The 72,089-nt window shown below is 37.2% G+C and overlaps 1 protein-coding gene across 1 annotated transcript; it reads right to left on the bottom strand.

Moving 5' to 3' along the window:
* Positions 1-23,165: 23,165 nt before the first annotated feature.
* Positions 23,166-66,014, bottom strand: LOC145769435 (uncharacterized). The gene is made up of 17 exons (XM_082581077.1): positions 65,880-66,014; positions 62,124-62,159; positions 61,009-61,176; positions 59,825-59,982; positions 56,961-57,123; positions 53,307-53,464; positions 52,804-52,846; positions 41,070-41,222; positions 37,236-37,292; positions 36,423-36,590; positions 35,297-35,466; positions 34,351-34,528; positions 33,658-33,815; positions 32,846-32,936; positions 28,149-28,253; positions 24,695-24,835; positions 23,166-24,302 (listed from the first exon to the last, which is right to left on the bottom strand). The coding sequence occupies exons 1-17, from the start codon at positions 65,941-65,943 to the stop codon at positions 24,262-24,264; spliced, it is 2,052 nt and encodes a 683-aa protein (XP_082437203.1). The 5' UTR covers positions 65,944-66,014; the 3' UTR covers positions 23,166-24,261.
* Positions 66,015-72,089: the final 6,075 nt, after the last annotated feature.

Genomic DNA, 72,089 nt, shown 5'->3' with positions numbered 1-72,089 from the left:
TGAGAATAATTCTGCTATCTTACTAAAATGATCTCTTCCCCCAAGTAGACTCGACGCTTTTTATATAAAAAAAAATCAAAAAAATCTGATTTAAATCAAAAAAATCTGATTTAAATCAAAAAAATCCGATTTTTTTAAAAAAATCATGATTTTTTCCAACCCTGCATAGCACTTCCTGTAACCTGTTGAATACCCTAACTCTACAGCTAAAACTTCTACATTCACAGCTCATCGCTTTTCTGCGAAATAAAAACTAATTTTAAAAAGTCTGTAAAGTTATTCGGTTAAGTGGGGCTGTTTTCCATGCAGCCCCACAGATTCAAAAATTGCTGTAAAATACCAAATAAAGTGGAGCTTCAAGGATAATTTTTAGCCAATCAGAGCGCTTGAAATCCAGAATCTCGGGCTGCAAAGAAGTTTGCCCAAAATCGGTGTTGCCAAACGAAACTTTTAATATTTTATTTTCGATCTGCAATTCTTAAGTGAAAAAACTAACCGTGTCGGAAAAACACAGAGGAAAACATATATTCTCTCTTCTCTATTTTTCAGGTGGGGCTGCAGCCCCACGGCACAAGCCGCCACTGGTTTTGATAATCAAAATTACCAAAATGTGATCACTAAATTTGAAATCACTGTTAAAATCCTAGACCTAGATTCACCCTGAAAAACGGTAAAAATTTTCCAGTTATCAGCGTTGCCAGATACTATTCAGATTTCTAACACACATGTCAAAATTTAGTCTATTATTTGCATGGTATCAATAAGAAAAACCATACTACTGATCTGGTTCGCTTGATAACAGTCAGAATCGATAGTGCCAGTAAATTGCTAGTCTGAGTGGTAGCTAATTGCCTACGTATAAGTTAGTCTTTGTATAAGTTATCTTGTGTGATTTAGTCAGCTTTTGTGCTACTGTTTTTATCCAAATTGTATATTAAATTTTGCTACTTGTGCTGAAAAGCCAAAAAGCATCTGGTAATGCAGCAAGATTTGTCATTTTTTTAAATAAAACCATAATTTTTGGAGTGATTAGAGATCAATGCTTCACTGGTCACGTGTTTTTGTAATACTACCGTTCTAAAGAGATAAAAATCGAGTGTTTAGCCTTAGCCTAAGTTCAAAACCAAAATTACGTTAACCTCCAGTCGTAATTATAGGTTGCCTGTGCATTGTGCAATCATGTAAGTACCTGTTCAATGCATTAATGCAGGGGTCACCAAACTACGGCCCGCGGGCCAGAACCGGCCAGCGAACTGATTTCATCCGGCCCACCACGTGCTGAGAAAATAACAACTGTAGTGTAAAATGCCCTGTAGTGTATCACAGCAGGGAATAACTTTTCCCGCAATCTGTAGATTTTCATCACAACTTTGCTATTCCACCGCTGACTTTGTTATTTATTGTGCTTAATTCAAGTCAATGGAGATTCTAAATAGTTGTATATCTTTTCACAATTTGCATCCGGCCCGCAGCTGTTAATCTTGCACCAATCTGGCTCTCAGAGAAAAAATTTTGGTGACCCCTGCATTAATGCATGCCTGCAGTTCAACGATAGAGCAAGAGCTTGCGTGATGCTCTTGGGCTACGGCCTTGTGACACAAGATGAATAAAAAAAAGAAGCGTTGTAAAATCTGAATCCGTTTATAAATTTAGCATTATTTGGTTTGGTTTTGAAGCTTTATCCTTGGACTTACAAAGCCTTGATAAGTTATTCCTGATAGTTTCGCATACTTGTAGAGGCTTTTGTCGCAGGACCGGTTATCGAGATTGACAGAGTGAAGTTTTCCGATTGGTGAAGTGTTGTTGCCGGGGAATTATTCCATCCATTAGATGCCGCTAAATGGAGAGCAGTCCTTAGAATGCGTTCCTCAAGCGCACAACCCAAGAGTCGAATCAGCGCCGCTTGATCTTGAAGCTTCTTCGTTCACGAAGTCACGCGCAAACCGACTTAGCTATCGGGTCTAGTCTATATGTAAAAAAAAAACTTAGGCTACATTGCTTCGGAGAGAGAAGTTCGTTCGAAAGCAATCTACAGCAATTAAATTTAGACAAAGATTGCAGTGTGATCTGGAAAGAAACGAACTGCTGTATTGAAACAAGCACAATTGGCAGTTAACCATTTCTGTAATGTCAATGTGACAGGATTTGAATTAGGCTACTGTGGTTAGAGGTTTTAATAAGTAGGCCTACAACGAGTTTATCAATAAAATATTGCATAAAATCATTTTTTGGTAGTTTTTGAAACACATTGATATTCAAATTATCAGAAGTCCAAATCCGGTTGTTATAATAGCATCCAAATCTGGTAACTGATCTTAAATCGGCCGGATTTAAATCCAAATTAAAGGCCATGTTCATCTCTGTTACTAAGGCAGAAGAGTGCCAGATAATATTTATACCTACAGCCCAATTGCTACCAAAAAGTAGCCCACTCGCTTACAAGTTGATACAAGCCTAAAAGTAGCTAAAAAATTTAACGTTTGCACAAATTAAAGCCAGCAATACAAAAATTTTAGCTAGAAATAGTATCCATTTTTTAAATTCAGTAGAAATAAAACGAAACCAAACAACACAAAACTCGCGACAGCTAAAATTTTCCCGTGACTCCGAAACAAAACTAGCCCAATTTCGCGAGAAAAACCGCGGAACTGGCAACTCTGAAGCTAACGAAGATTCAAAGAAAAAAAAACAACAGTAGCTTACCATATAAATAGCAGTGTTGAGCAAAGTGTACTCCATAAAACTACACTCTACTCCAATCCGATTCCAAAAAAATTCATTGTCAAAAAATCAAAAAAACTCATTTTTTACCACGAATCCACTCCGCTCCAACTCCATGCTCAACTTTAGCAACCAGATAACAAAAAGAAACATTGTTGCCAGATAATAAATATCTTTGCCAATTTGGAAATTTAAACACCTCTGAGGAAATAACATTGTGATTGGTTAGTCAGGAAAAAGCCATGTGTGCTTTTTTTAGAGAACCAAATATTCATCAAAAACACGCCAATTTTTACTATTTAAACTCAAAAAGATATTAATGTTTGCTAAAATAGTGTGTACGTGAAATGGGAAAAAATCTACAACATTGATAAAATTTAACAGAAACGCATAAGACATTCTCTGGTGGGCGCCTGGCAACACTGACATGCAACAAACTTTAAAAAAGCCCTAGCCTATCGCACTTTAGACAGAAAAACTGCTTGTTCTCATATATGAAATCGAAGAATAGTTACGTACTTAAAGAATTCTTATTTTTAAGGGCTAAGGAATTGGAAAATAGCCTAAACAAAACTTACCAGTTACTAAGACAGTGGGAAAATGTCCACATACGCCATTGTTCTTTCATGTCACAAACCGTCATTTTTTTGACTTAATTTTAACAATTTTTTTCCTTCCTGTCAGTAGCCGACAGTGGTTATGTTTTAAAATGCAAATAACGGTTTTGCAGGTGTAGAATTATAGGAATGGTTCATACTTATCACATTCTTTTCATAATTACTACAATTTTAATATTTGCAAAACTTTGAGACTGCTTTTGATTTTTTATGGAGTGCAGTACAGTACTGTAGACTTTTTCTTTATTGTCTTATAAATGCTTTTGTTATCTAACAAACTGCAGGGTCCTTCTTTGTAAAATCCTACAGGCCATGTCACCCATGTAGTCACAGATTTTCATGAAATTTCACACAGTTGTAGAGCGTAGTTTTCTGAGTAAAACAATACTAATTTGAGAAAGATTGGATCAGTACTTTTTAAGTCAAGTCAAGTCAATTTATTTTGTTTTAACAGCGCCATATATTAACAAACAATCAGAGTAAAATGTAGTTGTCAAAACAATGCATTGTACAACTGTTGGTTAGATTATGGCGCAATCAGGATGGTAGCGAAAGACCATAAGCAGTCATCTAGTCAGCCACCACCCCGTCACAGTAAATCTAACTACACATTCATACACAATAGTGTGCAGAGGCAGGCACACTACTTCATTGAATAAAAAGGTTCGCCACTGAGATTGAAAAACAACTGCTGTTGGTTTGAATCTGCATCCTCAAACTGAGTAAGCCGAGGATGAAGATTCAAACCAGCGACCAAGAATTAACCAACGACCAATAAGTGATTGTGTGCTATAATAGGCTACAGCACTTGCGAAAGTTTTCTTGAAATAACGGGGAAAAACGTGAATACCACCACCGAATTGCAACAATTTTTATGTAAAGCATACAAAAACAGGGCAATTTGATACTAACTATAGAGAACAAAGATTAATAAGTACGATATGATGATATACTGTAAAGGTAAGTTATCCTTTGTATTGAGCACTTAAGGTACGCATGTATATTCATGTAACAGTTGGTTTTTGACATTTTTTTTAAAGCATTGGAACGGTAAATCTTTTATATCGTGTGAAATTTCACTCCACACTTGCACACACAAGAAATGGAGTGTTTTTTTGCCAAAGTTTGTTTCAAACCTGGGAAGAAAAAATCTGGTTTTAGCCTTATGTCTTGTATCATGTTGATGTATGTCGTCTAGTTTAACAAAGTAGCCAGAGAAACATGCTGGCAAAAAATTATTTTCGTACTTGAACATGAACTGTGCATATGCCAGCTTTGCAAGGTCACACACTTTTAATACCTGAAATTTGCTGTACATGTAGGTCGTCGAGGTTTTCCTGTCACCAAACAAACAGGCTCTAATAAATTTGTTCTGAATCACTTCTACCTTGTGTATTAACGTTTTGTTGGCCCTACCCCAATTAATTATTGAATATTGAAGATTTGATTGAAATAATGAAAAGTAAATTAACCGTAATGTGGATATTGGGACATAGTATCTGATTTTGTAAGCAATGCCACATACTTTACTCAATTTTGTGCAAAGGTCAGATATATGGGCGTTCCAGTTCAATCTGTGGTCCATCGTTACTCCAAGATATTTTACTTGATCAGTTTTGTTAATGCTTTGGCCGTTTAAAGTGAGAGAGAACGATTTTGCAACAGAAGGATTTCTACAAATGATCATAAAATTAGTTTTAGTGTAATTAATCGATAATTTATTAGTTCTCATCCATACATCAATCTTTTTTATTTCTTCATTGGCTTGTTGTTCTAGGCAAGTCAAATTATGGTGTGTCATGTTTAGGCTGGTGTCATCCGCAAAAAGAGTGGTCATGAAAGAGGACGCAGTAGGTAGATCGTTTACATATAATAAAAATAACAAAGGACCAAGGACTGACCCTTGGGGGAGGGGTGGTGAGTGTTTTTGTTATCGGTAAAAGTTGCGTCACAGATGAATAATTACGTAAACGCAAATTTAGAAAAGTGCAAGGTAAATCACTCAACCGTGACAAAAGTTACTGGAATTTCTTATGTGACAACTATGATACACTAGAAGCAAGTTGATTAAGCTCCATATTTATGAAATAAAAACTTCGTCTATGGTAATTGGTAACAATTTTTAAATTTCCTTAAATTTTTTTTAAATTTCATGCTTGACCATAAAAATTAACCATTTTCAAAGGGTCATTCATAACTTAACTACTCTTTCCAATGGTAAAAACAAAGTAATATATATTTGAGGTTATCACGTTAAAATAAGTCGAAATGTAACCGCTTCATTTTTAAGGGGTAGCTTATTCATTCGTTTTCAATGCAGTTGCCACATTTAAATACCACGAAAAGCAATTATCTTAAAACATAAAATGTAGGTATTACAATCTATTATGCCGCAAAAATATAACATGGATATAGCCTACAACAGAAAACGTTCAATACAGCCCAAAAAATAAAACAGTAGGCCAGGGCCGGATTTAGACCATGAAAGGCCCTAGGCTATTTCATTTGTGACGCCCCTTCCTATTTTTGAGCTCAGAAATTCTCTCTAAACAACATCACATGTCATTGCTTAATGTTAAAAATATGAGTGCATTAAACTCTTCGTTCTTTTCATTTTCCACATTCATGGGTGCAAATTTTTAATTAAAAGAATAAAAATTTAGTTAAGGCAGTTTCGCTTTTAATTTTAATTTCTCTGATCAAACAACCGTTACAATAATTGTAAAGTTTATTTACGAGCAGTGGCGTAACCAGGAATTTTGAAAGGGGGGATTTTTGACGGCGTTTTCGCCTGAAACGACACCCAGCAGCGGGGTTCTGGGGGCCTCCTCCAGAAATTTTTGAAAAATTACTTTGAATATGGTGCATTCTGAAAGCATTTTCAACAAAAATGTGGGTATGAATATTCCTGTAAAATGGTACCGTCCGGTGGCATAACAAAAGAATAAGATAATGTTTTCTTCGGCATTTTTCGGAAATAAAGCTAAGTCTCTATGTTTTCTTGTTGCTAATTCCTGGCTGAGATATTTGAATGTTTGGTATTGGCAAAACTCGCTCTTTTAAATGCAGTTTCTTTTAAAATTAGGCAAACTTTGTTTTAGAGACATAAAGAGACTGAAAGCATCTTTCTCAATATCGTGACGTCACACGCGTGCCAAAGGGGGGTTGAAACCCCCAACATCTCACCCCTGGCTACACCACTGTTTACGAGGACATAAGAAATAGTTACAGCCATCAAATAGAGTAAGACTAAGCTACCATTTTTTTTTTCTAGTATTTGTCAAAGCAAAATCATGCAACTTGAGACATTGTCGATCTCAGTTTATTTTTGATGCTTTTGAGCCTTGAGAAAGATCTCTCTCCTGAGCAGTTAGTGACCATTAAGCTTAGAAACAGTCTTAATATTGCTTCCACATTAGGGTGGGCCAAAATTGAGCGTTTTTCAAATTTATCTTTCAATCGCTTCAATAAATTGGTAAAAGTTGCCATTTTCTATATGGTTAACGATGGCAAAAAAAATTTTTTGAATAAAAAAGTTTTTAGGGTCCCGCAAACGCCCCAAAGTGCTCCAATTTTGTTAAATTTCGCAAAAAAAACGACTTAAAACGCTAATTATACCATCTAAATTATCGCCAATCGTTCTTATACTTGACAAATATATGAAGCAACTTGATACACAACATGTAAAAAAAAATTGATTAACATGACTCAAATACTTAGTGAGATATTCATGTTTAAAGTTTTAAAATTTTCAGCCACATGGTGGCGCTATAATTTTGTATTTCCTTTAATAACTGGTGACACACTGAAGCCACCGACATATACAAGGTATCAATGGAAAGGTAATTAGCACGGCTAAACGATTGTGTATTGAACTTGGTCATGATAATGTTTGATGACGTCATTATGACGTAATATATTGGAAATTGAGTTCATATGAACGATTCATTTGCCTTTTACAGTATATCGAATTCTTAAAGTACAACTTTTAATTAGTGATATTTTCTTCCCAGTTTAAAGTAACATTTTCTTTTGGATGCAGGTGATCGGAAGTACGTGGTTTGTAATTATACACTTATAGCCTACAGACAGTAAGTGATACTAATGAACAACACTATAAGTCAAGAAATCAGCCAAAGTTTTTTTGGTTACTGGTTCAGATGCAGTAGCTGCAGATCGTTGGAATTTTCTAACTGCATCAATCACTTTATATGTTGCTTGTAGCTGCTTTTCATTTTTTGGCTTTGTAGGACCATGAAGAGATGTTGCCATGCCGAGTGCTCTTTCGGCACAATCATTTACCACTGACAGATTCTTGACAACAGATATGGTATATTGATAGTCTGGTGATTCAGGCCATTTAAACGCTGACAGTTTTAGCAACTCTTCATTGAAATGTAGAAGATCAAAAAGTCTATATGTGTCGGCCCCAACAAAATCTTTCAATTGCTTATTGGAGAATGAAGAGCATTGTGGCATCTCCTGACTTTTTTGAAGAGGTTTTCCTTTGTATTTCACCAAAGCTGAGCGCATTGCTTCTTTGGTTGAGTTATCCACTGATGTATCGAAAAGAGCAAGACCTACCAGCCGTTCACTCAAGTACCAAGTGTGATCTTAAATCTTATCTAGAGCAGGTTGGACAATCTTTAAAAACTCATAGGGCAATATTCCTTTAGCACTGCAGATTTCCTCTAGTGCTTTGATGAAAGCCAAGTCATTTGAGGGAGCTTTGGAAGCAAACATGCATGTTAGCCACGCTTTGGCATAGTAAACGCTGTAGAATGTTGTCAAACTCCGGAGTCTATGTCATGGGCAAAATATGGCTTAAGCATTGCTAACTTCATAACGCAGAGAACTTTAGACATTCATCTTGCATGATGGTACCGTAAGCAGACGGTGCCCGCAGCTTAAATAGCATATATTTTCGTGGAAGAATACCACCAAGATACACGTAGCAAAGTTGGGCCATTTCTAAATAATCATGCCTTAACACTGTATCATTTTCCAACCAACTTTTCAAAAATTGTTTAGCTTCTTCAATGTGGCGGAATAAAGTGCGTGAAAGTTTCTTCTTATCCAAGAGTTCGAGATTTTGTGTATCTGTATTAATATCATTCCAAGTAGAACACAGCTTCTTAAAAAGTGGTTCATAAGGTGATGTGGTCTTCTTCTTATCTCCAGTTTTAGACAATTTTCCGAGGACAGATTCACTTGCTGCACCACAAAGCAACTCGTAAACATGATCCCGGCAGCTAATTCCTACAGTGCATGGGATAAGGAAGTTTCCAAGCGTTTTACAATGCCAAATTTTACACCAGTATCAACTGCGGTAATTCACAAAACAGAATGTTGTGTCAAATAACTTACGCATGCGATTATTTGTTTAGTTCTATGCCCTTTTCTATTAGCAGATTAAGAATTTTGGAGTGCTCTTCAGCTGCAGATCCATTTTTCACAGGTATTATTCCGAGTAATATCTCGTCTCCCTCAGAAGTGGTTGGTAGCTCGGCCACTCGCTCCTCCTTGTCAGCGCAGTGAGTGAGAGCTTTGAATATTTTCCCGTCCCAGTGAAGTGTCAAAAAATCAGTAGCTGCAGCAAGTTCATTAGCTAAGAGATTTCTTTTTGCTTCAGTAGAAAATTTTATCTGCTTTCAGCGTAGGCCTACAGTATTTACAAAGAATTTTGTTATTAAGACTATTTTCTGCAGTCGCGGCACCTACCATTTCAAACATTTGCCTGTTCGACAAAGAATATTTGGCTGCCAGGCTGCAAACTTGGGGTGTAAGAACTTTCTTTTTCTTGGTTTCCGTTGTCTTGCTTGTTTTTGCCGACAAATCCCCCACATAGGTTTGATCCAGATCTTCTCCACTTTCTTCTGTAGAAGTACTGGATTGCAACAAATCTTGCGGAAGTGGTGTATCTAAAGCATCTTTAAGTTTACGTTTTATACCTTGATCTTGTCTCGTTTTCTTTCTTTTCATTTTTATTTGCTCTTGAATATCTAAAGAACCCAAAGTGGCTTTTCGATTTTTACCCCGAATTGCTTTAAGATAATTCCAGTCCTCCATTTTCTTAGGGTTGGTAGACGTTCTCAAATCGTCTTCTACGTTTTTCTTAACAACCCATAGCGTCTTGCAGATCCTCTAAAAATTTCTTTCTGTTTCTCTTTCTTTTCCTTCTCTGTGTTTGCATTTTTTCAAATTTTTATACCGGTCTGTCAACTTCTTGACCATGTAAGTTATAGCATCTGTGGTTTTAAGACCGATTCCTGTTTTCTTCCACCATTGTTTAATATCTTCGACAACTAGAATTATTGCTTCTTGTTTCGGGGAAGTACCTTTCGATTCTTCTTGCTTAATTGTGTGATAACCATGGAAGTGAAGCAACACTTCCTTCCCACATGGAGGATACTTTCCAATAAATCCAAGTCTATGGACACCAGCGTTGAGATTTAGCAAAGGTGATTCGTCAATTAGCTATAGTTTTTTTTTTTGAATAGGCTACATTTTATTTGATTAATTGCAGAAAGGCAATTTTAAATAGTATGACGTCATTAAATATTAGTTTGGCCAAGTTTAATACATGATCGCTTAGCCTTGCTAATTACCTTTCCATTGATACCTTGAATGTGTCGCTAGCTTCAGTGTGTCACCAGTTACTAAAGTAAATATAAAACTACAGCGCCACCATGTGGTTAAAATTTTCAATATTCAAACATCTTCTCCACATGAATATCTCACAAGGTACTTGAGCCATATTTATCAAATTTTTTTAATATGCTGCGCATCCAGTTGCTTCATACGCGTATCAAATATGAGGAAGATTGGTGGTAATTTAGAAGGTCTTATTGGCGTTTTATGTCTTTTTTTTGCGAAATTTGACAAAACTGGAACACTTTGGGGCGTTTGCGGGACCCTTAAAAGTTTTTTAATCAAAAATTTTTTTTTACCATTGCTAATCATATAGAAAATGGCAACTTTTTCCAATTTATTGGAACGAAATTCCAAAGTCGTTTTTTTTGGCCCACCCTATTCCACATATTGAAAGGCAGTGTTAATTTTTTCCTTGCACATAGAAGTTCATCAGTAACTTCGGGACTCGGGTCAACATCTTCCGGATACGCTTCCTTTAAAAGTTTTAAACCTTGGTTGTCCATTTTCAGTTTAACAGTTTTAGCCAAAACTCTGGTGGGCTAACGTTATCATTATCATGCAGAGCATTGCACGCTTGAGGCAAAGCAAATCATCTAAATCTTCTTCGTTAACAACAGAAGGAAAGTTGATGCTGCCACTCTTAAAATTAAAAAAAAAACACTAGATTCTCCAAAAAACCACTAGATTATTTCATACTGTTTTTTGCAGAAAAGACTGCGGCACTTTAACATAGAAGCTTCCAGCAGAAAGCACGCAATAATTGCCTTTATTATGATGCAAACGAGTAACGACGTAATAATGACTGTTTGCAACTTGTGTATAGAATTTTCTACTCTGAAAAGCTTGATATATAGAGGTACTTTAGGTAAGGTTTAAACTTGTCAAGTTTTTAAAAGAATTACAAACTTTGAAATCGAATTTCGAGGCCCCTGGACGTTGAGGCCCTAGGCTTCAGCCTGCCTAGCCTATTGGTAAATCCGGCCCTGCAGTAGGCTACAAGAGAACAACATAAGAAGTGTTGTGGACTGCCAGTCATATTCGAGGAAATAAAATTTAAGATAAAAATGAATGAAATCAAAAGATGATTTGGGAGAGTGACGTAAAGTTGTAGAAGAGGGTAAAAGTTGTAAAAGTAGTCAATCAATCAAATTTATTCTTCATCTGGCAGACACAATCGAAACGGCTCCAGTTCGACACCGCTCAAGAGCATGCGACTGTGTCTTTGGCAAGACACTTAAAGGCATGCCTGAAGGTGGTCACGAAGATTGGCTTCCTTGCCTTTCTGTCCACTTAATCTAAATCTTCAACCACCGGGTGTGAGCCATAGCATCTTTTCACAAATTTGGACTAGGTGGGCAAATTTTCAAAAAAGGGCACTTTTAGCGCAAGAGTTATGTTAAAAAGGGCACTTTTCGCGCGTAAATGATTGGAAAAAGGGGCATTTTTACCCGAGCGTAACACATAAGCTTAAAAATGTAGATTTCTCAGGCAAATTGTGGGCAAAAAGGCATATTATACCTAAACTAAACTTTTGAGACCCATAATTGATTCCTATATTCATCCCCGCCCAGAATATTTTATAAATAATAATGTAATAAAATTTAATCTAGCAACATTTAGTTGGAGAGGCTGTAGCGCACCCAGCATGGGGCTTAAGGGGCTCAAGTCCCCCCCAAACCCGCCACCAAAAATGAAGTTTTGTATGTTCCCCATTTATACCTTTTGCTTACAGGTTAGATAGGAATAAGACACAACAATACAACAGGGCTGAGCATTATAACAATATATTTAACATATTTACAAATAGTTTTAACAGTCGAATGTTTTCGGCTTCACTTGAGCCCTTATCAGGAACCTGAAAATAGTTATAAAATGCAATAAATTTCAACTTCTTGAAGGTAAAATTACATTAGGAAAAGGCAACTACATAAATAACTACAAAAAAATTGCACCACAGAGAACGTGATACATCAGGTAAATTTTGAGGAGAATGGACGAGCCTCCAGCAAATAATTGTTTATTTAAATTTGGGTTGTAGCGTTTGATTAACACTGCTTCCTGAATTTTAGTGTCAAATTGGGGTTTTCCTTTTCGTAAAATTTTGCATAAAATTCCTTTGCGTAAAATTTGAGTCAGCAGAGAATTTTCGGTCTGTGCTAAAAGAACTCCATGATATGGTCTTTGATGGCACTTTTCTTAAACTCTCCCAAAAGTTCAGATGCTCCTGTACTCTCGTGGTCAAACGTCTGGTGGACATAACCGATGTACCGTAGGCTACTTACGTCAATGCCAAATCACACGAACATGAAAACCAGTACCGGATTTAGCTGATGGGCAGCCCGGGGCACTTTTAGATCGGGGGCCCCCGGAACAAAAAAAGTTTTACCTTTACGTCTACAGTAGCATTAATCTAGCACTGCACAGCATTTTGCAGAAACTTCAAAGGCTGAAAGGAAAAAAATAATAACACAAAATCACATTTTTTCCACGTCGGGGGGCCCTTCAAAAGGGAGGCCCGGCGCACCTGTACCCTCTGCCCACCCTAAACCCGGGCCTGTGTAAAACTGTATAGGCCTATGACATTTGAGCAGAGAGACAAAGGCGTCTGGAACTTTAGTTGAAAATACGAACTAATTTTGAATGTTTTACTGTATAAGTAGGAAAATGTCCACATCAAATTTACTGTTTGCAAAATTAGTGTTTTGTTTCAAACTGTTTTCGTGCTACGCTACCGTAGTTGTTGTTTTTGCCTTAATTTGTGTTTGCAAACAGAAAGCTAATTCTATTTTGTCATACATGACGAAAAAGTCGAGATCTATAAAAGATTGCGAGAGTGGACGTAGACGTAGGGATGAGGATGCATGGGGTTCACTAGGCCAAGTTTTAATCTGGATGAGAGAGCGAATCCTGATGTATTGGCAACCGTTAGGTTGTTGGCCGTGAGTGCCTTTAGCCTAATAAAGGGATGGGTATTGGCTTATTGTCACTGTCACTATTGTCGCAAATCACTCGACCGACATTTCTGAATTAGCCCCACCGTAAATTTTTTTCTGGGTGCGCTATTGTGCAGAGGTCTCTTGTACTAAAGTAAAAAGAAACAACTACGATAATCTATGAAACACAACTGCTAAGATATTATAATGAGTTCAATCTTTGCAGAATTAGATGATTCTAAAGAGCTGGTATTTTATTTTGATGAAAATCAAGAAACAAACTTAATTCAGACATTTAGAATCTCACACAAAATTTGAGGTAGCCTACTCACAACACATATTGCTAATTATTAATCTGCTTGAATGGAATATTGAGGATATTATAAGTAGCCTACCGTAGGGTCAAAGGTAGGCTCATAAGTTCTAAATGTATGCTGAAGCTTTCCATTTAGCTGTTCATTCTTCAACTTGGATTTAACTTAAACAAAACTTAAGTCTAAAAAATTGCCCACCTAGTTTCAAACTAGGGGGGCAAAGAAAGGGCTAGGGGGGCAAGCAAAGGGACTAGGTGGGCAATTGCCCACCTAGTTTATATGTGAAAAGATGCTATGGTGTGAGCTTGGATACGACAAACAACAAAAAAGTGTAAACATCAGCAATGACGAAGTTAATAACAATCGCTGCATGGAAAGAAGACAACAAGAAGATCACTAGGGCCTTGCAACAATGACAAATGTTACATGAACATTACAGGTGGCACATAGCCTACTATACACAGCTTGAAAGATCTTTTAATCGATTTATTGCAGGTAAGATTGTTTTCAACTAGTCTTCTTCTATCGAGTCTTCTAAAGTTTGTTGATACACCACAGATTGACACATTCTTCCGCAACGGAGTTGTACACTGACAGGTCCCACCTACTGCACCGGGTGGCAAGCCGAGGGCAAACAAGAAGGTGGTCCGCTGTTTGGGGCTCGGTGCCACAGATACATACAGCAGGGCCTGTGTCGTAGCCCCACTCCACCATTGCAGACTTAGTACGTCCAACACCGGTTCGGAGTCGATTTAATGTTTTCCACTTTGCCCAAGGAGCGTTTGCTCCTGGGGGGAGGGACTCTGATGGTGGGATCTTCATTTCAGTGTATGATGGGTCGTTTTCGAATTGTTGTTTCCATTGCTTAAACCATTTTCAACTAGTAGAAAGTTGTATTAATAAAAATGCAAAATAATCGCAACATTGGTTTGTTTACAAAAGCGAAATGTCATGATTTGATTTATATAGGCTATGGATGATTAAGATGTCGCCACATCACTCATGATGAATAAAATTGATGAATAGAATTCGGCAGCAGTGGTTAGCGCGTTGGGCTCGCAGTCGAGAGCCTGTATGTTCGACTCCAGCCACCCGCACTTGCTGTTGTTTCTCTGGGCAAGAAACTTTACGATAATTGCCTCTACCGAGTGATCGATTTCGAGTAATGTGTAGTAGCCTACCAAATTTCAGTCATAAGTAGAGTAGACAATCGGAAACAGACATTGCAGTCGGCTGCAGCGTGGGTCAGGTGTACGTCGGATTTGTCGGAAGGCGTACACCAATGCATTGCGCTCAAGTCCGCTTTCCTGCAATGCAGGATAAAGATATGAAAAACAAAAGGTAGGCACTTTAAACAAGCAGATTTCTAATAAACCACGAACCAATCAAAAGCTACGCTGTTCATGACGTCATCAAGGTTGCGTTTAGGAAGCATAAAGGAAAAACGCAAATTGTAGCTAAATTAAATCATTGCTTTGCCATCGGTTGACTTGGCGCATTGGGTTAGGGCGGTGGTAGTCATTACATTGACGTGGGTTTGATTCCCACCTCTACTATAGCTCTTTTTTCTTCTGTAATTACCAAACAAAGTTCAAAATAATAATTAATTCTCTGGCTGAATGCTGGAATCATAAACAAACATAACTCAGCAACAACACTACATTTAACATTATAAAACAAAAAACAAAAGCGAACGTTTTCGGCTAGTCATACATCCCTTTTCAAGCCTATAAGAAAAAAATACATATTAAAAGAAATGCTAAAGAATCATATAGTATGGTCACTGGAATGGTCACAATTGCTGGAATGGTCACAATTGGACAGATAACGTAGCATCTGATTGGTTCGTGGTTGGATTAGATATCTGCATGTTAAAGTGCCTTGCGTCAAATAATGGCTGTATGTCAAGTAAGCTTGTGTAAAACTGATATACTGTATTTCATACGATGAAAACAATTGTGTATATTTAACTTTACGATAATTGCCTCTACCCAGTGATCGATTTCGAGTAATGGGTAGTAGCCTAGTAGCCTACCAAATTTAAGTCATAAGTAGAGTAGACAACCGGAAACAGACGTTGCAGTCGGCTGCAGCGTGGGTCAGGTGTACGTCGGAAGCATGGGCGCCGATCGCTCTCTAAGATTGGTGGGGACATTTACTAGAAAAAGTAGGAAAGAAAGGGGAGACGAGCGAAGTGAGCTGAAAGATCGGGGTCTGTTCAACAAACAAACAAATACAGTAGGTAGGCTACAAGTCTAATGCGATGCATTTTAATTGTCAGTGTCAGCATTGGACAGCAGAAGTCCAAACTCGGCAACGAGTCTCCGGCTAATTAAAAAGAAGTCCTTAGTGAGGTAATGAAAGTTGATCGAATTCAAAACTTTGTTGTGTAGCCTACATGGCCGACTATCGCATGATTTTTGGCCGTTTCTGTGTCATGGTAGAAATGGTAGATCGTAACAAAGTTTTGATACGTCGCAAAGTTGAAAATGACCGTTCAGCTAAACACGAGCTGGCTGGTGATATGAGCAAAAGTTCCACTTGCGGAAACATTTGCCGAACAGCGGATGGCATCTTCTTGAATATCATTCGAAAATCTTGTGCAAGGGACTCTGTGTCAAAGAACTCAGGATATAATCGTCTACCAAATGTGATTGTAGCTTTCCACTAAAGAGTGATTCTTGTAGAATTTCGTAGTGCTCAAGATAGGTCGACTTGAAATAGTCAGTAAGATTTTGCTGCGAGCTGTCAATGACTGCAAAAACTCAGACCGATCGATAGTCTATGGTGTTTGAAGTTTAGGAGGTTGACCATGGCCATGTCCATACTGAAGACGATTTGGAACGTGACAAGTCTTTTAAAAATTGGGTAGGGTAAAAGTTTTTTCAATTGAAAAAAAGCTGCCTGCCAGCCTTCCAACTGCTGATTTGGCCTATAGCCTATACAATTTTTTGCCAAACCGGCAAAGACGTTTCAGCAGTTCTTAACCTCAATGTAATAACAACTGAAAAAATAGCTTTTTTCTTATACAAAAGTAACACAAGCTAAACTTACTGCACTACATGCTTGTACGACTCTTTTTAAGTAATTCTAAAACTCTGCACTGTGTGGCCCTGGCGTAACCAAAACAAACACAATTTGCAATTTACACCAGGGTTTCTCCGCCTAATAAAACATTTCTACTACGGTTGGGGCTTCCTCGCATAAAACAAAAATGTTGTCCCCTCCTTTCAATATATTTTAAACGTCTGACTGATACAATTGTGACATTCGGGTAATATTTTCCCTTTTACGTTGCAAAAATAATGTAAAAAAATGGTGGGGACAGTGGCGTACGCAGGGGGGGGCCATTGGGCCATGGCCCCCACCCCCTCCTTAAAATTTGTTTGTAGTTAACGACGTAGATTAAGGCATTTAATATGTTTTGCATTGCTCTGTCAAAGCAATTAGGCTACTGTAACAATGTTTTTTTATAGACTAAGCCAATACGAAATACATGGGGGGGGGGGGGTTACAACTCCACTTTGGCACGCGTGTTACGTTACAATATTGAGAATGATGCTTTCAGTCTCTTTATGCTTGGGAATGATGCTTTCAGTCTAAAAAAAAACTTGCCTAATTTTAAACAAAACTGCATTAAAAGAGCGAGTTTGCCAATACCAAACATTCAAACATCTCAGCCAGGAATTAACAACAAGAAAACTTAGAGACTTAGCTTTATTTCCAAAAAATGCCGAAGAAAACATGATCTTATCCTTTTGCTATGCCACCTGACAGCGCCATTTTACAGGAATATTCATACCCACGTTTTTGTTGAAAATGCTCTTAGAATGCACCAAATTCAAAGTAATTTTCAAAATTTTCTGGGGGAGGCCCCCCAGACCCCCGCCGCTGGGTGTCGTCTTAAGCGAAAACGCCGTCGGGCTTCGCCCGCCTGTCGTCAAAACCCCCCCTTTCAAAATTCCTGGCTACGCTACTCTCAATGGCCCCCCCCCCTTGAGAAAATCCTGCGTATGCCACTGGGTGGGGACATGTAAAAAGATGGTGGGGACATGTCCCCACTGTGCTATAGGGATCGGCGCCCATGGTCGGAAGACATACACCGACGCATAGCGCTCAAGTCTGCTTTACCGCAATGCAGGATAATTATAACATAAAAAAAAATCCTATGCCCAGTCTAGAAGGAAGGTTCAAACCGGCAAGTAGGCTAGAGGTTTTTAGTTCTTTGAACTAAATAGTCAAACGACATTTAGCATGAAGTTTGTCAGCAATGATGCCCCATACTAGCCTACCATGTTAAGCATAAATAAAGGCTAATTAGAAAATACAGTAAAAACATGGTAATTTTTGTTCAGTCATGTAGTTACGCCTACGGCATGCAGTGTTATATTGAAGTTGGAGATGGAGCAAGAAAATGATGATGCGCTGATACGTTTTATGCATCTAAGACTCTGTGGTCCAGTTTCTTTTTCAATGGAAAAACATTAGGCTATTGGTTCCCCAGCAACCACGTGCTTTGTACTCAGTGTCTGCTCCGTTAGCTCAGTGGTTACGCGCCGGCTCAAGATCACGCAACACTGGTTCGACTCTCGGGGTGTGCGCTTGAGCAACGCACTTCAGGACTGCTCTCCATTCAGCGGTACCTAGTGAATGGAATAATTCCCCGGCAACAACACTTCAACAATCGGAAAACTTCACTCTGCCAATCTCGGTAACCGGCCCTGCGTCAAGAGCCTCTACAAGTATGCGAAACTACCAGGAATAACTTATCAAGGCTTTGTCAGTCCGAGGATAAAGATTCAAAACCAACCAACCAGTGCCGTTGAGAGAACAAATTGGGTCCGGTACGGACAAGAAGCCCTGAGCCTCTTCAAACAAGAGGCCTCTAAGAAATAAAACTCCGAGGATACGCGGTGTTTTCTTCGTTTTTAGGCCTCCTAAAATGTTCCCTAGTCCAAAAGTACTTCTTGGACACTTTTGTCGCTACTGTGTGTAGGCTATACCATGAAATGCCCTGGCCTTGCAAAAACAATAGGGTGGTCAACTTATCACTTTTCCGAAGAGTCCAATAGACAAATTTGTCATCCATAGAAATGATCTGTGATGTTTTGTTTTCAAGCGTTGTTTTGTCACATAGGCTACTTAATTGTTGCACAATTGTCAGCTTAGGCTAATTAGCCTAATATCAACTACTTTGATTATTCATTAGCGCAAACTATTCAAAGACAAACACTTTTTATCAATTGTTTCTAAATTATGATGAAACTGTCACCTGTTTAGCCTACTTTGAATGCGCTGTTAGTAGGCCTATGTCATAAGAATATAAGTATAACCATAAGAATCCTTTGCATTAGGAATGGTGGATTGCCTATTGAAGTTTCAAATCTAGTTTTGTTAGCTATTTTTAAACTCAAGCATCGGGCATCTCTATATCTCAAGTATGCATTACAAGTTGACCGGTATTTGCCCTTATGAGCAAATGACTTAGGGTCGAATGCACCAACAGTGATTAAACTGTATTTAACTTAATCTTAAATTAAACTACAATTAAGTGAGACTTTGGTATGCACCAACACCAAGGGCTATTTAAACCATGATTAAACTCTGATTAACTAGCAAGTTAAGTAACAGAGTTAATACAGCTCCAGAGTAGGTTTAAAGCTTGATTAACTTTCCAGCAAAGGTTTGTAGTACTGGTATTGTATTAGTTCTTGGTAATTGCAACATCAGGCTGCACCTTTTGAACTATGGAAGGTGTGATGTGTGATAGGATTAGAATGACCAAAATGTAATTGTAAAGGTTCTTCACTTTTCATGGACAGCAACTGATTTATAATTGTATATAAAATAGTTGAGGTTATGGGTTGATTACCAAAATTTGGCTATTGTAGCAAGGGGTGCCGGAACAATTTTCGACTAGGGGGTGCAGGATTATGAAAAAAGGCATTTTTGTTGCTGAAAGGCCAATTCTTTTGAAAGTTTTAAGATAAGATATAGCAATAATGCTCATCTATCAGCTCACTGTTGAGTAATGAACAAGTGTCCGGTATACAAAGAAAGGCATCATGTTTTTTTATAATGATGGTTACGTACCTACTGTGTTGCAGAATTTTGTGTTGTAAATATTATTTTGAGGCAAAAATGAAAGATTATAATTAGGCTAAAAGTGAATAGCAGAAATTGTTATATTGTAATATGTGCAGTAGCTTACCGGCGCCCCTGATTGTAGCATATGCGCTGTTACTGATGGCTTGGTGTGGCTTTATACCTGCAATGCACTGTCCCAGGCCTATAACAAATTGTTTAACAAGCTGTTTTTGAGTAAGGACTTTCTGCTGATCCTTCTTTTAGGGTGAAACAGGCTGTAGAGGTTTTAGAGAGTATGATACCGTAATAACTATATTTGATATATATACTACATACATGTGACTGTGCATATTTTAGCATTCAATGATATGTTATAGAACTATTTCTATGGTAGGAGTTGTTGTACAACATAGATACTATTTTTACACCCCTTTCTAGGGATGTCTCAGAATACATTGTCCCAGGCCTATCCAAAATTGTTTGACAAGCTGTTTGAACATACATACAATTTTGGCATTTCATGACATATAGAACTATTTTTATGGTAGGAGTTGTTGTACAACATACATACTTGATACTCATACTACATTGTCCATTCCTAACCCTTTTGCTTGTCATCTATGTTTACCTAATCACAGTGACCATTCACACCTATCACTTTGTATTTTCATTACATGTATGGAATTCATGTGTACCAGTGTGTACAATTAGATACAAAATAGTAATAACAACATGGTTGATGCAGTGAATGTAATGGATTGTGCTGAACTTGATGCTGAAGACCTCACAAAGGGAAGTTTGGAAGCAAAGGTATCGCTGCTTGCGAATTCCTCTCTGAACTAAACTGGACAACACCCTTCCCATAATAGTCGCAACTGCTTGTTTGCATAATTTTGCTGTTCACCATGGTGAATTTGTGGATTTTGAAGAATCTTCATCTCATGCCAACTCCAGCATAAGGAGCCAACAGCAACCCATGTCCACAGTTGGTGGAAATGCAATGAGAAGGCAAATTATCACTCAATACTTCTAAAGTAATCCGGTCTTGGAACTCATACACCAATCTTGTCACCAGGAGGACATGGGTTCTCAATATTTTTAAACTGAAGTAATATTTTTAACGTCATCAATTGATTTTCACCCAGTGCTGTAAATGAGCCGGTTACTGTTTTCTTTCATTGTACACCTGATGAGGGATCTGTGAGTAAATACTCAGCCAGAAAATCATTTTTTTTACATTGATTCAACGTGTACAGACGTTGAATCAATGTAAATAGTGGTTGATTTGCTGGCAGGGTAGTATTCTGAGGTACTAGTTTTTTCTGTCTGTTTTAATAAAGGTATGAAACCATGGCTACAGCTATCTGGTGTGTTTATTTCTTAATTGTTCTGTATGAATAACAATTACGAACAGCAAAAAGTTACAACCATTCAATTGTACATATACAAAATGTTATCACTAGGGCGATTTTTTGTAACCAAAATGACTTCAATTTTGCAAAAAAGTCACCAAAAAGTAACTTTATTCAACGAAAACAAGAAAGCGAAAGAAATGGCAGCAATTCCACGTAAAAAAGCATCTAAATTAGTTTCAATTTGTACTCAAATCAGAATTATACATTCAAATTACACAATGTAATGTTTTACATACTCTTGGAAGAAGTTTCTGTCAATCGAACACTTTATACAACTTAGCTGTTGCAGGGAAAACAGTAGGAAAAAACAAACACTTTAGCTGTTGCAGGGAAAACAATTGGTTAAATATAGTTAACACTATTTGTTTGATCGCAAAAATTTATTAACGAGTTTTCGGTAATACACGTGATGCGAACAAACATGGGCTCGTGCATGCCTAAAATCCATACCATAGTAGAAGATATATTAAAAGTCTGGGCATTACATAAAATGTAAATTCATCTCTCCAGTAGCAATAAAAGATATACAAATAGGGAAATTAGGCAAAAAAGTATGCAAAATAAAGTGACCTAACAAATGAAAAGTAATCTAAAAATACAAAAAGTGACTTTTGGTAACTTTATAACATCTTAAACATTGACCCCACACAACCATGAAATTTTGGTTATATTATACATTTCTTTTGTTAATTGGTACAACTATAAAAAAGTAACTTTGGATACAAAAAATCGCCCTAGTTATCACATAAATACTTAAACAGAGTAGCAAAGCTCAAATTTGTTATTTTTTACATTGCTCGATTTGTGCCTGTATCAGTTGTTCAGCTAATTCAAATTTTCTTTTTCGGTGTCATTACTCTTTTGGGGTGGACCACTGCCAGTGGTGAAGCTTTCTTGGCGGGCCAAAGAGACCCTTTTTTTCGCTTGGGCCTTCATGTTTGTCCACAACCTTTGAAGCGTACCCTCTTCTCTAACTGCGAAGGTTGAGGCACCATTAAAATCTTTTGTGAGTTCCCGCCAGGCATCATTTTTGTTGTGTGTGGTAACACCATCAGTCTTCTTGGATTCAATAATATTGCGATATGTTGCAATGCAAGTGAGAAACAGATCTTCTTCGTGTGGAAAAAAACTTTGCTATCGTTGTTTTGACAATTTATAAATGAATTAAATTTAACAGTCAAGAAAAAATTGTGAAATATTTGTTCTACACTGAAATACAAAACAGTAATATAATATAGTCAAATCATTTCAGAAAAATTTACCTTAGCCCAATGTTTATGAAAATAAATTTCTAGTTGGCAGTTGTTTCTTGATAAAAAGCATTCCATTACCTCCACCTTAACATCTAGCCGCCTGAGTGGTGAGAGCATCTGCTCGATAACTGTATGGTTCTTTTGCTGTTTCCAGTCGTCTGCTGTGTTGCATGTGTAATCGCAGTGTACTGTATGTTGTCGCAATGAGCGTAAAATAAAACATGTTGTTTTTAACAAAGCCTCAGCACTACTGTAAACTGGTCTGGACAGTTTAGCACCCCGTAGTCTTGTAGGGCATTGCCAGGAGTTTAAACAGCAAGGAGTTGATCCATGCAGGTGGACCCCCTCCAGTGTGTTGACTTAGGCAACCCCAGTAACAGGTGGAGGGCTGGAGGCCTCCCTCAGAGAATTTTAATTTTGAAAAAATTACATTAAAGTTAGTTCATTCTGCGTATTTCGAGCGCAAAATGGTCAAAAACAAGATAAACCTCTTTCAAAATGCGACGGTTTCTATCAGGGCCATTGAGAGAACATTTCGGGCCCGGTACCAAGCAAAAATCTGGGCCACCAAAGCTTTGAAAAGCAAAGCAACTTGCAAAGCGACCTTGCACAACTGTCGCTGACACTTGAAATGCCCTTTCACAACTTGAGAATAAAAAGCATGAGAAATGGTTTCTTGATATTAGACTGGTCATAACACCTCTCCTACCCCCGGTTAGAAAACACTGTTCTAAGTGGAATTGTCTCAAAGATTCACTTTCAAATTTCTGATGAACAACCTTGTAGCCTTACTGCATCTGCTAAACAGGCTGCTTCTGCAATGTAGTGAAAGTTACGGCACACCAAGTTTAGTAGTTAAAACCAGGCTGCTTAGTACCTGGCTCACATATTACAGCAGATATCATTTCGAGCAAATTCGTGAATACCGGTCCAGCTTACATTTCTACCAAATAATTAATCAGCAAATGTAACGCTTTTTGCCATTGCCATGAACAAACAATGTATGTAGGTACCTTTTTCTACCACTGAACTGTACTAGTGTACTGAATCTCATAACAAATCAAAGAAATACTCATTGCTAGAGTTATGACTCAGCAAAAACCATCAACAGTCTGATTAAATCATTGATCAACTAATCATGCACAAAATTTTGTTGGTGCATACCAACAACGAATTAACTTTAATCACTGTTTAGTTAATCAATGATTAACTTTAATCATTGTTTAAGTTAATCACTGTTGGTGCATTCGACCCTTATACTGTTTATATAATCAATTACGTATAAGATCGATAGGTTATAATGCAATACCTAAATATACGAGACTTGATTATACATGACATTATAGTCTCTTTAGGACAGAATCCATAAAAAGGTAGTTACTACCTTTCTAATTAGGATTTTGATGACGTGAGTGAAAATGAAAAGCGTCTGTGTGTTGCCATGTCATAAAGCATCTTGTTAAGACACAACAGTGTGCTCTCGGTGGGAGCCTAACCGGCGGCTTGCAGAACGTCGGCCAGGTGCTGCTGTTACACGACATAACTCAATGACTGAGTCATGTCGTTATGACTTCCCTTCTAATTAAGATTCAATCGGCCTATCATGGATAAGTTAGTGATGTTCATGTGCAAAACGGTTGATACTCATATCCAAGAAAATTTGTAAGTCGTCCATATGAGATCTTCTGATTTGAATCATTGAAAATTCTTTATTTAATTTTAATAAGAAGTAGGCCTATTTGGTTGCATCCAATTCTTTTGGCAACACTTTGAAGCGAAATGACGAATGCGAAAATACATACATTACGTGATTAATCTTCAAGCAATACTTTTTGACAATCTTTTTAAAGATACAGTAGATAACTTTTTGGCAAATATTTAAGGTTTCATTTAGTTAATTTTTTTATTTAATCGGAAACACTTTTTTCCCGCGCTTGGAATTATACTTTCCGACATATAAAATACCATTTGCGTTGTAAAAAAATTGTCTCAATTGCCTATGTGCTTTAAAGGGTTTTAAATGCATTAAAACTTTTGCATTTGAGCAATAATTACAGTAATTTCAGAAAATGCATTTTCTTGATAACTTGAACTGAGAATCTGGAACCAAAAGCTTCAGTGCAGACTTTTCACCAAACCTATTCCTTACAAGCTTATTGAGAAAAACTTGGCTTTATTGAAGAAACTGTCCTAGTAATGACGTCACTTTATTAGCACGTCATTGCGCGTCATTGTTCAATTTCTAAGAGTGCTTCTTCATACAGGCATCAAATGGACTCCACTGCACTATGTGGTGGCTTCGTTCCAACTGTAAGGAATGGCTCATGTTCGGTTAAAATGGACAAGTTTCGTATTCAAAGTTGAACTTATGCCTACAAACTGTTAAATGTATCATAGATTGTGCTTCGCTTTGAGTAGCATGGCAGCAGCCTCAAGTCGAAGTCGAAGAAAAATGCATAAAAATACAGTACAACGATAGCCTACTCTAACTCCAACACACTTGTCATTGCACAGAACTAGGAAACTGTGTACCCAAAGCTGGTGACAAACCGCTACCACCACAGCGAACCCGCAGCATCAGGCTAAAACAAGTCGTTGGTGAAATAACTAATAAATTTTAAGGTTTACAGATGTTCGAAGTCAAGAGACATTTGAAATAAAAACTTTGTCGTTGAAAAGTTTAAACAACCTGACGTTCACCTTGTCTGTAAACAGTGGATTTCTTGTTTTTGTCCCCTTTGGTTTTGCAGCATATCATAAGAGTGAGTACGGCTGCAAACACAAGTAGGCCACCTAGCGTCCAAAGCACAATCGCTACAATATTCGTTTCAGCAGCAACCACTGCAACGAAACATGATTCATTTCGTGAATAAACCTCAAATTTAAACAAAAAGTAATAATTGGCTGTAGGCTACTTGTAACGTGAACCACATGAAATGTGTAATAAGCTTGTAGGGTTTTGCTTATTCTAAAGCCCCGTAAAAACCCTACTTATACAAAATGTGGTGAATCAAGTGTCCGCAATTACAGGTAGTGATAGTTTATAAGAAATGTATTAAAACAAATAGTGAAAGATTTAAAAAACTTGAATTATTTGTCTGTTAACACGTGTACAATTTAGAAGATAAGAAAGAAAGTCTCCATATCAGTAAACCTTTACCAAAAATGCTAGCTGCTTAGGTTGGGTGTCGAACACATGATCTTTCGTGGATCAGTCGGTAACTCTTACCACTCGGCCACCACGTCATCATATGGAATTCGATGCCACATATTTACCAGCAAAATTTGTCCTTTATACATTGATTCAATGTCTGCAGATATAAATTAATGGACAGATTTTGTTACCTGGAAGACCGCCACTTGGCTGCGTCAAGCTATGCAAATCAACAGACATGCCAAATGTCAGAACTTGTCTTATCTTTATACGATTACTTTGCTCTGTGTCAGTGACATTGGAAATGGAAGAAAAAGATAAGACTGAGATAAAGCTACTTCGGTTACGAGAAGGTGGTGCGTTAGATCAGGGGTTCTTAAACTTTTTGAGCCGCGCCCCCCTTTGACGTGCCATCCAAACTTGCGCCCCACCAAACTACAAAATTAGCAAACATTACAGTGTAATGACTGCAGGAATTTAGATTTAGCTTTCATCAATGTGAGGGATGTAATTGTTTTTCGGAAACCAAAAGTTTAATTCGAGGCTTTGTAGCTGATAATGCACACCTCAGATCGGCTTCACAATCAATAAGTTTGTTTCGATGTTTTGTTTTTATGTTCAAAAGTGTAGAAAAGCCACTTTTGCACAGATAAGTGGACGAAAACGGAAGAAGTGTGGGTATCGCCACGCTACCCACTCCTTGTACTACTACTTCCGCAGATGACGATTTGCGAAAGCACTCGCTACTCGCAGTTTTCATTTTTTTAAATGAGTCTTTCTTGCTTTGAAAAAAAAGCCAAAGGTTTATCTTTATGACCAGGGTGTTTTGTCTCAAGATGACACTTCAAACCACATGGTCGCAATGCATCGTTGCTCAGATTTTCAAAACACATCACACATTGTGGTACGACTTCACCATTCGCTGTGGCATCTATAAAGCCATACTTCAGATACTGTTCATCATATTTTCTCCTTTTTCCTTTCATTTTTATGTCAATATATTTCGAGTACTTACTAAAATTTAATATTTAAATCAATGCTAAAATTAACAAAATCGAAAAGTTAATTATAGGCTACTTCGATGACAGGCTACCGTTACCTTATACCAGGACTTCTCAAACTTTTTTGTTCTGCGACCCCATTTTGAAAAATATATTTCTATGCGACCCTATTATGGGGACATCCACGTTAATATCCCTTTTTAATTTGGAGGCTTTCAGGTTTTCCGTAGATAAACTTTTATTACAAATTAATTAACATTGTTACTACATGAATCTACGGAACCTAACCACTGATCCATACTCAATTAATCTTGTACAGTAACTACTAACTGCTTCAAACTTAGTCTAGGTTCCTTCAGAAACTAGTTGCTAGGCTACTTTGAAATCATACTGCGAGCGGTAAAGTTACTTTTGGTCAGCACGTTACAGCAATGATAGCGTAGCATCAATTGTTACGATTGGTTATATTTTATCGTTCGACATTTCGTACCGACGGTTGCGGTCAATTGACATCATGGCAAGACTACAACCTACCGGCACTAGACTAAATTAAATTATTTCATTACGACCCCAAAATTTCATTACGCGACGTTTAGTCACATGCGTTTAGTCACATAGTTTGACAACGCTCGCGCCCCCCTTGTAAACCTTTCGCGCCCCCCAGTTTAAGAACCGCTGCGTTAGATTATGCATACTTGCTGTTAATGTAAGAAAAAAATAAAATAACTAGCTTTGAAATCACGATTTGTCATTCCAAGAATAAAGAACAGTGAACTTGTCAAGCCGCTGGGAACTAACTAATGCTGCGCCTGTGATTTGCTGCTGATGTAAGCTGATTTAATTGCTAGGTGTGTTATTTATGACAAGTATTTTACACAAAATACTCACATACATTTTGTTTCGATAAGGATACACTACACATACACTACATCTGTAGCTAACTGCTCTAGGCTGCTGCTGAGCTGAGTCGGAGTCTGCCTCGCTTTCTGACCTAGTCTTGTTCTGAAACGATCCCTGTTCCATATCTAGAAAGCTAAACCCTCAATTGCTAAGGCAACAGGGATCAGTTGTCAGTAGATGTAACAGAAAATATATTTCGCACTTGCTAGTGCATCGTCAGTTCAGATTGAACAGTTCGTCAGTTCAAGTAGGCTACTGACGATGCACTAGCAAGTGCGAAATATATTTTCTGTTACATCTACTGACAACTGATCCCTGTTGCCTTAGCAATTGAAGTTTTAGCTTACACTACATCTGCTTAGATATTGCTTGTAGGCTATACACTACACTACATCTGCTTGGATACTTATGCTTATTTTGATGATTATTGTTTATCTTTTAAATAGTAAAATGATTAATCAACCAAGATTACCATTTTGAAAAAAATGTAAATTTTAACAATTTATCCACTTTATTGAGCACAATACAGCAGCTTTATGAAGCCTAGTTTTTCGTTTTAGGTATTTATACCAAAATACTGTACTACAACCTTGCCAGCAGTTAACCTACAAACAATCGCGGAAGCAAGTTCAGTTTATTTGCTTGCATTTTTTGTCATGTTTTGACTCTCAATCAACTCAATGCAAAGAAATTCAAAGGGCTCTGTCCTGGCACAACTGATTTAAATCAACCAATCATCACAATCAAATTAAAAAAGAGGGGGTTTGTGACACTTTTTAACCTTGAATGGTCGTAAAGTCCACAAGGGATCCACGTAATTAGTTGATCAAACTTGGAAGTATAGTATGGTGGAAAAGAAGATGTGTCACGTCGTGAACTCTATGAATTGACTGGTTTAAATCCAAATAATTTTAACGTGTGTTAGTTTGCACTAAAGGTCCTTCCTTAACAGAGACCATAAATAATATCTCCTCTTCAAATTAACACGTACTTCAAAGGGTAGACATTAATATCTTAAAATTAATTCAAATAATTTTTTCACAATCATCATAATGATTGCAAATTCATAATCAATGTTTAATATGTCACAATTTCTCACCATGTATGTCATAATCTATGAAAATGACCACAGAACGGCTGTTGTACTCCTGAGTAGGTCTGAAGTTTCCCTGCAGCAAGCTCTTCTCCAAGGTATTTTTTGTATCTGCGAGAAACACAAATATGATCCTGGTAAATTGACATGATGATGATTATGTGCCTGATCTGATACAGACGTTGGCGATCATGTGCTTCCAAACTTCTTTGTCATTTGCCGTTCGTACAAAATCGTTCGTTTGGACTGTTGTGTCTGTGGCCCATTGACATAGTAAACAAACTGACATAATTCCAACAACGTATCTCTCGCAAACGAAAATACAGAAATGTGACATTTTTAGTACAAGGGGCAGTAGACGCTTGCAGAAGCATGACAGAAGAAGAAGTTTGATTTTGCAATCTGTCAAACAGAAATAACCACAGACACCATTAGATACGCTTTATTAACACTAAGACTCAAATATCAAATATCTTTGACAATTTGAAACAGTTCACAAAGGATAAGCACTGTCACGGTCCAGCATGCTCCAATGCAAATCAGTCCTTTCTACATTGGGTTAACCATTTAACGTTCACAGACGCTGAGTTAACGTAAAAAAAACTGAATTGGTAGATGTTTAAGCTGTTTATGCTTAAATAGTTTTGTGAAAGAATTTATTCCTGTTCACTGGAGGTCGCTGTCGAAATCGAATTGTTTCATTAGCTCGCGCTTCGTAAACGCTCTCACATCTAACTCGTCAAATAATAATATCTGTTGGATCGACCCATAGATAAATATTTGTTCTTTTTCTTGGGCGTGCCTTATGGTTGAAGATTTGGATTGAATAGACGGAAGGCAAAAAAGCCAATCTTCGTGTCCACCTTCAAGCATACCTTTAAGTGTCCTACGAAAGACACAACCGCATGCTCTTGAACGGTGTCGAACTGGTGACCTATCGAGTGTTAAGCAAAAAATGTTCCCTATCCCACCACGTAGCTCCAGTGACATGACTTGCAAAGCAATCAAAGAAACATGTTGAACAATCTTGTTTCTGTTCAAACGAAAGAATGTTCTTCAAAAAGAATATAAATAAAAATGAAAAAGATTTTCAAAATATCATCGTGGTAAATACCAGAATTGAAAATAATTAATTCGCAAAAGGAAAAGATGATGATTTTGTCAAGCGAAAACGAAACCAGGACAAAGAAGTTTCTTTTAAAAAGAAACATTTTGACATCTTTGTGCTTTCAAGAGTCCTAGGGATATTTTAAGGAAGCAGTCAGTGAACAAAATTGTACATAAAAGAATTTGAAACTTGATTTCATAAACTAAATTAATGAAATGAAGTTTGAAGCACCCTCTATAATTGAAGCCATTCAGATGAACCACTTCGTTAAATAAACCCAAAGATGAATTTCTTTAATGTGGTTGCGGTGGATGGCACTGAACTTGGCATTAAACCGGATATACCAAAACAAACTGAAATGATTGTGACGTTTTTTGCTAAGTGTGACTTCATAACTGTCAAGGTCTATTCGATAATGTAAATCCATTAAATCAGGGGTCACCAAACTTTTTTCTCTGAGGGCCGGATTGCTGCGAGATTAACAGCTGCGGGCCGAATGCAAATTACGAAAAGATATACAACTATTTAGAATTTCCATTGACTTGAATTGAACGCAATAAATAACAAAGTCACAGGTGGAATAGAAAAGTTGTGATGAAAATCGAAAGGTTGCTGGAAAAGTTATCCCCTGCTGTAATACACTACAGGGCATCGTACTCTTGAAAAAACATTACATCTTTCCAAATTTGGCCTAGGCTGTCCCCATTTGTGGTGGCCTAATGATAAAAGAAACATAAGAAGAAACAATATGGAAAAATCATTAGCAGGTTGCGTGTAGCTCAACAGCAACGTCAGTCCTTTACAAAAAGTTTGGTAACTTTTTTCCTTTGTAGTGCAGCTGTTACTTCCGCAGCACGTGGCGGGCCGGATGAAATCAGTTCGCGGGCCGTAGTTTGGTGACCACTGCATTAAATGGACATGATATTGTTACAGTGAGCTCCTAGATTATCCTTGCACCAAAAATTAACTACTCAAGTAAAAAGCCAAGATATCCTTCTAAAAACATTAACGCTCGCTTTTTGGGTTTGAATTCAATACGTTTGCAAAAAAAATCGCTGAATACAAACACTACTTTGTAATTTATTGCTATCAGTAAAAATTTTCTTTAGGCAGCATAGAAATGACTTTAGCTCGCAATTATCATGCTGTACATTATGGATTATGTATGTACAGTATTATTTCGGCCACACAAATTTTTCCAGACCTTACATTTCAAATATCTAATGTAGTCATAACGTCTTTAAAGTTCTAAGACTTTAAGCTATTAGAAAACACTTCAAGAAAATTTGCTTATATGTTTCATATTTGTCAATGATAAGGCCCTTGTTTCCAATCATATGGTAAGTTGAAAGAAGAGGCGCTGAAGGAAAGGCGGTTGAGAGAAAGAAGCTGGCCATCCTACTCTCGTTAATACTGAAGGCTTTGTGTAACAAGAACCTTATGTTTTTAACACTCAATGCTTGAATTCAAGTTGAAATCATCTTCATTTTCTATCTAATAGAGAAATAAAACATAGTAACTTTAGCGGGTTTAGCATACTTTATTTCATACAAAATATAACATAATTGAAATAAAATAAACTCAAACGTTTTCGACACAGTATTGCAGATTTAATTCCTGATGAGGACACACGTACGTGTCCAAAATGTTTGAGTTTATTTTATTTTAATTATGTTATATTTTGTATGAAATAAAGTATGCTAAACCCGCTAAAGTTAATATGTTTTATTTCTATATGGTTCAAAAAAGCAAACTCTCTACCAAAGCTTTATTCTATCTATTATTACCACAAAGTAGACGGATTGTATTTTGCTGCGTAGCCAGTTACCAAACTGCTTTTGGGATCAACAGAGAAACTAAATATAAAGTAAGAATTAAAAAAAACCAAAACAACGCATATAATCCGCGTTTTTCAACAAACTATCAATCAGCAAAACCTGACATTCATCTCAACAATAATCCGATGCCAGCAAGCACATGCTGGTGCATCTTTTCTTCGTTGCAAACAAAACAAATTAACGTTCTCTTTTACGAAGTAAACTGTCAGTTTTAGGTGGTTCTTACTGATATTTCTTGCTAATGAAACAAACCAAATCCGAAATAAACGAAGTTAAATTTATCAAACAAACAAGAACGTTTTTTTACTAACGTAGCGTAATGTTGAGAATGACATAACTCGCAAGCTTTGATGTGATGTGACAACAGCCACAAGAAATTACGAGCTTAACCACACGACAGCTGTTGCCACAAATGTTGCCTGCCCAGACAGCAAAAATCCATTATTTTTACATTGATTCAAAGTCTGCAGGCAACCTCACTGCCTGGATCGTTTAGTTAATGTTTATATTCTTATAAGTTCTCAAACAATGAAAACTACGAATACTAAAAAAAAGTGCTCAATGCCCAGCAAAAAGCAAAGCAGAGCGAATTAAATCAAATATAGTTATTACTATGTAAACCAGTGATTCCCAAACTGTGTGCCGCTACAGATTCTCGAGTGTGCCGCGAATCTTTTTGGAATTTTGGAAAAGAACTGTATAAATATTTAAAGTAAGGCATGCAGACATGCATATGCGACTTAACCCTATCTTAATACGAGCTGTTTACGTACGCGGAAAGTACGTCACATGTTATCTTAACCCCGTGCTAATTAATCGCTAATAACGGGAGCTATGAAAATCACAGAGCCAAAATATTTTACAAGATAATAGCCATGTGTACTGTGCGCATAGAAATAAAAAAATTTTCAACAAATTTATTGAAATAAAGTGTTTGAGATGAAAAATCGTCAGAAAATCGGTTTTCATTCTAATTTTCAGAAAATAGCTTCAAAATTTACGTAAGTGTGCGCGAGCGCTTTATAATTATTTTAGTGTGCCACAAGCTGAAAAAGTTTGGAACCACTGATCTAAACCCTTGACAGCCTGTTTCATCTAAAGGAGGATCATCAGAAGGTCCTTATTCAAATAGAATAAGGACCTTCTATAAGCATTCTATTTGAATAAGGACCTTCTGATGATCCTCTTTTAGGTGAAACAGGCTGTCAAAGGTTTAGATAGTAATAACTATATTTGATTTAAGTTCTCAAACAGTAGGCCTACACCACGACGCACTCGTGCGTTATTTCAATTTTCCAAGGGTGTCACAGAATGATTTCGTTTCGTATCTAAACACAATTGATACAATGAAACACTTACAGATATTATTATCCCCTGGGACCCCTGACATGTGCATTCGAGCTGATTATTACAAAATTGTAACAATTAACATTGATTGAGAAAATACATAGCGCTGTTCTATTTCACTTCCATGCGTGGCAACTAAAGGCTGGAGATACAAGCAAACAAATCAAAATTACTGAAATTCCTATCGCTGGGTACGTGGCAAGTCTAGCAACCTTTAACAGAGATGTCGCAACTAAAAACGTTTAAAAACCGTTGTTAAGATGGTTCCAAGAAACGTGAAAATGTCAAGTGAATGTGATTGAACAATAATTCCTGGGAGACAAAATGTTAAAATCAGATATTAAGCCATTGCAATACAACTAAACCACATTAGTTACATCAAAAGTCATACTTGCAGTTGGCTAACTTACTTGAAGAAGATTTGGTCATTACTTGGTCCGTTCTATCCTTAGAAATTAACTCTGACTTCTTCACTCTGAACATAGGTTGGAAGTCCAAAAACTAAAGGATTAATGACACACAGTTAAGCGGGATAAAACATTGCAACTAACGTCATAAAAGTGGAAATGTATGCTCTACACCAGTGCTTCCCAACCTTTTTCAGTTCGCGACCCATTTTTAATACAAGTTTTTTTTTGTGGACCCACAATGAGATAGGCTATGACATCGTTATTATGACATCTTTACTACGGGCGTACGTACTGAAGTAGTTAATGCGACACTACATATCTAATTTTTACATTTTGTTACATTGTTGCATAATTGTTATGTAATGATAATCCAATAATTTCTCGATCTAATAGAAAACAGGGTGCACAACTGCACAATTCATGAAAGTGGAAAGTCAACAAATGAAGTGAAGATAAGAGGAGGGATGGCAAAAGCGCAGTACCGTTCAAAACCAAACTGCGGCTTGTGAGATCCATAGTAATGTCGGTATTTTTTAGACAATTTTAACATTCAATAACATTTAGAAATGTTTCGCGACCCACCTGAAATAGCTTCGCGACCCACCAATGGGTCGCAACCCACCGGTTGGGAAGCACTGCTCTACACATAGCAAGGTTTTACCAACAAGGTTCTGTCACTCCGAGGATAAAGAATCGTGACCAAACCAAAATCAATACATACGCTTGGACACCAACGTGACAACACGTCAGGTTATTGGAGGTGAACGGGCGCCGGTGACGTTGAAGCAACAAACTTTAAGTAGCTAACTCACCCTTTCTTTATCTACATATATAGGATGGGTAAAGACGGTCCACATGACGCTCTCGGTACAGGGTGGGGTAGTAAGTGAGCCCATGTAGCGATAGTAGCTCTGGTTGGAAGGAAAGAGGTCGAATAAAGTCGGCCCATCGTTAAGCTGTGTTTCTTCACCTAACGAAACAAGCGTAATCAACAGTTCATGTCAAGGACACGCTTTGTAGCCAAGGTATAAAGATTTAAATTCTTACCGAGCAAATATGAATGTAACACGTTTAGACATAATTAAATTGTAAACACTGTTTTGTAACAGCAAACACTGTTTTGTAATGCGCATGCAACATAAATTCTCATTTGCTTTTGTCTAGTTCACTTTTTGACCAGCCTTGACAATTTAATGTAGCTCTCACAAACAAGCAAACATTAAATAACAACCACCTGTTGTGCCCAAACCAGGGAACGATGACCTCATAGTAATATTCACCGTCTAATTTAAGGCATGATTGGACTAGCATAGGCCATTGCCAGTACCATTTATAAAGTCTTGGGCATGCCCCGGCTTGGAATCGAACGCACGCCTAAAATCATTAGTGCTGAAGGCACTGAGCCGCTGAACTCTTGAAGTACCAACAAGACTTTTAAATTTATTCAAAATCTATTACATAACAAGAAGAAATCAAACAGCAATTGCGACAATATTGAACCGTACCGTGATAGTGAACGTTGTTAAAAAAATCAGTGATATCCTTGAGAGCTTTGTCGCTGTTTTCATCTTGAACATGATCTTCATCTTCAAGAGAAAAGAATACACTGATGACAGCAAGATCATCTTCATGGTGATCTTCATCATCATCGTCAGATGCAACTTTAGCATGAACTATATGCATCTGTGAACCGACCAACTCATATCAAATTTGAAACCGCAGTGGTTCACAGCGATACTGAAGGATTTTGTAACCATTACCATGTGGGTTTGATCCCCATTAAAGCAATTCGTTTTTATTTTTAACATTGAAGGGAATTAAAAGCAAAGAAGCCAATCTTTGTATCTGCCATCATGCATTTCTTGTAGTGTCTTTTGCAGGGTGTTAGTTTTGCCTGTCACCCGGCTGTAGGTTGCACTTGCATTGTCTATACTCTATTTATTGAAGAATTACAATATAGGTTCTTTTGTTCTTATTAAACCACTAAGAATAATATAGCTATTGAAAGCGTCCAACCGAAGTGCATCGTGTTAGGTATTTCTTACATTATCATGCTATGTTTCGCCAATAAAGTGTCCACGTCAGCTAAAATAAGCTATATATCGGCACTTCAGTTAATGTAACAGTTGGTAAAACTTTGAAAGGTTTAAAACGCACATGAACAGCTGTTTAACTGCAGACAGTGTACACCGTTTCGGCCTTCCGGCCTCCTCAGTGCAGTAGGTACACTGGGTATGGTCACGGAGATATACCGTACGGAGATACGGTACGGAGATATACGGAGATATAGCCTACCTCCGTGTGACGTTTTCCCATTTGTGGAACCTAAACTCCAAAAATGGTACTACCGCCAACCTTGCCAAAATGCTCAAACTGCAAGCAGTGAGATGCAATCGATAGAGCAATTAAATGTTCATTCACAACAATGTATTCCTTAGATTGATATGTTACCTCGATAGGATAATGTTCCCCATCAACAGTGTGTTCTGATCCGCCCGATGATGTCACATTCTTTCCATTCGCTACTGCCTTGCCCCAGTGAAAATGAACCTGTTTCGCTTCATATTTCGTTTTTGACTCCCAGAACTCAATTTTATTGTCATCAGAAAGCGTATACTTCACTGTGGATGAAAGTAAAGTTTTCTTGTATAGAAGGAAGTAAGGGAAGCTTTCGGTTCAACTTCGATGGGTCACAATGGCCGTAATTACAGAATCACAATGACCGTAATTGGATGTGCCAACTTCCTCTTTTGAAACCCATGGACATGAATAATCTATTAAATTGAACTGGTCAGTACTGAGATGCGAGAGTTGGTCAAAAACTTACAACATACATACAATAAGATAAAGAGAACGATAAAGACGTAGAACACAACGTAGTTTCGACGTTGAATTAAAGACAGATGCCGATTACCATGGTAGAAGGCTCCTTGTACAAGGAAACTAGAAGAGGTGCTTGACCAGGTAGCAGACTACGAATTATGAAGAAGTTGATACTAATGGCTGCTTAGAGATACGCCTGATTTGTTCTATTTTGCAGCCTTTTCCGGACCAAAATAAACTCGATCGATTAGACAATTGTGTGGAACAGTTTCATCAATATACCGTCTGAAATTGTTGAAGGAGTACAATGACGCTTTATGACACCACACAACTAGCGGCACAGCAGACTTCAATGCAAACGAGGAAATCAACGATTACCTCATTGAACAAAACAGCAATAAGTATGTCAACAGATAATGTTATCAACTCATTCAAAACTATACAAGTGAAGCAATTAGCGCTGTACCGAGTGTGAAGCACGACTAGAAACAACAACACTTCAATCATAAGTGGACACTGGACAGTCATCCTCACTGCAAACCAGAGAGAGGACTTTAAACTGTCAATCATTGGGGTAAATTTGCGATTTGAGTAGTATTTTGCAAGCACGTGAAATTGCCATAACAAAATTTAACAACCGCTTTTTTGAAGATAAAGCTTTAGTGACAACGATTTAACGAAGAAACGCGATAACGCGACAGCTTTACGATTGTCAAGAAAACGTCATCAGTGTGGAGCAAAAGCTGAACCTTACCAGTATGTCCATTGTTTTCAAGTGTCCCGGATGTCCTCTTCAAGTAAGAGGAGGAAAACTTGAGTTTTCCTAATTCATCTGACAAGGATGTCGACTTTGGAAGGAAATCAATCGGAGATTGTTTGTTGCCTTTACAATTGGCGTAGTCATCTGACCAATGAGACGGACCTAAACAACAAATCAGCATTTCAACTAAGCAGACAATCAACTTCTTTTAATTATTAAACATGAAATTTAGCAAGACCAGCTTTAAAAAAATATTCTTTATACTGAATAAAAACAAAATTGTATGTTACCTCTGTAATGGTGGGTTAATTCATAGCCGAAGTAAACAGTGAATAAATAGTAACGCGCTAAGGGGTTTCCTTCTGAGCAAAGAACTAAAAACTTTCTCAAATCAACCAGTAAAAAAAATTTAAATTGTTTTAAAAAGACACAGAAATTTGATCATGATCAAGTGATCATTACTCAGCAGATGAAGCTGGAAGTTGCATCAAATATCGGCCATTACAAAAGCAATTCTGTAATATGTTTCCATTCATCATAAGTAATTGTGTTCTCTTACACAAGGGATAAACCGAGACCAAGACAGTGTAAGTGTTATTGCCTATAATGAAATTCTCTCTATTTAGCACTTCCATTTCCATTGAAGCAACGCCGTGGAATATAAACGGCTTAAGAGCGACCGCGTCTTTTAAGAAATTACGTTTCAATAAGAACGTTTGAAGATAATATGTTGTCGTCTGCAACGATTAACGCAAATAAACATTGGAACATTGTGACGCGAAAATTTGAGGTGATGCACAAACATACCTTTATCTCCGTCATAATGCCATGTATCGTCTGTTTCGGTTTCTTGCTTGGCAAAACCTGAAACAAAAAGTGAAATACTGAATTAACAAGTTAAACTTTCTCTAAGAAAATCAATTCGTCTTTAAGGACAAGAGTTTATGTTGACAATTGTAAACAGTTGTAAACAACAACATTTCGAAACTTCAACAAACTTTCGGTTTGTGTACCGATGCAAAATCTTTGGTTGAAGTTTTAGCGTTATCATAACCTCATCTCGTTTCGATCAACCGGTTTAAATTTGGCTATCAACTAAAGAAAACAATTCCCCTCCCGAACTTGCTTTTAGTAATTTATTCACTAGCAACAAACTGCTGATAATTTTCAAAAGCATTTGCAAAGCAAAAACTTTCATAAAGCAATTTGTCAAAAAATAAGTGAAGTATTTTTTTCTAGTTTCTTACGGAATTAATGGATTACACTGGTCTACAAAAAAGATTTTTTTTCTGCAGTTTACAGTTTGACAACTGATTTCAGGTAATTTTGGGGTGCTGAATTCGAATCTGAACTCAGATTTTTACTATCACATCAAATTTTTGGGATGATAAACAAAAATACTTTATTTTTGCCAAAAGTGAATGATTTGGCGTTGCGTTTACTACCAACACATGCAGTGCTATAACAAAAGGTTAGTGTTAGACAGGCCAAAACAGCTTAAATAAGGTTACTGAAAAAGCATCGCCATAGGCCTGCTTAAATCTTTGTGGTTTCATGCAAAACATTGTCGGAGGAGGGGGTCAGTTATACTTTTAGCCTCTCTTTTAGCTTGTTATTACTGCATGATTAATAATGTTGCTTAAAAAACAAATTGGTACCGTATCAAAATTGTAGCTTGTGAGTTTTCTGTTTGTATGTTTCTGAGTTTGTGAGTTTTTATTTCAGCTACTTATGCATCACATGGCCTGGATTTCTGGATATAGCACAATGTGTATGTGTGATAAACGCAACGTCAAATTTTCCACTTTTGACAAAAGTAACAATTTGTTGTTATCATATCTCACAAACCTGACGTGATAGGCAAGATCTCAGGTGATTCGGATGCAGCACCCCAATATTACTCTAAATCAGTTTTCAAAGTTTATACCAGAAAAATCGTGTAGACCAGTGTTATCAACAGTTGTAGATCATCTCATCTTCGTCAAGAAAGCAGGTATGCAAGACGTTCATACAGTAAACAGGCTACGTTTAAGCGCAAATTTTTCACTGTCATTTGGACAAAATTTACTTCATTCATTAAACACTCAAAGAGCAAATTTGTTCAAGTGTCACCGAAAGTGTGCGAATGATTAAGCGTGAATGAAACAAATGCATTGCAAACAAAGTTCATTGAATGCAATGTGTACTGATGAAGACTATGAAAGTTGACTTAGTAAAAGACCGATCGATCATGCCCCAGACAGAAAGTCTGTCTTTTTTTACACTGATTCAACGTGTGTAGACGTTAAACTTTAGCCCAACTAATGGCTCTTAGTCTTTGTGTTGTTCAGTTGAAAGGCGGAAAACACGTGGGCACTTTATCTTCACAATACACGTCTGTCGATATTATATTTATCGTTTTTATTGCCATTTTTGACTAATTCTATTTTACGTTTATTACGAAAAAGGTGAATGTGACCTGCAACTACGTCGTCATTCATCTGGTCAAAACCTGCTTAGTCATGACTGACTCTGGGCAACTGTTTGAACCAATCATCTTCCCTCGTCCCAATCTGTCGCTTTTTCTGTCAGCAGTTTAAATATTTCTACTTTACCACCAGGTTCAGTGACAGTTTGAAACTTTAAAACATTTCTTGGTAATCCCCAGTTTCTGCTTCTACAGAACGGTAGTTGTAGTTGCTTACAACAGTATTGAACATTTTTCCAACTGTGGGTGCCTTGCTACACGTGATTACTGATAGCTGGCGTGATTACTTAGCCGGCGTCTCTTCGCAAGAACCATCCTAGCAAAACATCAAGTGTAATTTGATCTTTTGCAGCTATACTTGTTATGCGAATTATTTGCGTTTATTATGTATTGTATAATTTTGTTTTTTCATCAACAAAATAAATAAACTGAATTGTAATTACAGAGCAGCATTGCTACTACACTATGATTTCAGTCATCATCATCATCCAAGTTCGGTTTTGTCCTCACTAGAGGGGTTGGCCGATTTTTTCCTCGTTAAAAAACAAAATCAACATACATATCACTAACGCTTGCCTTTAAACGGACAGGAGAATGATCGAAATGAAACAAGAGTATATTTGTTGTAACTATGTAAATGCTGCAAGCTACTTCTCGCTAGATAACATCAGTTGCTTCATTTACTTGTTTTCTTCACCATTAAAAAATAAGCTTTATGGATGCTTTAGTCAGTTCTAAACCTGGGTACCATTTAAAACACTCTGGAGTGCCGCGAGTTATTTCGCATAATCCTTTTCATCTGTCTTCAAATCGTTGTCTAGGATCATTGTTGCTGACAACATTTTTTGCAGAGTTATGTGACATCATTCAAGGGCCACTATTTGCCATGTCATGTATGCTATGATATTCCGTGGGCACAAATTCTTACTGTGGCACTCTTTTATTTGTTGTGGTTTTTTTGTGATGTTACAGTCAATCTCTGTACAAGTTGCGCTGAATGTCGATTCAAGTTCAGAGGGCAAATGCTGTGCCAGGTTTTTTTTCCATTTTCCTTTTGAAGGAAAGAGCAGAAGTTTAATTAAGTAATTTGTCTTCGTAATAAGTAAGCTTTACTATGTTGTTTATGAAAATGCAGTTTCAAAGTGGCATCCAATCTCTAAGTAAAGTTGAACAACTGTTATGTTGTTAATTTGTGAATGTGTTAATTATTAATTGCCTTTCCCAAGGGCACGCACAGCAAGTGAACTTTCAATATTTTTCCACACTGCATTGGAGCTGAAAGTCAATTAGAGAAGTTATTAATAGACCAACCATTGTTTAACTTTGAAGTCTTTGGTATGAAACGGTTAAAATTAGCTCGAACAACCTGCCACATGTGAGGTGAAAGATCGTTGGTCTACCACGTGACGCCAGGAAATATTTTCTCTTTTGTAGGATGCCATAACCCAAAAAGGTTGGAAACCACTGCTTTAGTTATTTCAAAACATAGAATACCTTTCTAAACCAATGTCTCTGCTATTGACATGGCAGAAAGCACCCCACTGCTAGCAATTTAATTAAAACCCTTTAAAGCATGATGTAACACATACGTTGCATGATTTATCTTCAAATAATATTTTTGACAGCTTTTTTAGGGATAAAAAAAATAAATTTAGCCGAATTTTTAAGGCATAATTTAGACAATATTTTTTTGTTTGATTGGAAACACTTTTTCCCGTACTTGGAATTTTATTTTGAAGACAGTGAAGTTCAATTTGCGTTGTAAAAGAAATTGTCTCATTTTCTATGTTCTTAAAGGGGTTTTAAATGAAACGTTGAAATGGTGTAAAAAGTATTGCTTATTTTTAGTTGGAAAAACGTTTTTTCATCGTCTGCAAACGTTAATTTGATGCTAAAAAAAACATTTTGCTTGTTCGGATGTTAATCCACTTAAACATTACAGCAACGTGCAGAAGTCAAGAGCTTTGCATTGTGGGTTCGTAATTCGTGCTGATGTGATGCCAAAGATTTGTATGACGCACTTTGTCAACGACAAAACTATCCATTAAAATCAAAGCTTAAAGTTCGAAAGAAATAACCAGAGTGTAAAACCGGCATTTTTACATAGATTCAACATCTGCATACGTTGAATCAATATTAAAATGACGGATTTTTTCTGTTCGGTAATGGCCTACCGATGTCGTAGAATACGGTGACCACTCTGCCGTTCATTGGCTGAGTTGGTCTGTAGTTGTCACTTAGTTCTTCTTGCTCGTTTCTCTGATCATTGTCTGCATTCGCGTTGTCTTCTTTGCTATTGTTGCTATTAGCGATTATTGCTTCGGGCTCTGGATACAAAACACAGCTTTGTCACAAACCTTAGATTTGCATCTTTATACAATAATACGTTCCATTGTTTGCTCACAATGCAATAACTTTTTTTATTACTTGCAACACAAGCTACAACATTGTTGTCTTTTTATAACAATTTCTTTACTACTTCTGCTTTGTTCTACTTTATTGTGTTTTTATTGTTCTTTAAGACAAGCACTTTAAGACAAGCACATTGGACACCAAAAACCCAGACACGCCAAGCAGATGAATAACTTAATCTACTTGATAAAACGCGAGACTAACATTTAAGTTTATGTGAAATCTTAGGTCATGGATGGGGCTAACCTGAGAGCAGAGCTTACCCCTGCTCTATACCCGTTAGCTACAAACCTATTTCAAGCGTGGTACGGTTGGGATTATAACTAATCAAGTTGTTTGCGGAGTAGGGTGGCTCATTTTCCTTGATGTTCTTTAAATTTTTTGTCAGTTTGGAATAATGTTCCATTTTGCTCACTGATATTTGTAAACCAAAAAATTTTGTTGGGTTTTGACCTTTGACCCTGGTTCACCCAAGGAGAAATTCTGAATTTTTCTGAAAAATTAGTAAATTTCGAAGTGGTTTAGCAATATCTGAAAAGGGGATTTCTCAAAATTTGACCACGTGATTTTTACGTCACTTCCTCTGTTAACTTCCACATGGAACATCTTCACCCTACTCCAAGTCTGAGAGTCACTAATAGTGCATGCATTTAGTGTCATTTTAGTTGATTTTACAGCCTTTTCGCAGTCAGTGAATTTATAACACAGACCAACAAAAAAAATTTGGCACAAAAAATGAGAGTCATTATAAAGTATTTCAGGGCACCTGATTCCGAAAATGCACTTAGTTTTTTCGAATTGGCTCTAGTTTTCGAGATATTCGACAATGAAAATATTTTTGAAATCGTTTCTCAAAAGCTCTCAATTAGCAAATCACTTATTTTCAGCCCTGTTTACCATTATGATGTCATAGTTCCACTTGTCTAGTTCAATTGGTTCATATTGCAGGAAAGGTCAAAACGCAAGCAAAGGTTGAAATGAACTGTGTTTAACGTAAGGGAGACATAAATATTCAATGAAAACAGTTGTGAATCAGTAGGCCTACATCACAAGAAAAATATCCCAAAAGTCATGTGTTTATGAATGCAGCTTTATATTGAATAGGTAGGCCTACTGAAATGGATACTGTACAAATGAAATTTTATTCTAAAGCCTTTGCTAAGGCCAAGTCTTTGCTGCAAGAAGTTTTTTTCTGGTCTATAGGCTAAATAAATGGCATATAGGCTAATAAAATATGCCTTTGACAAGTAAGATGCTGTACAAACAACCTAGATATATTTTGCTGCATGAGGCAACGCAGAGGAGCAACGCATTCTGCGATAGATACAGCGCTATATAAAAACAAGCATTATTATTACTTTGACATGAAGCTGGGGGATCAAGATAAGTCCTGGGTTCCTCCTATAAAGTATGCAAACATTGCACGCAAACCCGTTTCTGGGCTCAAGGCTAAGAAGTTCAGAAGAAAGCCGTGGCATCACCATGAAAATTGATACTTCTGCACGGTGAGGATGTTCGAAAGAAGTTGGAACATTATGTTTACATGGAGTGTGCAAGGCAGTCATTGCATGGACGCTGCTATTTCTGTTTTTTGTTTGCCCTCTCTAGTTTCAAGTGGTGATTTGCTTGAAACAATAGGAAAACGGGCATGACTGAGAGTAACCTCAATACCTTCAGTAGTGTTTTGGAGCAAGGTCAAGTTTTTTTCTCAAAACCATTTCTACCACCTACTGTAGTAGTTAAAGATTTAGTTATCAAAGTGGTAGCTGGAATATTGGCTCCTCATCTCGATCAACATGGCATTCTTGACTCCAAGGCCAAGATTACGTTCTTCCGCAGCAAGGATAAAATTCTAAGCAGCTACTTTACTGAATAACATAACTTTGTATTCTGTAATTATATAAATGGCCTTCATACCTTGACGGGTGTTGCTCAGTAGGCCAATCATAATAAAGAGTTGCGTTTGTTTATCGATAGCGTTGTTTTGCTTATTTGTCTAGTTTGTTAGCAAAACAATGTATGCATTTTGTTTGTACTTAGTAGCTTATACTTAGTAAGTCTGATACTGTTGAAGTCAACAAATATATTAATGCAAAACGAAAGTTATATATTCTACATCTTGTATCCTCAGGCTTACTTCACATCATATTTTGATTGTTACTAGGCCAGTAAACGTTAAATAGCTGTTTGTTTGGGTTGTAATCAACGTGATTGGTTCCAAATAGCGTTTATACAACTCAGAAATGTGCCTGGGATTACTTCCAGTTTTGTCTATGTAATAAACGACACGACGTTAAATCTATAGGGTCTCAAAAATTACGAAAAAAATATTTTTGCTATAACTCAAAAACTAGAGCCAATTCGAGAAAACTTAGTGCATTTTCAGAATAAGGGGCCTCGAAATACCTTAAAATGACCTTAAAATGACTGCCTTTATATAAAAAAAAGTTGTGTTGGCCTGTGAAAATCGATAAACATCGTCAAATGATTCAAGAAACTGAAAGCAGTATATATTTACTACGGTGAAGGGTGCACAAAGAAAATCATATCTGAAATGTGGTAGAATTCGATATTTTGAGAGTAATACAGGTGTCAGTGTTCATGGAGTTGCTAATTAAACCACTTTGCTTGCTACAAGTTTGTGTTACTGCCTCTTATTGTGTCCATTAAGATGCTAGAGTGCATTAGAAGATAGCTGGTGAGCAGTTTCGGGGATAAGCAAAAATTCGATATTTTGAAAAAATTCAAACCAGGTGAACCAGGGTCAAACGTTAATATTTTTTTGTGAAATTTGGTGTAGGAGATACATTTACCAAAAGGAACAATATTCCAAACTGACGAAAAGTTTAAAAGAAAAAAATTTTTTTTTCGAGATTTTGCGCCAGCCTATTGCGGAGGGCTCAACTTGGTGTTAACCCATGGGGCCAGTGGCGGCTGGTGGCCTCCTGAATTGGGGGGGCTGCAAGGCAGCATATCCAAGAATTGTTGGAGGGCGATATCAGGCGAACCTTGCGGGCGTGTCGCCGAAGGCGACACCCACGGCGGGGGGTCTGGGGGGCCTCCCCCAGAAAATTTTTTACAATTACATTTAATTTGGTGCATTTTGAGAGCATTTTCAAAAGAAATTTGGGAGTAGAATAACAGTCAAAAATGCTGCTGTAGAGCTTGAAAAATACTAATATTTCAAATTTTTATATTCAAAATCAGTGCTAAATACAAATCAAACTATGTTCTATGCACTTCGTCGTTTTCTCAATAGTTCGCTCAGTTTGTTGTCTGCAAATATTTATTGTCGATCGCCGGCATCGGACACGATTGTCCACATACGATCCACACAAAAAAATACACAGAAACAAAAGACAAACAGAAGTACATTCACAGGAATGACGCTGAAGTAAGCAATAAATTTATTAATCAATCGTCCATTTCAGATCATGCGATCCATATCACACAAATTAAACATGCGAAACAAAAATCAATATTCAAAATGAAATATCATACTTAATCTGTTCAAACACCCAACTATAAAAAGAAATTTAAACTTTATCAATCGATGAATGTTGATATCACTGCTGTGCCATAGCAGCCATCAAGGCTAGGTAACGGCATAGCCTACATAGTGGTATTATAATGAAGGAGGTAGTTTGAGTTACGATAGCAGTCATACCTTATCAGGGAATCAACAATAGAGTTTGACGATGATTCACATTACCCAACAAAAAAAAGGCCCTTTTCCGTTGTAATGCATCAAATGTTATATGACATACAATGTTACACAAGACTTGATGTTCACGTAGCCTACGCTATAATGTTTGGGCAAATGGTGAATAATTCTAAATGCATTATTGAATGCAACACGCAAGCGATTAATTCACGTTGGTGATAATTTTCCCATGGTGACATGCATACATTGGGGTACAATATGAACGGAAGAGAACATTTTTAACTTCACTGGAGCTCTTGTAAAATTTTAATTTATTGGTAAAACAGTATAATGATCGTACTTGTCGGTTTATATCCTTGTCATCACACATTGCCGTGTCAAGAAATACACCCAAGTATCTGACGCTATCTACAGATTTGATTTGACTTCCGTTGAGCCGTGAAATTGGATTTAAATTTAACTTTAAGTGATTAGTTAGAAAATACATAGCAAACGACTTTTTGCAGTTAAAAACGATCTCATTACAAAGTACATAATCTTCGCACACACACAGTATATTGCAGTATACATGTAGTATAACCGTAGCTACATCTTTTTTGGAGCACCCTGCATGTATGCACCCACTGCTCCAGAACTAAAAATGCTTGGAAGTTAACATTTTTTATTCTTTCCTACAAAAATTATCTTTTGCCAGCTGAAGCCAGCTAGCAACCCTGCATGTATCACAATACAGAAGGACAAAGACAAAATCTCAATTCTATCACAAGTATAAATGCCCACTGGATGGCAAGTATAATTCAGTTCAATTCAAATTATTTTTCTTTGACAGAATGCAAAAGAAATGATATTGTAAAAAAGAAATACAGTAACAAAACCAACAAAAGGAAAAGGTGGCAAAACCTTAATGGTTTAAGACGTGCATGAAAGGATCTAATATTGCGGTATATGCATCGATAAATATAGTTAAGCACGGCCACCAAACCTGACACTTTAAAACAAGTAGATGAATTAGTTAAGAATCAGTCGCCTCCTCATTCCAGAAACAATTGGAGCGCCAATTCTTAAAGCAATGAGAACACGACTGAACCTAACATTACAAAAACAAACAAATACACACACACATATTGTAATTATAACCATTGATCTCGCTCAAGCCATAGGTGCCACATTTACTCTTTGCTACACATTACTGAGCATCACATATAAAGGACAGCGGACCTTTATTTATAGATGAATTCCATTCGGCGACTTTTTGCCATGGCAAAATGGTCAATTACCCTCTCGTTGAAATCTTTGGTTTCAGTTATTAAGCGATTTTCTATTGACACCATGGCTAATGCAGAAAGTCTTTCAGTACACATGGTGCTGCAGGGAAAAGGTTTTAATCCTTTTCAGTGATGAAAAGCAACGTTCTGGTTCTGCTGTTGACATTGGAGTGGTAAGTAGAATATTAGCTAGCTTTATTACTTCAGAAAAAGTTGATTGCATTCCTTCCAGGTTTAGCAACGAAAGCAGCTGCACAAGTCCACTCACTGAATGCATGTCATTTCTAGAATAGAGAACAGACAGCTCCGGTTTGAGCTTGTCTTTGATTAACATAGGGTATGCTTCACAACATTTTTCTAAAGCTTTTTCTGGAAACTGTCTTGCATATTGTGAAGCATTTTTCAAATTAAATAAAGTGCTTGCTTCAAGATGATTGGTGAACTTGAACCTTTCTTGACACTGCATTAAGACAACATCACATACTTCTTTAGCATCAATGATTTGGGATTCAGGCATTCTCCGTGTGGGTGAAGGTGACTCATTGTCTGCAGCAATGCCTTCCCTTATTCTTTGTATTGCTGACAGAAAATTATCCAGAGAGCACTGCACTTTGAATGACTCAAGCTCCACAGACTGCAGCTGAGCAAACAGTATGTCAACATGAGGCATGATTTTCGAAAAGAAATCTAACCAAAACACAAATTTTGGATCTATGAGCATTCGTTTTATACCAGCAGCAGCAAAGCCAGTCACCGAAGAGTTGCTTTGTTCCAAAGTTGAGCAGCATTCTATAAGTGCGTCTTTTACCTCCGATACAGCATTCACCGTCCTGCTTTTAAAATTCCATCGTGTTGCTGATGGGCGAGGAATACGCCTTTGAGCAACTTGGTCCAAAGCAGCCATTCTTTGAGGAGATTTGGAGAAAAAACTTGGGATTCCCGAAAGACTGTTAAAAAAGACTCTGACACTGGTATTCTGCGAAGTGGCTTTTTGTATAACCAAGTTTAGCTGGTGTGCATAACAATGGACAAAGTGTGCATTGCTATATACTTGCTTGATTCTTGATTGCACACCATTTCTTGCACCACTCATAGCAGCAGCACCATCATAAGTTTGTGCTACAAGTTTGGATGTATTGCTCCCAAGCAAAACTTTAAGTTCCTGAAATAGGATTGAAGACAGAGCTTCTGCTGTCTGGTTAGCAGGATTAAAAAAAACCCAAAATCTTTCAACAGGCTTCCCATGACTTTCACACCGTAGTACAATCACCATCTGTGTCTTCTCTGAGATGTCAGTAGTTTCATCACACATGATTGCTACAAATTCAGAGTGTGATATTTCTTCTTTAATTTTGCTTTTGCAAAGCTCAAGAATCGTTTCCAAAAGCTCATTTTGAATAGTTTTGGATGTACCTTTGAATACCTTTGCAGAATTAAAATGATTTTGGAAGCGTGAGTCAAGATTGGAAGCAAAATCAATTAACCCCATGAACACACCAGGATTTTTTGAGCCTTGACTTTCATCATGTCCCCTTAATGGCAATTCAAATCTGCCACAAAATTTTATACAATCTATAATCTTTGACAATACTGTTCTGTTCTTCGTTACTTCTTCATTATGTTTAGTAATGGAGAGTTGATATCCAGAATCTATAAGTGTAGCAATATTAACTCTGCCAAGCACTGAAAGACTCAAAGTATTGTTCATGTGGAAAGTTGATCTACTATGCTTCTCTGTCTTTCTACTGAGATGTTTCAGGTCTTTCACACCTACTTTGGTCCAGGAATGTTCTTGATCTCCACCAAACAGTAAACAGGGAAAGCAAAAGAAAGCATTTTCACTGTTGCAGCCACACAGCCAGTCATGATCATCATACACATTTCTGTTAAACTTCCTTGCATAAGGGTTACCTCTACTGGTGGATGATTGGGAAATGTCAAGGTTTGGAGTGGGTCTTCCTTGTGCTTTGATGCTAAGTTTTTCTTGCAGAGACAACTGGGAAAACCTAATTTTTTTCAATGACATTACAGAATTATCCATTGTATATAAATTGCAAAATGTTCCAATTAAAGTGTAAATTATTATAGCATAAACCTGTTAAGACAAATGAAATCATTGTCAATTTTTTTAAATGAAGGTAGATTCAGAGTCAAAATAAGAGTATCCATATATATATGATATTTTTTTTTTATTTATTTGCATCAGACTCAAGATGAAAGTAGAAACAAAGCAGATACTCAACTCCGAAGAGCTGAGTCGTAATGTACCGTACCAAATACAAAGATTGAGTGTAACAGTCTGTTCGCATTAGTTCATATATCCATTGGTTGGAAGACAAGTTACAGCGGGTTACAAACTGATATAATTTTTTACAAATGAAAGCTTGAAAAATGGTGATATTGTTATCAACGAATGCAGAGGTGATGCTGCATCGTCTTTGCAGATTAAACAACATTCTGTAACAATTATTGTATCCAACACGTAAGCGATTACTACTGGATAGAAGATAGTTACACCATAGTTGACAGGCATATAAAGGCATACAATAGGAACGAAACAACACATTTTTAACAGCAATCAAACGTTTGGAAAACCTTGCTTTTAACATGTTTTCAGAACAATACAATGACCGTAATTGTCGTTTCATGTCTTTATCATCAGGTAGAAGCGTTAATTATTACTCCAATATATTTCAAGGGTCTCAAAGCAGATACGATTTTTATTTAAATACCGTATTATATATGATCGGATTATAGCCAAATTTCAACATCTAGGCTTTATATAAAACACCAACAGTTTTGTTGCAATTAAATATAATGTCATGAGAAACTACATACATTTGACAAACATTGATGAGTTTCTGGAGTCCCTTGACACTTGATGCAAAACAACACAAGCCTTCAGCATACATTAAATGATTGAAGACAGGAGTTGCCAATGCAGCAGCCAACAGAAAGACCGTTTAATTCAGAAGATAAATCATTCATGTAGATGCACTTCTGCAGCATACCGGTACTAGACCTAGAGGGCAGACACTAGTGAAGCACCTAACTTAACTATCTATCACTCCTGACGGATCACTGAGTGGAAACAATTATCGTTCCTTGCCCTAGAAAATACTATACCAACCCTCAGCAGCATGGAGTCACATGCAAAGATCAAAACTGGGCAAAGATCAAAACCCTAACCTTATTCCTAACTCTAACCAGTGCTGTGTTAAGGGGAGGGCCAAGGGGGGCCCGGCCCCCGGGCCCACCATCTCAGGGGGCCCACAAATAACAGACATTTGCGTTTCAGTGAAGTTTTTTTTGATTTTCTAAAGTTTACTGCGTGTACTTGTCCATTATAAAGATGATTTAGGTCTTATTATCCTAAAACATCTCAAATTTGGGCCCTTACTACACTGAAACTTCTCTAAAAACACCATTACTATCTTAAAGAAAGTTAAAATACGACAACGTTAGTTCCGGTAACATGATCTGCAGAATTATATTTAACATATAGGCTATATAACAGATAGAATGCAATTGAATATTGAATTCAAGAAGGGCCCAATTGCCACAAAGTGTTTTTGCACAACCGTTTTAATTATTTTGGTCATTTACTTTTGTGGTGAAACTATGCTTACTGGTAATGATTTTATGCTTACTGGTAAGAAGCATCATACCTAATAAGTTCACTCGGTGAAGATTCTATGGAGAAACTATTTAGAAGTTGAAGTGTAATTGATGTAGTTGGGCCCATTTCAAAATCAATGGAAATATTGATAGGGTATTTTTTATGTGTTTATCGATATGTTTGAAAAATTTGGCTGTTTTTTTAGTATAATTTACAAGACATTGAAAGAAATTGGAAAGCACAAATAGTGAAATGAAAAAAAAATACTAAAGAGCCCTTTTTGAATTCATATACCGGTATTCAATTTCTTTTGATTGAAAGAAATCGGAAAGCACAAAAAGTAAAATAAAAAAAAATGGAGTTGGGCCCTTTGTGAATTCATATATATACGGTACGCCACCTATATATTCAATTTATTTTATGATTTATCATTTCATTTTTAACATTTACACTACTGTAATTATAAATATCCTTGACTAGTGATGTCACGAGCAGAAAAAAACTGTCCGCTGCAGCACTGCACATGTCTTCCCGTACACTACAATGCAAAACATCTCGAAATGTCATACTGCCTCTGCAGTCTGCACCATGAAGAATAAGAGTGCACTTGTGCAAGTGCACATCAAATGCAAGGGAATGTATTAAACAAAAGCAAATTTTGGAAAAAAATTTGGGCCCATTAAGGCAATTGAGGAACTTGCACCACTTGTTATCCACCTTTTATAGCTCATCTGAGTTGCTTTTTATTGAATGCTGGATACTTTTAGCAGAAACGTTCTTCTGTATTTACTTTTTTCTGAATATATGCACATGAAATTTCTCTTATCTTCAAATACCTTATAGGCCTGGCATATCACATGTTGTATGGTAGCCCACTGAAATTGCTTTGATCCAAAATAAAAATCATTCTTTCACAAGTTGTATGGTACATGTTGTTTCACATGTTGTATGGTAGCCCACTGAAATTGCTTTGATCCAAAATAAAAATCATTCTTTCACAAGTGACCTGTTTAAGTGTTTATTCTTGACACTAACCAAGGCTACCATACCCTAAAAACTTTAATTAACTTGAATGCCTGCATAAAATAATGAAAGCTTTGCCTTGGAATGAAATAATGTTAAATAAAAATAATTAAACACATGATTCTCAAAACTCTTGACACTGCTTTTGTTTACAAATTAAAATTTACAATCACAATGTTTTTACCTTGGTTGACTGAACAAGTAGTGTTGCCAGATAAACCATAAAGTTGGTGAAAAACAATAATGTTACCAGACCAGATGACCAAATCTGAATGAAAATTAATAATTTCTTCAGTTTTGGTTTTATCTTCAGATTTTATCGCGGTACCCCAACGCAAAGTTCAAACATTCAAAACTCTGCACGGTACGGTGGTATTACCGCGTCGTCACTATACTCCATTGCCAGCATTTTTTTTATTAGAAATTGTTAACACTTTTGGCTTTCATTCCGAGCAAAGGTGTAGCTAAGAAATGATAGACCTGTGTTTGCGGTTACTTACACTTGTGTTGTTTTCTAAACTGGTGAGAAAGTCTATTGAAGTGAACCACATTTCCATATCAGTGCAGTGAAAGTATACACAATACTATAGGTCTGTTTGACGATAGAGGGCCCAAAATTATTCTGGCCCCGGGGCCCACAGAGGGTTTAACACAGCACTGACTCTAACCCTTACCTTAATTAACCCTACCTAACTTTAATCCTAACTCTGGCAACACCTGATTGTAACTATGGCAACAAGTGTGTAAAAATAGCCACTTTGTAATAACAATAATAGGATGGATAAAGAAAACCGGACATAAAAGAAACCCATCCTCAGGCAAAAGCAGGTTTCGATGTGGCCCAGGAGAGCAGGTGTTGAGCTCTTTTTATGGTCAGACTGCACATCACAGTCACACAGTAGCCTAAGACGATTGAGGTTCGAGATCCAGTGTAAGTTATTGTTTCTTGTCCTAGCACTATTGTTTCTTGTCCTAGCACTGTTGTTTTCTTGCCCTAGTACCGGTACATCCTATAACCTGTTGAATACCCTAATCCTACAGCTATCACATTTACAGTCATGTCTCATCGCTACTCTGCGAAACAAAACTTAACTTTAAAAAGTCTGTAGAATTATTCGGTTAGGGGGGGGGGGCTGTTTTCCATGCAGCCCCAACAGATTCAAAAATTGCTGTTATGTATTCTGTAAAATACCAAAAGAGGTGGAGCTTCAAGGATATTTTTTAGCCAATCAGAGCACTTGAAATCCAAAATCTGGGGCTGCAAAGAATGTTGTCCCAAAGCCATGTTTCCAAACAAATTTTTAAATATTTTAATTTTCAATCCGCAATCCATAAGTGAAAAAAGTAATCGGGTCGGACAAACACAGAGGAAAACATATCTTCCCTTTTTTCTCTTTCTTTCAGGGGGGGCTGCAGCCCTGCAGCCCCATGGCACGAGCCGCCACTGCATGGGGCCATTAAGACGGTCACTATTTCAGCATATTAAAGTAGAAGTGCTGCAGTTTTTGATTTTTTGTTTGTTTGTTCAATCCAGGCTTATCTGGTGGTTGAAGATTTAGATTAAGTGGACGAGAAAGCAATGAAGCCAATTTTCGTGTTCACCTTCAGGCATGTCTTTCAGTGTCTTGCCAATGACACAGCCGCATGCTCTTGGGCGGTGTCGAACCGGCGCTCTTTCGATTGCCGTTCCATCGCTCTCACCACTCGGCTATGCAGCAGAAGATTTTTGAACAACTCATCAGTATCCAATTACCAATGCGGATTAATTAAAGAAGTAATTCCTAACCTATGATTAAAAATATTTGTGGCTTTCAATTTGCTATAATCCATTTAGGCGACAGTGAAAAAACCAGAAAGATATGAAAAAAAAACTGAGAAGAGACGTGTGGCGTCACCATCACACGTCACAAGTTCTATTCGCTCACCCAAATGAGATAGTCCAGCTTTAAAACTTTGAAACATAGAGAGCTGAAAACAAGAAACAAAAGAATAAATACAATCTTAAACAGGTGACAGTACTACTATAATGATCAAACAATACAGCTCAGTAGCGCTGATGACCATCCTTGAAAACTTACAAAAAACTTAAAACCACAAAGACTTGAATTAATCGGTAAATGTCAGCCATCTTTACATTTGGTTTGAATCCTTATCCTTGGTGGAGGCTCTTGACGCAGGGCCGGTTACCGAAATTGGTAGAGTGAAGTTTTCTGATTGTTGAAGTGTTGTTGCCTGGAAATTATTCCATTCACTAGGTGCCGCTGAATGGAGAGCAGTCCTGAAAGTGCGTTGCTCAAGCGCACACCCCGAGTGTCGAACCAGCGCCGCGTGATCTTGAGCCGGGCCCTTAATCACTGAGTTAACGGGGCGGACAAAGGGTAGTATATACAGTATGGAAGTCTGCTTCACCTGCTTTCAAGCCTTCTACCTGTTGTGTTGATATGATGACTGGTTCCTGGTACATGGTCCACAATACAGCTTCATAGCATGGTGGGGTGGTGAGAGATCCGAAGTATCTGTAGTAACTACCAGTGTTTGGTAAGAGGGAAATGAGTTCCGGGCCTTCCAGTAAATCCGCCGTTTCTCCTACAATAAAAATTCAAAGTCATAGATGAACCATTGTTTTCAACCAATACAGCTAAATCTAGGCTCCGAACTTGGTACGCGTGCCCCTGTGATACGTAAGAGAAATTATGGAGGAACACGAGCAAGTTTCTTGCATATCGTGCTTCAACAGTTTTCCATGCCAAACTTTCACTTGAAAATGACTGAAGAACTTTTACAATCATTTTTTAGATTTACTTTGAAACAAAGCCAATTAATGCATCAAATTAAATGTGTGAGAAAATAAAGGAAACAGTTAAAAGATACCTTTTTATGTTCTTCCGTGGCCTACGATATAACACGGCCGGATATCGTGCCGCGAAGAGAAAAAATTAGAGGGGTAACGCGTTGCGTCTGGCAACACTGTCAGTTCAATTTTCACCATTTAATTTCATTCTCTGAAGTTACTAAACTGTAGCCTAAATGTAAAGTGTTGCTGTTGCAGAACAGCTCCTATAAAACCAAAGCTTTTAAAATGGTATCTGTTACAAGAGTAGGCACTAGGTAGCACCAGTAATCATACACCATTTTAAACATCTTTGGTCTTGTTAAAACCTTTGCTGTAGCAAGCAGTATCAATTTTGCTGACAAAACAGCAAATGTAATTCGGAGTGGCTATTTTTACCCACATATTGCCATGGTCACAATCAGGTTTTGCCAGAGTTAGGATTAAAGTTAGGATGGGTTAAGCTAAGGATCTTTGCCCAGGACTAAACAAATTTTCAAAATACAAGTTTTGTTTTCAACAGCTTTGAACTTTTCTCAAATTAGGGCAGAATTCCTTATCTGGCAATGCTATTAAGCCATATCTAATCTAATTTGAATTGCTGATTGGAGCAGCTTGATAATGCTTGAAGATAAACAATAACAATAATATAGCGATAACTTTTTGCACAGAAAATATTACTTAGCAATAGTGCTTAACAGGTTAAGATTTTAGTGCAGTGATGACACCACAGGGTAGACGTATATTGTGCTGCAGTACTAAGTTATGCTCTATGTTATAATCTGCAATAATGGGTAGGTATTACATTATTATTTATTAGATTGTTCAGTTGTGTGATGTGATCTAGGCCGTAGTCAGGATCGAGAGCAGCAATTAAATAGTTTGCATTTTTTCCAAAAATCCTTTTATTAACATTTAGTAATTTGATGTCGAATTTTTGAAAAATATCCTTGTACAAAGCCCAGAAGCAACCAAAGTAGAGGAAATTTTGGCTGATATTCCAAAAACCACTTGGTTATAACCAGTATATATTTGTCAAATGTCACAAGGTTGAACAGACATAATCATGCACATTAAAATTTTTCTGTGGAAGTCAAGTGCCTCATTTTCGTCAATATAGCTACAGCCTTGGTTTAGATAGTTTATGTGCTTATACTGTAATTGTACTATATTAATTATAAAATACGTGTGTAGCTTAAGCAATATTTGGAATACCGTTAATCGGGGTGACTTTCGACAGTCAGTGTGACTTTGACATTCGTTATCAAAGTCAAACTGAACGTCAAAATTGTGGTGTCCAAAATTCTGTATAGTTGTGTTTTTATGATAGTAAATTTGTATTTTGTGTTGTCTTTGTAGATACTGATTAAGTTTGATACTATACTGTAACAATTATGCCACGAGTCTACAAACGGAAAGCTGGGTCGAGGGGGTATCAAACTGCATATACTCAAGTAGACCTAGAAAATGCTGTGCGGCAGGTGCAGAATGGACGATTGACCATTCATGCTGCACCGAAGCAGTTCAAAATACCATATGGAACGGTTTGGAACAAGACACGTCCAACAGTGAAACATGCAGGAAAACCAGGTGGATAATCAGTGTTATTGGCTGCTGAAGAGACAGCACTCGTAAAAGTCATCAACCACCTGACTGATTGGAAATTTCTATTATCGTCTTCTGACGTTCGTTACCTTGTACAAGATGTTAATCGACAAGGTAAAACCATAAAAATCTTCCGGGAAAACCTGCCTGGTTGGGACTGGCTAAAAAAATTTAAGGAACGTCAACATTTTACACAACGACTTGCTGACAATGTGAAGCCAAGCCATGCTGAAATTAGTTCAACTATCGTGAAAGAATATTTCAAAAACATTTATGAGGAACTGAATGGGTAGAGCCCTAAAACGTGTAGAATTATGATGAAACCAATGTAACAGACAATCCAGAGGCTAAACAGTGCATTGTAAGAAGAGGACTTCGAAGAGTGGAAAGATATCACACTCCAAGCAAACCGTGAGCATGATGTTTTGCGAAAATGCAGTGGGAGAGTATCTCCCTCCGATGGTCGTGTATAAATCAAGGAATCTCTATGCTGGTTGGACGGAAGGTGGCCCTCCTGGTGCATTATACAATCACTCAGTTAGTAGTTGGTTTGATTTCACTACGTTTGAGGAGTGGTTCAAGTTGTTTCTGGACCATGTAAAGGAGAAGCCTGGGAAGAAAGTGCTTATTGGGGATAATTTGGCATCACATTTCAGTACACAGTGATAGCTGATTGTGAAGAAAATGATATCAAGTTTATCAGTTTAGTACCCAATGCAACCCATCTACTTCAACCACTGGATGTTGCCGTATTTGGGCCAGTAAAGAAGATGTGGAGAATGATACTGGAGGACTGGAGAAAGGAGAGCAGAGTGAGGGGGCAGCATACGAAAGACTGTGTTTCCATCGCTTTTGAAATGACTGTGTAACCAGATGGAGGAGAAAAAGGAAAACCTTGCAGCTGGATTCAAGGCTTGCGGTCTAGTACCTCAGGATGAGCAGCAGGTGTCTCCCTGATACAAACAACAATCCAACTGAGACAGTCCAAGAGGCCCTGGGAGAAGTTGTGGCAAACATGTTGAAGGAGCACCTGTCTCCACCAGCAACAACACGTCAAAAACGTGGCCCCAAAGTAGCAGCAGGGAAGGCATATACGTCTGAAGACATAGCTGCACAGAAAGAAATGTCGAAGATGCCATCTGGAACAGGATCTGGAAGCACCAGTAGTCAGAGAGGCAAGAAACGCAAGGTCATTGAAGTACCATCAAGTTCTGAAGAAGAAGATGAAAGCGAAAGTGACAATGACGGTAGCTGTGATACTTTGCCACATCGAATTTTCAAGTTTTGGCTGACCAGATTAGCAATTGAACCAAGCATATCAGCGTATGATTACAATTTTATGTTGAATGCTTTTTAACACATCATTATGTCCATAAATTGTTCAGAAATGTAAAATATTTTGTCTGTTAATCATTGTAAAGCTGTTAGTATATGCAACTTTGTGCAGAAAAGTTACCCCTCTAATTTTTTCTCTTCGCGGCACGATATCCGGCCGTGTTATATCGTAGGCCACGGTTCTTCTAATTTGACTAATATCCTAATCAAACTAAAAAGGTTGTGGATTACGGGAAACTATCAATATAGGCCTACAGTAAAGTATTCTGCAGGTACTGGATGCAGACTATTACATATAATACTATTACAAACCTTTATAATGCACTTGCTGCGCAGCGTCCAACAACTTTTGAAAAGGAGGGTTGTCACTAGCTTTTGGATCAGCTTTCAAGAAAACCCCTAGAACTGCTAACCCGTCCTTCAAGTCTTTAGCTTGGTCCATGTCCAGAGAATTCTTGATGTGAACGATATGCATCTGCAATGAGAACGTTTACACTTGGAGGGCGCGAACTACGAATCTACATGTTGAGCATAGGCCAATACTTGCTAACACCAGATTGTCTTAGAACATCTTTTTCCCAATGATACGTTGACCAGTAAAATGTTTTATAGGTTTATTTTGAGGTCAATAAGCCCTAAAACCTAACATTGTTGTATTTTAGTCTGGAAGGAAAGTTTGCTGAACATGAGTTCAGTATCTACATTTTGGACTTTTTATTTGTTGATTAGATTGACCAGGCGTTCCAACCATTTCGCTACAAAGATAGAGAAACTTTCTTTTTGCATTCAGACTAACAAACCGGTAATTGAAGATTTATAAAAGGTAGACGGGACGGAAAGGAAGCCAATCTTCGTGTCCACCTTTAAGCACACGTGTAAGTGACCTGCTAAAGACACAGCTGCGTACACATCGAACAGGCGCCCTTTCGAATGTTGTGCCACGGTTCTCACCACTCGGCTAAGCAGCTGGCATTCTTGAGGAGGCAGCCACAGAAATTAGCTCTCTCTCCCCCAACATCAATTTAAATTCCAGCTTTTCAAGAAATAACGATAAAATTCGATATGATAAACTAAAACGTTCGGTTCGATGCGGCCATTCAAATCCATTATTATATCTTTTAAATAAATGTATATTTGATTTAATAAAGCTTTGGTAGAGAGTTTGCTTTTTTGAACCATAGACAAGAAAAAAAGAGCAACCTTTGGCGGGTTTAATATAATGCATTACATACAAAATACATAACATAATAACTCAAACGTTTTCGACACGTACGTGTGTCCTCATCAGGAATTAAATCTGCAATATACATAAATTGATTTAATAACTAACGCAAAACGTTGTGGGTACATATAACGGTGCTCAAGTTAGCAAAGGGTGTTTCTGTTCCATCTAACCAACAGCTACGCGATGTTCAATTAGATGAATAATAATAAAACGAGATGAATAAACAGTTAACAAAATGAAAAACAGTTGAAAACACAAAATGTTTCTGTTATTGTTTTATCTATTTTCTCAACAACACGATTTGAAAGAGCTCCGTAACTTTGCTGCCATAAGAAAATTAAACCAGTGGCTACATAATTATCTAAACAGCTCAGAAAAAACAAATTGCAAAGTAAACCACGCAGCATCAACTCTCTAAGTCAAAGGAAAAGATTACAATCTCTTTTGTTAACAATCCCTCAATTTATCAACATCGCCAATTGTTGCCTCAACGCAACAAAATAAATTCAGTAACAAATAATTAAAAAATATAATCAAACAAACGGCGTCCTTGTAACATTGTTTGCGGACAATACAAACCAAGCCAGTTAAGTATGTGGTTTCTGTACGTTGATAAGACGTTATAAAGCAAGCACGGACGGAAAATAAATTAATGAGTGGTTTTTTATCAGATACTATTACACTAACACCAAACTCAACAAACATTGTATGAAGAATTAAGGAAGCGGACTCAATCGGACTAATCGTTCTCACTGTGGAATGTTCTCACTGTTCTCACAGCTTATCGTGGACTCACTGTTCACACAAAGACTTCAGTCTTCTGTTTTTTTTTTCTGAACACCAACAAGAGTAGATTAGCATTGTCATCCCTACATGGTGACATGATAATGCACAAGGAAATGCATGAACGAAATGAATACCGCAGATCTAAAACACAATCTAAATCTCGAAACAAGTTTTGTTTTGCAGCGACACAAATAAACCACGAATTCCAGTATGATGACCATTGAGACCGATTACATCCGCGAAACAAAAGCTGGCCAGAAGGAAAAGTTGATTTTTGAAGATGTTACGTTTTTCAAACGAAATGTCATCTATGCATTGAAAAATGTCTATTCGTCGTTGTATAAGCCTCTGGAGCTCAGAGTCTATTCTCTTACCACTCAGATTCACGATGTTCACTGACTACAACTGAAACATGGCATTGTCAAGGTAACAATGCATGCATCTGCTCAAAATCTGCTCAAAATCAATCCAACGATTTTACAAATGCAAATATACCAGTTCATTATTTCAGTTACCATTCGCACCTTTACATAGCACAAGCTGTACAATAGATATTACTTTATTGAGATGGTACTGCTATTTTACATTCATCAAATGCTGGCATTTGCACAACAATCTAACCTCTTAGTGTAATTTATTAAGTTAATGAGCTCAATGCCACGTAAAAAACTAAGCACAACAAATTCAAACAAATTTAATCACTACAACCATGCTACAACTATCTAAAAAAGTCAATGTGTTTCATTCTTAGCCGGATCTTTACAAAAATTAATGGGGTAGGCAATTTAACGCAGTAGAGAATAACTACTCGCCCAGTCAAGCCGGTACTATAGGAAAGCCCAATTACGGATCCATAGAATGCAATGACTGGAAATTCTATACTTAAAGATATGACGACAGGATGACTTCTTATTCATTGTAGGCCCATGTGAATTAGTCCTTCTAAGTTCTGAATAATATCACTTCACAAAGCAAACCTGATTGCTTTGGTACTTATCACGCACTGGTTAAGAGAAAAAGGTTAATAGTTGGCCGAAGAAAAGTTTAAACTTTAATATGGAAGCTTCACAATGTAGGCCATGATACATTTTTTAATTTATTTTTTTATGTGTTCGTTTTACATAAATGCAACTTGGCAATGCAAATAAAACTTTCGATACTCTACCTCTGCATCATAATGTTCTCCATTAACAGTATGCTCAGAACCTCCTGAGGTAGAACCACTGCTAGACCAATGAAAATGAAGTTGCAACGCTCTGTATGTTCCGTTGATTCCAAAACCTGAGAGCTGGAACTGCTTTTGTGAAGGAAGCGAAAGTTTAACTGAAATTGCAAAAGATTTCATGTAAACTTGTATGTTAGTCTTGCGTTTTATCATATGGATAAAGTTATTTTTCCAGTTGGCGTGTCTGGGTCTGATCTATTTATAACTTGTGCACCTTGCTTCAAATGTGAATTATTCCAGCCTGTTCAAAAGTTCATTGCTACACCCAGGGCAATAGATTTTCCTGGCAAAATGTTTCATGCTTAACGGATTGCTTGTTAAAAACAACACAGAGAAAAAATTTCAATTTTCTGAAGAATTCGTATAAATAAAACGTTGTTCACTGTTAGAAACTTCTCGCTGTGGAACAGCCACAAAAATTGAGCCGCTTAACCGCAATTTATAAAAAACACTACAACTAAAGGTCACATTTGGCTAGCAATGCCCAACTAGCTGCATGCCAAGCGTGGCACCAGCACCAGCTACGATCCCTCAAATATTCGTATGTGATGCCTCATTACCTCTTGGTCTAAAGCTGCAATGGCTTATTAAGTAAGAACAATTTTTTTCTTTAAGACCAATGTTGTTTTAGTATTTACGAGGTGTTCTCCATGTCAGAAAGTAGCATTGGAACGGCACACCGCGGGAGTTCTGCACCCAGGACATGAGTGATGGAAGGAAGAAGTGCAAATCAGCTTTTCGTTAACTCAATAAAATAAAAACTGGCGTCCAGTAGACTTGTATTTTGCAGCACAAATGCATTCATGGTAGGGGCGTAGCCGGCAAAACATTTCGGGGAGAGGAGTGGGAAAAATAAGTATTATTGCACATTTAATTGAGTCCGGCAACGAGTCGCCGAATGCAAAGCACCCAACGGGAAGTCTTACAAAAAAAATTAAAAAAAAACAACTTAAAATTGCGCTTTATGAGAGTACTTTCATTATAAATCGATAGTAAAACTCTGTCAAATAATGCTGTAACAGAGGGTTAAATGTCTATTTAAAATACTTCGGGGGGGAGTGCGCCCAACGAGCCTTTTATTGATACTGGGCCCAAATAATTCTCTCAACTACGGCCGTACCTACCCGTGTGGCCGTTGTTGGTGAACTGAGATCCAGAGAGAGATTGTTGATAACCCTCCAGCTGCAGCAAACCGAGTCCAGCATCTGGAAGCAAACTCTTAGTGTCGATGTCGATCGGAGACTGCCCGGAATAACCACAAGCGGGCGCTAGTGAAGACCATTTATCCGAACCTTAATGTTGAAACAAGATTTCATTAGCAACTTCACTGCTTCATTGTGGCTCATTTGGGAATCAGTTAAAGTCGTAATTGTGGTTCACAACTGTATCAACAGTAATCATAAAATGTTTTTTTTATTATTATTAAATTTTAGTATAAATTCTTTTGCTAAAGACTTTTAGTCTGGTAATAAATGAATTTGTTTAAACTGCATATTCTCATCAACACACATATTAACTAAAGCATGTTGTCAACATCTGTCACGTATTTATTCTTCACTGTGCTTTATCAGGCTGAGCAACTTCAGACAAGGCGCCTGCCTTTGGCCATTCCGTGGTAAATTGTAATCGTCACAATAGCGATTATCGAGCGTTGTCCCATGAGTTTCTGCTGGTCTGTATTTTGTTGTCGGGATTTAATTTAATCGGCAAATTCAAGATGAAACCAACGTTCTCCACATCAAAGTATGACAAGTGCAGTGCTAATCTGCATTTATTTTTTAAGGTAACGACTGTCTCTCTAGTCTAGCCTATATAGGCAGAATGTTGAACTATTCTACTGTAAATAACTCCAACAACTGGAGATGATAGAAATTATAAATTACAAACTAGAATACCGCGTAAATACGGTTTATAGGAAAAAATAATTTGAAGTATAATCAAATTACATATGACCAGTGGTGGATGCAAGCGCGTATTGGACTTTGCCCCACTGTTTTAAAGAAAGGCTTCTGTAACTTGACGAAGTAGAGCACGACATTTAGCTTGGTTTGGGTGGCACTGTCAACGCAGTAGGCTATTATTAACAATGTTACTATTGACTAAGTTGGCTAATACTACATCGATGGCCGAATGCCCACTCCCTGCCTACGCCACTGCATATTACACTAAACAGAAAGCGAAGGAAATCTTTGACTTTGCTTTCAATGTATTCTTATAGTTAAACGAATAAACTCAGTACCTGTGGGCCCCGCATACTTCCATTCAATGCCGCTGCCTAAACAAAACAAAAACAATTACACAAATTAAAGATATGCAAGAATTCTTAAACGTTTGTGTAGAAACAGAAAGTAAAACATCATACAAGTTGTGTTGATATCAAGAAAACAGCGAGATATCGGCAATCAAAAACACTTTCCAGAACTCAGCATTGCATACAGCAGCGATGACAGGGGTTTCAGGGGGAACTTTGCACCCGAGCATGTAAGAAACAAGCATCTTCCCAGGGGTAACAAGAGACTGAACGAAAACGACGTATATTCTTTGGAGTCGCATGCGGAGTTTCAATTGCACTGGACTGCCATTACCCTCCCATCCGCCATAATCACATCTAATCTGCAGATGCAAACATAACCGTAGTGGATGGGAGTGCAGAGGCGGCCGCTCGACCACTACAACAACAAAAAAAAACATTATATACCAATTTGAGCAGAAAAGTCTATTTGTTTGGGCAAATGCTAAAAAATCGCAAATTGCTGAGTTTTTAAAAATTTATTTGAAATGACCCCCAAAATGATTTATTCTCCTACTGCTGTGAATGCAAATGAGGCAGAAAATGGGTCAAAACTGGAACTTTTGTGTGGTAGATTAATGATTTGAACTTCTAGTATTATTGCAAATTCAACTCAAAATATTCTCTTTTTGCCGAAGGTTGGTTGATTTTCTAAAGCACAAAAGATTTGTTGTTGCTCTCAGCCAAAGTTTCAATCTTTGCTGTGGAATGTTGGTACGGAACAAACAAACTTTCACCGAAGGCAGCGGGTTGTAAAAAAACTGTGACTATGCAAATGCGCCATGTCACAGTAGAGCAGACTTGCGTCAAGATATTTCAATCGAGACCATGGTTTAACCGCAATGTCATTGGCAAATAGAATTTTAAACCTACAGATTCAGCCGTCGAAGTGCAAGCAACAACTGTTTGAAAACAATTCGTCTGTAACTTCGTTTCTTCAAATATTAATTATATCTCTTTTGTTTCGAATTTAGTTTTATTATGGAAACCTCAACAGAATAAAATACCTTTCGAACTATTTTCTCAATGAAATTCGTTTCCTTTAGCTCAAATTCGCGAGATTGCAGTATTCCATTTTATTTATTTTTTCTAATTTATTTCAGTACGTACGTTTCTTTAATCTTAAATGCTCATGTTTTGGTTTTTCTTTTTTTGTATTGGTTGTAAGGTTTAGTCGTCCCCGCATGGCTTCATCAACTGTCACACCTCCAGTTGCTTTAGGTATGTGGAACCAACTGATTCATTCAACTAATTCATTTACTTTAAACTGTCAGGTTTGGTGGCCGTGCTTAATTTACTTTCATCTACGTATCCTTTAAATCTGCATCTCATTTGCTGTTGGTTTGTTCCCGTGTACTATTTGTAACTGCATCGTTGCTGTTGTTTTCCGACAAAGAAAAATAAATTGAATTAAAATATTTTTAAATTTAAACTATTTGAAAATACAAAAGATGACCAGCTCTCGATATGTTCTGTGGCACTTACAACTTGAAACGCTACATTTTAATCAGACGGCGGTCATTCTTGCAAAACAATGTATGAACGACCATATCCCATCGTTATAATTGTTGGTATTAACATGTAGGTGACGATAAACCACCGTCAGCTATAATACGCGATATACCAACACGTCTGCGAATGGAACAAGTGGTAAAACAAAACCTTTAATTTTATTATAAATAGTGTCCTGAAAGCAACAGTTATTAATTGCCGAGTCAGCATAAGTGTCATTTGTAGAGAGATTGAAATGACATAAACCGCAACCTTTGCAGTCTCGGAACTCTTCAATAGCACAGCAAATTTTCTTTTCATTGATTCAATGTCTGCAAATGTTGCTGCAAAAGCAGAGCAACTGAGTTCAATGACAAAGTTGCTCTGCTCGCGAAGACAAATCACAAGTACAACGCCTAACTAACGATTTGCAATTTGTAACTTTTATCAACATTTAGCCAGCGATTTTTTACATTGACTCAACGTTTGCAGACGTTCAATTAATGTAAAAAACGACAGTGAAGTAAAACTGAAAACTTCTTTGAGCTGGTCAATGGAAAACTGCAGATGGTCAGCCGTCGGCAGCCGTGGCCGAGTGGTTAGCGCGTTGGGCTCGCAGTCGAGAGCCTGCATGTTCGACTCCAACCACCCGCACTTGCTGTTGTTTCTCTGGGCAAGAAACTTAACGATAATTGCCTCTACCTAGTGATCGATTTCGAGTAATGGGTAGTACCAAATTGAAGTCATAAGTAAAGTAGACAACCGGATAACAGACATTGCCGTCGGCTGCAGCGTGGGTCAGGTGTATGTCAGAAGGCGTACACCGATGCATAGCGCTCAAGTCCGCTTTCCCGCAATGCAGGATAAAGATAAACAAACAAACAAACAAAAATCAGGCTCATTGTTTAACCAAAGCTTAATTATGTCCTGCACACTCAGTGCACACTGCACAGGCCTTGCCAACGTGCGAACCAGTAATAGTGACTGGAGGCCGATGTAATTTTGGTTTTGAACTCCAGACTAAATGTGCTTTATTTCTATTTGAAATGATAGTTTTGATAATCCAAATGGCCAAAGTGTGATCTCTGAACATAGCCATAGGAGATTGGGGTGCAGAGGAACGGTCGTTTCCCTGCTGCAAATAATATTACATATTTTGCCCGCCCCTCCAAATGTTCTATTTTCCTACGGCTATGCCCCTGAATCTCAAACCACTGCAAAACTTTTAGTTTTACGTAAAAAATGATATTTATCAACTACTACTCAAAATATCAACTTATTCTATTGATCTTTGACTGCTATCAAGCGTAGAAGATTGCCTTCCAGTCAAACGTAAAGCTTGCACGCTATAACACAGCACACAGTAGGCTATATAACGCCATATAAAACAATATATAATGCTATACCACCCAGGCCATGCACGCTTGCATGGCCTGTGTGAGTGTGTGTATAAGTTACCATAATTTCAATGTTTGGCAATGTTGCAGTCTACAAAAAAAAGTAATTTTTTGTCGGTTGAACAATCAATTGTTTGCATCGTTTCACAGATAACAATGCTGCATTGTGTGGCCGTTACCCATGAAAGTAGCATTAAAATTACGATGTATTGCATATGTTTCTCGGCAATTGAGTGCAGCATGAATTGACACCAATAGCCAGTAGACAACTAGACACGTTTCGCACATCAGGCTGGACGAAAACATGTGTATCGCTGTCAATTCACGCTACACTCGATTGCCGAGAAACACATGTTTCTGGAAAAGTCTGGCTAGGGAAGAGGCTACACCGGTATGGTTAGCAAAACGCAATGCTCTTTGTTCCATAGTGAGTGCTCAGCCATGTGCTGGCTGCTGACGCCAGGTAGATCGCTGCTTTCAGACATATGTTGCAAAATAGGTGCAAAATACACAAACCCGATAGCCATAAAACATCGAATAAAATAATTTATAACAAATACAGGTAAAAAAATTCACAAAAATTGTAAAAGAAAATTAAAGATACGAGTGGCATTCATCATAATATATCACAAAATATTTCATTCAGCAAATTTTTATTTCGATACGGTATCTTAATATAATTTTATGTTTCAAAAACTGCTTTCAAGTTCTGTAAAACTAATGGACAAATATTTTGGAATGTTTTTTTTCGGCGAGGTCTTGCTAAAGCAAATAAACTTTAAAATTAATTAACTTGCTTAATGTATATTTGACTTACTTAGCGTTTTTCTTGCCAAAATAAAAATTTGAAAAGAAATTAGTAATGCCTTTGCTGAGTACATATGTGCTGGCTGTATTTTGACTTTGAATGGACTAAAGTTTAATTCTATTTCATAAAACCTGGGAAACTGCCCTAAAGCTGAAAAAGAACTTATTTTGTGAAATTAGCCTAATTTAAGATTGTACATAGTTTAGCATAAAACTAAATTTCCACACAACTTTATAATATTTCAGTGAGGTCGGATAGCTGAAACAACTTGACGGTAAGCTACCACACTACGTGTAAAACTATGTGTGCTTCTTGATCCTAAAGCGTTGGGATGGCGCAGCGGATAAGGCGCTCGCTTTCCATTCATGCGATCCTGGTTCGACTCCCGGCTAACCTGGTTGTTGAAAACACCTGTCACCTCTAAATTGGGTGAGCATAATTGATGACGCGGCCGAGAGAAAGGAACTGGCCACCCCACTCTGCGTAGTGCCGAAGGCTTTTAGTACAATGAGAACCTTATGCAACATAATTGAATGAAAAAGCAAACATATTTGAAGTTATCAAAAGACATACAACATAACTGTTTGTTATGTTTGCTCTGGTTAAACATTGGCATAAGGATTTTGCCAGTAAAGATAACGAAAAAATCTGTGACAGCTCCGATGTATGGGCGGCTTAACTACCTACACAAAAAATATTCCGACGTTTCGTCAATCAGACACGACTGACTTCTTCAATTTAAATTATACACAGTAGCGTTCACAGGAGGGTCCAGGAGGTACTTTTAGACCGGGATCGAGATGATTTTAAAGGCCCGGAACCTTTCCAAGGGATCCGAAACCTTACCAAAGAACCGGAAGCTTTACCAAGGGGCCCGGAACCTTTCAAAGAGAGCCGGAACCTTTCAAAGGAGCCCGGAACCTTACTAAGGAACCTGGAAACTTACCAAGGTACCGGAAGCCTTACCAAGAGACCCGAAACCTTTCAAAGGGGCCCGGAACCTTACGAAAGAACCTGGAACCTTACCAAGGTACCAGGAACCTTACCAAGAGACCCGGAAACTTGAGAAACCATATCATATTTTAAACAGTATTCTTTGAATATAAAGACACACAGTAGTGGATTTTTTCTTAGAATTATCTTGATTTGTAGTTCGTGAATCTCATTGGTACCGGGCCCAAATTATATTTTCAACGGCCCTGACTATGCAAAAACACTTTCTATACGGAAAGACCCAAGTTGCTGTAACTTGTGTACGTTGCGCAGCTTTAGCACATTTGAGAAACTTAGTGATATTCAAATTACAAACATTAAGAAAATAAAAAAGCGCCGTTGAACTGGACTTCCTTTCTGACAATGCCATTCCATAAGGTGTCGGTAAAGCTGCTTTTGGCACTTGCGATGAGACCTCAAATTAAAATGACAATGCTTCTTTGCTCACTTTTGAGGGTTTTAAGCAAAAAAATCTACGCACTTTTTCTTGACCAAAAATAATTTCAACCTTGCTTTCTGGCATTTTTACTTTGGTTAACTTTCAGCAAACTGCACTTGTGCAAGTGCAGCTAATCACATTCTCAAGTTTTCTTATCACGTTTTACCAACAGGCTACGATTAGTTCCTATGCCAGCAGTTCAATCGCCGCAATGATTGTGACTTTCCACGATCGCGTCGCAGACTGAAAGCGACACTCCAGCAGTTCGTTATGTCAACAACGACCAGACATCAAACCCGGTTTATGATCATTGTGATCACATAGTGCCACCAGTGGCAAATTTGCACAGCATGTCGTACCAGGAAAAAAATCTAACAAAGGAATTTTTAGGATTTTCATTATATTTAGAAAAGGGTGTCACAGTTGACTTAGTTTTGCTTCTTTTGCGTTGAAAGTGACTCATAATTGGAATTGACACTTAGACTGAGTGAAGAAGGCATGAAAGGTATTATTTCAAGTTTTGGCCCTTTGGAGTGAAGCCAGGGAGCCGTAGCAGTATTTTTGTTTCTTATTTTGACTTCCATTCAATTTAGCATCCACTGAATAATTTTTTTTGTCAATATGAAATACCTCAAACAAAATACTGAAATTTTAAATTTATCATAAAAATCGTATCTTCAAAACATTTATCATTATTTATATACATTGTAACTTAAACTCGGTTGTAACTTATATTTATAATTCATTCATTTTATCATTCTAACTTATATGTAAAAACGGACGATGCTTCTCGCTTTGCCGAACATGCGAGTTGGCTTATCGTTCACGAAGAAAATGAAAACCAATTTTTGGCAGTGTTGGGAAACTATTAAATAATAAAAGTTAGGAAAATATTATCTTAAAAATACACAGCCACCAAACCCAGAAAAGAGAGAGAAAAAGGAAAACTTTTATTTTGTAGGTGTAAAACTAGGCCTACATTTAACATTTGCAAGTGCAACGAGGGCGATTTAAATTATAAAACACACAAAAGAATTTCAAAAAGTGATAGGATTCCAGACTTTTTTTACTTTGAGCGCCTCGCATTCAAAAACTTATTTGTGATGCATAACAGACTCAGCATGGAAAAAGTCATAAAAAGTCGACTGATTGTGACCGTGCGGATTAAAAAAAAAGTAAATAAAAATAGAAATATAATTAAATATAATAAAATACAGACACACAACTTCTATTCAAATGGACTGTGATCAATCAGTTCTAGTTTCAATTTTAAAATAAAATGCAAAAAATTTCCAAGTGGAATAATGGTGTGAGGTACTTGTTGATGGTAATTGGTGTGTTTTCTAAATTTCATTTTATTTCAACGTTAAAAGACAAAAAAAGTGAAACAGTTGCAAAAGCTTTTCAGAATATTTTTAAACAATTTGGGAGAAGACCAAAAATGGTTTGGGTTGATATGGGAAAGAATTTTTCAATCAGCCTGTGAAGAAGGCTGAAATAAAAATGTACACAACAGAAAATGAAGAGAAATCATCTGTGGTTGAAAGATAGAATCGAACGATAAAGGAAAAAATGTGGAAACGATTTACGGAAACAAGCTCAACAGGATTTGTAGATTGGCTTCCTGAATTGTTGGAAAAGTACAACAACACAAAGCATTCTTCCATAAAAATGACGCCGACTGAAGCTAGTTTGAAAAAGAACTTTGGTCGTGCTTGCAATTTATGCAGGGACCAATTACCAGTTGGAAAACCACAATTTAACTTACCGTAGGTGACTTTGTTAGAATCAGCAAATACAAAAGAAAGGTTTTCGACAAAGGGTATACACCTAATTAAACTGAATTTTTTTTTTAAATTGGGGGAATTAAAAAGACAAGCCCAGTTACGTTTGTGATTGAAGACTTGTGTGGTGAACCAATTCAAGGATCTTTTTATGAACAAGAATTATTAAAAACTAATCAAATCCCTGATGATTTTTTCAGAATAGAAAAAATCATTCGAAGGAATAATAAAAAAAAGCTTGCCTTGGTAAAGTGGAAGGGATATCCAAAAAACTTTAACAGCTGGATTCCACTGAATAATTAAAATTGTGAATTAATAAAGAATAGGGTGTTTTTAAAAAAAAATCTATTCCGAAGAAAAAGTAAAAAATGGACACCGTTTTTTTGTTTATTTTTATTAACACAAGTCTTTAACCGTACCTGTTACTGGCGAAGACCCTATGGTTTTGCCCTCTGCTAATTCAGCAATTTCACATAGAAGCAGTGACGCTAGAAATCTGAGATTTCTTGACTTTTACTTTTTTTTCTTGCCCCAACTTTTAATCCCGATTATGTTGGTATCGGATATTGTGAAGTTCACAATAAACCTTTTGTCACAGCCAGTTATGAAATATATTCAATAGCTTGATTGACAGTTTACTATTAGCGTGCGATTTCATTTTGTGTTTGTCACTCATAACGCGACGGCGCTAAAATTCCATTCAGTACCAGGCAGCAAAATCCGTCATTTTTACATTGATTCAATGTCGATTTTGCTGTCTGGGTAGAGAGTTGGTTTCTGACGCGATATGAGTCATTCTTTGTTGGCAGACAATAATTAGGAAGGTAATTTGTTATTTGCGCAAATTGCTTTGTAGTGCCAAAAGTGCATGGAATACTGTTTGCACAGAAACGGAAAAACAAAATTGATAAAATTCTGTGTTCAATGCAATAAGACTTTCAAAATAAAATGTGAACTGAGAAATTTGACCAAGAAATGGCGAAAATAGGTCAAAAACCGAGTCTCTATCACCTTTTCTACTTAATATACACAATTACGAATATATTTTGCGAAATAAATTGATTGAAGTGATAGATAAGGCTTTTAACCAACGGCATGCTTTTTCCCGATGTTATTTGATATAAGCCGACGGAGTAATTAGCAATAAGATAGACCTAGACCTGATGGTCTCGGCCAGTAACTCTTGCCGCCAAAAGGAAGCAGTAACAGCTACGGTTAGGCTAAAGGAAATCAAACGCATATGTAAAAAGAAATGATGACTAGAGGTCGACCAATCAAATATACAATGTATGATAACACTGGCCGACACAATTTTTGGTGCCGGCGGTTTTTGAACTGATTTAAACTAACTTTGGGGCGCTGAATCCGAAAATGCAATCAGTTTTTCTCCATCAGGTCAACTTTTTAAGTTACAATGATTCCACTGCATGAGTGAACTTGTGCATAAGGGCCATTCCGTGTCGATTCACACAGTCAAGAGATTCAACCTTTCGATTTTCTTTAAATTTTACACACCTTCTTACTATTCTATATGATGAATACTTGCAAAATTTGAGTGAAATATATTGAGAAACACGAGAGTTATGAACCATTTAGTTTGGGGGGGTCTGCTGAGGGGGCACAATTTTTTTATTTTTGGCCACGTTTGAGGCCCTATTACTGCTAAACTAAATTAGGTAACAACCCAATTTTTTTACAGGTGATAGTACTTCTGCCAAATATTGTAAAAACAACATCGTTCACTTTGTCACTCTAAAAGGTCAAAAGTCATAGACTCCCAAAGTTGGCCGTTTCCAGCTCTCGGCTAAAATTTTCCAAAATTTGAAAAGCTCACCAAGACCCCATTTCTGATCGATTTTGGCTGAAATTTGGTGGAAATGTTGTTTACAGGATTCTCTATAATAACAAAAATTTTAGTACAAAATATTAAATAGGTTGGGAGATATTTTATATGAAACATGGGTCAAAATGAAAAAAAAGCTAAAAGTGGAGTCCTTTTAATATCCCGGTTACCCATGACCCCAGAGAAAATTTGCACTGAAATTTTATCCACATATTCACTAAGATAAAGTAAGCAAGAAAACCTTTAAGTAAACTTTAAAGTAAACAGTAGTAAAGGTGTAGACACACAACACCTTCAGACTCCACACCTTTACTTTACTGTAAAATGAAGTTGGGGATCAAGATAAGTCTTGGGCTCCCCACATTGTTTGCAAAACTTTGAAAGAACATTTACGTCAATGGACGAAACAAAAGAAGTCTAATGGTGTGGCATGAGCTAAAATATCATAATAGCGACTGCTGTTTTTGTGCAGTAAACACCAAAGGCATAAACAGGAAAATAGGACTTTCTTGCAATATCCAAACCTAGCTTCAGTAATCAGGCCAGTGCTACACACTTGTACACAGTGAAGAACTTCCTGTTCCTGTTTTTGAAGGGTTGCCACAATTGGATTTACTTTGACGCATACTTTCTATAAAACATTGAGAACCATGGATTAATTTTGCATGGTAGACTTGTCATGTTTTAGTGAATATGTGTATAAAATTTCAGTTCAAATTTTCTCTGGGGTCATGGGTAACCGGGATATTAAAAGAACTCCACTTTTAGCTTTTTTTCCATTTTGACCCATGTTTCATATAAAATATCTCCCAACCTATTTAATATTTTTGTACTAAAATTTTTTTAGTTCATAGAGAATCCTGTAAACAACACTTCCACCAAATTTCAGCCAAAATCAATCAGAAATGAGGTCTTGGTGAGCTTTTCAAATTTTGGAAAATTTTAGCCGAGAGCTGGAAACGGCCAACTTTGGGAGTCTATGACCTTTGACCGTTTAGAGTGACAAAGTGAACGATGTTGTTTTTTCAATATTTGGCAGAAGTACTATCACCTGTAAAAAAATTGGGTTGTTACCTAATTTAGTTTAGCAGTAATAGGGCCTCAAACATGGCCAAAAATAAAAAAATTGTGCCCCCTCAGCAGACCCCCTCAAACTAAAT

Source organism: Aplidium turbinatum, chromosome 4, assembly GCF_918807975.1.
Source record: "Aplidium turbinatum chromosome 4, kaAplTurb1.1, whole genome shotgun sequence".
Taxonomy (NCBI): Eukaryota; Metazoa; Chordata; class Ascidiacea; order Aplousobranchia; family Polyclinidae; genus Aplidium; species Aplidium turbinatum.
Note: the sequence above shows the minus strand (reverse complement) of the source record. Positions and strands in the feature narration are given on the sequence as shown.

Excerpts from the sequence above, each read along its gene's own strand:
- LOC145769435 (XM_082581077.1), bottom strand. The coding sequence starts at position 65,943 with ATGTACTCAGCAAAGGCATTACTAATTTCTTTTCAAATTTTTATTTTG. Across the intron at positions 62,160-65,879 it reads TTTGGCAAGAAAAACGCTAA|GCAGCGGCATTGAATGGAAG; the intron begins GTAAGTCAAATA and ends TGTTTTGTTTAG. Across the intron at positions 24,303-24,694 it reads ATCCACTGTTTACAGACAAG|TTGGAACGAAGCCACCACAT; the intron begins GTGAACGTCAGG and ends CATTCCTTACAG.